Source organism: Ciconia boyciana, chromosome 5 (genome assembly GCF_034638445.1).
Source record: "Ciconia boyciana chromosome 5, ASM3463844v1, whole genome shotgun sequence".
Classification (NCBI taxonomy): Eukaryota; Metazoa; Chordata; class Aves; order Ciconiiformes; family Ciconiidae; genus Ciconia; species Ciconia boyciana.
The window spans coordinates 56,314,005-56,374,952 of NC_132938.1; the positions used below are offsets into that span (position 1 = coordinate 56,314,005).

General features: G+C 45.8%; 1 long non-coding RNA gene across 1 annotated transcript; it reads right to left on the minus strand.

Annotated features, from left to right (window-relative positions):
• Positions 1 to 39,621: 39,621 nt before the first annotated feature.
• LOC140652149 (uncharacterized) lies at positions 39,622 to 41,257 on the minus strand. The gene is made up of 3 exons (XR_012042673.1): positions 41,174 to 41,257; positions 39,777 to 39,859; positions 39,622 to 39,651 (listed from the first exon to the last, which is right to left on the minus strand). It is a non-coding gene; the product is annotated as an uncharacterized lncRNA (long non-coding RNA).
• Between the last annotated feature and the right edge of the window lie 19,691 nt (positions 41,258 to 60,948).

Sequence of the window (60,948 nt, forward strand, 5' to 3'; positions counted from 1 at the left end):
GGCTTTGAAAAACAGAACATGCTGGTTTCATACATGCTGAAGTTCATGCTAATAGATTGACTGAGGTAACTGCAATGAAGAATTAATGACTAATTACTTCCTCATAAATAAATTCTTTCTTTGAAAAAACCCTGATCATAGTGAAGCAGGAAAACTAGAAAAGTTTTTTCTTTCAATGCAATTAGCTCTTACTATCTGATTAGGGAAAACAAAGTTACCTTAATAGAGATTTTTTTCCCTTAAGAAAAATCTTTTTAGGACATTGTAATGCTTTTTAAGAGTTCAGTATTGTTTGTACAAAGACTATCATACAGTGTGTATGTGCTCATACTTGAATCAGGAAATGGTCTGATATTCCATAGTTTCCAGATAACTATAAACTATAGTTTCTGTTTCTGGAGTGTTCTCATCTTATATAATTTAAGGATTCTTTTACTTATGTCAACATACCTGAACAGATCACAGAAATCTTCTAAATATCAATTCTTTGAGAGCAGAGTGGAAAAATGAAGTCAGCTCCAACCATTTCTGTAAAGAGCACTATAAACTGGTTTCAGTGAACAGACGTATCTGAAACATATTTGAATTAATAACACTTATGGGTGAGCTGAGGAGGGAGGGTAATAGAAGAGAAGGAGACAAGACTGTAACCTAAGGCACACTTAATAAACTAAGACATCAGAAAAGCAGTGTTAGGAATGTAGGAGAAACTAAAGCAGACTAAAGTCACTCTGTAGCAAGCTCTGAGATGCTCAGTGGAGCAGCCCACTGCTATCACGGGCCATCCGTTCTTCACAAAGTCAGGAGCCACTCAAGGCAGATGTATAGTATACTCCAGTACTGAAAAATATCTAATTTGGTATGGATAGGAAAAGAATTGTGGTGTTACTCCTTGTAAGGGCAGGATCACAGAAGAAATAGGATTTTGCATATAGCTAGGATTTTCTTCTATTTGCAGCTTCTGTGAAAAGGCTTTTTCCACTTTAACTTGCCAATGCGTGAGCTAAATAAATATGTGGGCAATGGCAATCCCTATCCTGCAGGGAGCACGTCAGAAAATATGTTTGTTCAAAAAACGCTCAGTGGAACAAAAAATATATTTAACTCACAGTTAAGAGGCCACAGAGTTCAGCCACATTTGACCAACTTACCGCATGCTGATTCAAGCCTGCCGATGACAATTTGTTGAAGTTCAGTAAATACCTGACAAATGACAGCAATGCAGAGTCACTGCTATATGCAAGCATCTTTTGGATGAACTTTTCGGTAAGCAAAAATTTTCCATTGTGAATGCACCCTAGTCACCAACATTTCCACAATACTTTGTAGCCATCACACCTGCTGCTCTAAGCTCCATTTAAACTAATAGAGACTCGAGTGCTTTGAAAATCCTTCTTCAGCTTTGGCTGACACCCAAGAGCTGTGGAGAGCAGAGGCCTGGGTGCTGCCCTTCACAACACTGGGAACTCTCTGAAGCTGAGCAATGGTGTGGGTATGGCTCTTGGGAGCAGCTGCAAGTTGCTGGTCTACGGCAGGCAGTAGAAAATGGGAGCTTTACAACCACCTCGCTATCGACATTTCCAAAAAAAAGTCACCAGTGCCACAAAGATGGCAGAGGAAAAGAGAGTTACTCTTGTGCCCAGCCTAAAGCTGGAAAGAGCCAAAGAAAACTTCACACTGATTTTTAACCACCCCCGTGAATCACCCTTGGGTAGGAACTACACTGTGCTGGATAAAGAAAATAAGCACTTGGCATAAACGTAAAAGAAGAAGGAAAAACTCTCTCTTCTCTGTTTTACCTTTCCCGTTCCATTAATTTCTTGATGTTGTTACTTCACTGTCTCCTGGTAGTCACTGCTTCTGTGCCACGGTACTCTTTCAATACGCAACTTGTTGCCCCTCCTCAGAGCTACTAGTTTTCACAATCTGCCTTCAGATTTTACCCAGTAAATTTTCCCTCCTCCCAAAATCTCCTTTGTCACCTTGGCTATCTTTTCTCCTTCCTTGGCTCTCCTTCTTTTCCCATGAAACAGATTGTTTCCCAAACCTCCCGCTCCAGGTTGCCCGGTGTAATGTAACGGCTGTGTCACTTCGTTTGCATTATGTCATCCCATCTCCAGCCCAGAGAAGACATCACTACTTAGCAGGGACCAGAGTTTTATTTTAGCTCAGATGGAGGTTGCCTGAGCTCCCAGCTCTGCTCTGTTATCCACCCTCTAGCTGTACCTCTGCATATAATTGAGAGGTGCCTCCTGCACCATGCTCAGGATTTGGGGGACGGGCCCATGGGGAGGGGATCCACACCCTGCAAAGCTGCAAGTAGGGGGAGACCCTCAGGGCACATCTGGCAGGAGCAAATCCTTAAGCAATGCAGTCATGAGAACCAAAGTCTCTGCTGAATGCAAGTGTGCTCCCACTTGTGCTTTAAGGGCTTATTGTTACTATTTTTTATTTTGGCTAAATGTGCTGGTTCACCATATGTTCAACAAACAGCACTGTGACCTAAGTGCTACCACCATGCCAAATTTCAAAGCAAAGAGATTGCAGTGATCTTTTAATACAGAATAAAATATTGCCCCTGCTTGGCTTTGATCTGGGAAAAAATATATCGCTTTATTTTTACTTATATTTTGCAGGCGCTGGTCTGCACCTTCCCAGCATGGTCAGTCTCGTCCTAAATGGTTAATGTTTGGCTAAACTGTAAGCAACTAAAAACAGGATATTACAGCAGAAAACCGGATAAGTGCAGTAACAGTGGGGAGCTGCAAGGCCCTTCCCAGTTGTCCCCTCTCCCCCGCCCATCAAAACAAGTAGAGATAAAATCTGAATGCATTCGTGTCTAGTTAAAACCCTGTGCAAGTTTATAGACAAATTAAATGCAGATTTCTGGCTTCTAGCAAGTTTTGTTTGTGATTGCCAGTGCTGCAAAAGTTGACACAGACATCAAGAACTGTGGTGGAAAGAGTGCTTCTCAAAGGCATTCACGTCGACACCACAAAAACAGTGTTTCCCCCTCTCTCCACAAAATGAGGAATGGCCGCGACAGATGGCAATCGAGCAACTCGGGGCTTCATGTGTCACCTCCTTCCCCACCCTCCTTTTTCTGCCCAGCTGGTGGGCTCACCTTCACTGTGCCCTGCGAGGCAGAAAGTAATGGTGCATCCCAGGAGGGGACAGGTCAAGGAAGTGAGATGGAAGGAAGTGACAATTTCTGCCCTAATTCCCTTCCACACCACTCATTCTCAAACGGAGGACGAGGAGGGGACCACGTCTACCCCTAGTCTGTGCCGACTACCTCACCTAGGCGAGCTGATTCACAGCCAAGACGAAACCAGCCCAACACTTGCGCAGCTGTGGAGGAAGGGATGCAGTAGCTTTAGCATAAAAAAGTTCAAATTGTCTGCTCCCCCTGTGCAATGATGCACGGAGGAAAATGAAGGGGACTGTTTCCCCCTGCCTCCTTTCCTCCCCTGAAAGGTAAGAGGCAATCTCATTTTCAGCCTTCGCATCTTTCTGGACAGTAGGCTATTTACTCACATGTGTTTAGAGCCGGAGACCCTTACAGTGGCATAGGAACTGCTGGGACGGCAGTGGATAAGCAAATATAATCACCACTCCAGAGCTAAACTTATTCTCCCGGAAAGAGTTTTATTTTATGTGACTTAAGCCACATTTGCTTTTGCTGTTCAAATCTATTTGTTGTGTGTTCATTACATCACAACAAGAAAGGGAGAAAACTTGTCATCCTCTAGAAATGTAATCTTTCCATGAGAATTCCTGAAGTTCCTCTCTTTATTAGATTTCCATTCAACTTTGTGTTTTGGGTGTTTTTTAATGTAGATGTGCCTAGAGCTGTAAAGCAAGAGGCTGATCTGCTTTTCCATTGCATTCGGCTACTTCTGTGCCAAATCCCAACATGTCCAGAGTCATGCACACTTCTTCTCTGCTTTAAAATAAGCAAAGGAATCCATGTTTCCCAGAAGAGTCATGAAAAAAAGGAAACTGCTACAATAAGCCACTTTTCTTCCTAAAAGGGAGAAGTAGCAGAGAAGGGAAGAGGGAAAAAAGCTAACGTAGGATGTGTTCATCCTATTAGCCTAGCAACAAAACACACTGGAAGACCACAGTGCTCTCGGCATTAAACACACTGAAAGTCCTCACGTCAACAAAACAAAACAAAAACACATTCGTGATGGGGAAATTTCACCTTAACTTGATGTGTGTAATTTTGCCAGTGCCGCCACTAGGGAAATAAATCCTGCAATATCCATTTTATATGAGGCTCTATTTACCATAACAAGATAGATTTGTTCTGGAAAATTTTTTGTCAATATATCCTTTGTTAGGCAGTACCTTCATCTCCTAGCAACAGTGTGGGGAAATCCATCAGAGACATGGAATTTAACTGCAACATAGGATGGCTCACTGTAGCTCGTACGCTTTTGGAAATCTTCACTGACATGCAAATACTTTCATGCACTGACAGTGTCTGTGTCCACTGACAGACTGATAAATGACACTAGATGGTGGAAACTGAAAAAAAGACCCCGCTCTCCCTCTCATTGAAAACAAATTGACCAAGGCACATGGAATGCTGAAGTAACTGCTCTACCTCTTGCTTTTGGGAAGGCTCTTTTACACCCATACGCATTGACCACACCTCGTGGGAAATTGGATACATACACACCACATTTAAAATGTTTCAATGTCATCACAAAACAGGTTTTCCAGCCTCAGATTTGCAGTGTCATACTTCGAAAGGTACAGCAGCAATGATAAACCTCTTGTAAGCAGCACAGAGTCACTGAGCAGGCGGGGGAGCAGAAGATGGCAATGCTCCTCAGGTGCCTGTGCTTTTTAAGGCATGTCCCAACCTCTGCTTTTTTCTTTTTCTCTCTTCCCAGAGACAACCTGTGCTCCATTTTAAGGAAGTTAAGGGTGAGCTAAAATGCTTTAAAAAGTCTCTAAGGGATCTCTTTTAGCTGAGCTCTGCCATACCCCTTTGATCTGCCTGTCATTCTGCTGGCTGTTTCTCAAGGTTGAACTTGTCCCTCAGGCTGGTCCCAGCTTCCCAGGAGGTGGGTTGCCTGGGGTGAAGCTGCCATTGCTGCAGCTCAGCCTCTGCAAGCGCAGAAAAGGGAGGGACGGTACTGCAGCCTTGTGGCCTGTCTGTGGCATGAGGAAATGGGAATTCCCTGTCTGTCCGTCCTGGCCGCATCTGGAGCCTTGCAGTTGACGAAGCTCAGCCGTGTCTCGGGTCACTCCACAAGGGTATGAACCCCTTGGCTTCATCAGCTGCGTGGTTCCAGAAACACGCAGGCTACAAGAAAAGGTCTGGGATGTGGAAATAGGCTTTGCAGAAGGGATGTTGCCAGAGACTTTGGGGAATGAATTTGAGGCTTTCTGACTAAAGGTGTTCTCCAGATACACGTGCTTTGCCCCCCCAGCTCCCTTCCCACATTACCACGCACAAGAGCCTCCGTGCAAGCGCTGGTGGGTGATTCACCCCAGTGCTCCCTGTCGGACAGCACTGTCCGAACCAGTCCCTCACCTACAACAGCTTCTTATGGACACATTTCAAAGCCCAGAAAAGGTGCCTGAAGTCTTTGTGGGCTCATACCCACAACCCACGAGAAACCTGATTGAAAAAGTAAACTGTACAGTTTAATCTCTCACAGTAGCATAAAAGCGATTTTTTATTTGCCAGTCAGATAAGAGGAATATTTCTGTGTCCCTTTACCACATGTTCACAGAGGGGGCACAACAACAGGTGAAATTGTCTTTGTATGTTCAGTAAAATGCCCCTTGGGATTGGACATCTTCCAACATACGTTGTGGAGGTGTTTCTTAATGCAAGAAGAGGTGGCCCAGAGGTACAGTCAAGCGTCCCTGAGGGACCGAGGTAGTGTCATGTTGTTCTCACAGATCCTTATTATTTCAGCTGGGGAGAGAGGAACCAGCTGAGGGAGGCACCTCCGCACCACTGAGCCAGCCTGAGACTGGGGCTGTTCCCAGGAGGATGTTAACAGCATCATCAAATCAAAAAGAGTTTGTTTATAATTATGCTGTATAGATGTGCAAGAGCTGTAGGGAAGGGTTAATTGGCAACAAAGTGAATAAATAGCTCCCGATACAAAAACGACTATTCAGATCTCTGCTGAACTCCGAAAAGGCAGTTGGGGAGACAGGTGGGGGAGAAAGCCAGTCTCCGGCAAAAGTCTGTGCTTCCAAGAGAAAAATAGTACCCAGTTATTGGGTATTGCCATTGTATGGGGGAGAACTGAGCAGGGACCTGAACTCACTTCTGCCCATCCCTGGAACAAAAAAGCTTTTGCTGCAAGGAAATGCTAAGATCCTCTGTTCTCACTGCCTGGCCCTCAAGCATTTGCGGAGGACACGAGAACCATCCCAAGCAAACCTCCTGCTTTAAAAAGGCATTTAAATGGGTGTTTCGCTTGTCATCTGCCCTTCGATGAAATTAGCTTTCTGACTTGGGCATAATGATTTCAGTCACTGTGAATTTATTTCCACCTAAGCTGTGTTTGCTCTTGAACTTTTTGCTATTGACTCGCACACATGTTCGGTATATAGAGCAAACACTTTGGTGTGAAACAACATCATACACAATGAGTCATCCGTGCTCTGGTCCACAGCCATCCCACAGAGAGCTTGTGCTGTCAGTCACTCTGTCATTTGCAAACATAGCTACAAACACTCAAAACCAGACAGTTATCTTGTATAACACCTTATGGAGAATCTGCCTTAAGCAAACAGGAGCCGTGTTAATGTATTTTTGGAAGAGCTAGAATAGAACGATAGATTTTTTGGTAAGGAATCAGGTTTTGGACAAGTTCTGTCTAAACTGATGCATCTGAGTGAGATGATTTTAAAAATAATGATAAATTAACCTTTGACTTACAGCTAAGCCTGTCCTGGTTTCTATGGCAATGTGCAGCTATCATCAAGCATTAGCTTCTAGTGTGCAGAAAAAAATGCATTTACTCATCCTGGGGAATTGCACTAAATAAATTAACAGTACTAACTCCAGACATCCTGATGCCACTGTGTTATTGACTGATAAACCTTAAATCCCTTCATCATGTGCGTACATTCATGCCAGGGCTAACACCAGTCAAAAATGCAGCCCAATATTTGAGAACTAAGGCATTTGCAAAATTTGGGTGTTACCATTTTGTCAATTATTTGATGAGTAGCAGCCATAGACTGGTAAAACAATGTCAGACAAGACAAACACATGCCTTTATAGGAAAAAAAATATAGCATGAGGCCTGTATTCTCCTTTAAACTATTTGGAGATTGAAGTAACACATTGTTTGCATGCCCTCAGCACCAGGGCAGACATCAGTCAGTGTCAGCAAATACTTTGCTTGGCACATCATCGCAAAATTTGGCATCTCTTATTCCCTGAATAAGCAGCTTGCCACTGGCATGATTCTGCATGAAAAATAAGCACAAGAATTATTACCACTAATTATATTAATGATATACATTCTTTTGTATTAAAATGTTTGCTAATACCTGGTTGCAGAGTGAAGATAATAAGGTAGATAGCTCATTGCCACAAAATCCAGTCCAAAATCTTTCACTCCAGGATCATCCTGCGAGGAAGGAGGAATCCAAAATGCACAAATACAGAACTACAGGCCCGCAGTTAGGTGATGGATGCAAGCCGCAAGTGTCAGGTGTTTGTTGGTCGAGGTCTAGTGTAAAAAGGTGACACAAAAACTCTGATAGCTTTTGCTTACCTGAGCCAGATGTGACCTTTGAGAGTTCCCTGATATTTTACAGTTACATTTCAGCAGATGCTGTGATTAAACAAGGTTAGAAATAGCCAAAGCAGTGCATAATCCTCTTTAAAAATGCGATTGCCCACACAGATATAAATACAGGCTGGTGTGCAATTATGCCATCCTCCGAGAAAGAGGGAGTCACATGCAGAGCTGTTGCTTCTCCCCATGCTCTAGGTGGCGAGGGAAGCGGTGTGAGGGATTTCCTACCCCAAGCCCTGCCGAGCAAGCCTGTGAGCTCTGCTGGCTGCCCTAGACTAAGGCACCCAGCCTTCGTCCCTCAGTTCCTTGCCCCTGAAACGGCTATTTTTCCCCACAGATGCACTATCGGAGGACTTAGGAAGCCAGAAGCATCATTCAGCCCTGAATCATAAGCCCAAAATGCAGTTGTACACTACCCCAGTTATACTAACCGAGGCTGTGGGCTGTCAATTTTAACCTGTCATTGATTTTTTTCTATTAGCACATACTCTGGCTCCGGGGATAAAATCTGAAATACTTCAAAGCACAGATGGCCCAGCTTCTGCTCAGAAACATGGCTTTTCATTCCTGTGCAGCCAGAAACAAAAGCTTCCCATCTCTTTGGAGAACAGGCATTGCTTCACGACATTTACAGTTTTTCGACTCAGTAACCAGTTCCTCCCCGGGGGACCTTTATGTCAGGAAAGACAGAGGGGAAATTGTTTAAAACTTCACACTTCAGTCCATATTGACATACAAAGCCCATCTGCAGAGCCTTGTGCTATCTCTGAGGGGAGAGAGCTGCTGCCTCCCCTGCAAATGAATTCATTTGAGTGCATGAGGATTGGCCTAGAATGAAAGAGAAATCCAAAATCATTGCCAGCAAGACTTTATTCTCAGACCTCTCTGCAAAGGAGGCAGCCTCAACTTCTGCCCACACAGGTCCGAATAAACAGAGTAGATCCAATTACCCGATACCAGAATCTGAATCGATGCAATTTTTTTCATCCAGCCAATACACTCTGCTGTTGCTCATTTATCTCGTTCAAAATTGCAAAAATTAAACACTCAAAGATTGTAAATTCACTTTCCCAATATTGGCACTGAGGGTGTACTAAGGAAATTCATCCTGTGATTGATCAGTGTTGCTTAAGGATCCATGATCAGCGCAGCGAAGCTCATTTCCTTCAATACTGTACACATATATATATATATATATGCATTTTTCAATCTGAATGGGAAACGTGGGAGTTTTGCTCTCCTCTTTCCCTACCCCACCCCTTTTTAGTCTGGGAACAGAGAATTCAAATTCCACTCAGCCCTGTCACAGCAAACAATTTCCAAACCATCTGCTATCTAATAAAACAACCCGTCTAGACAAACCCCAAGCCAGGCAACAAATCTGATATTGTACTTGAAGTCATCATAAGTATTAACAACCTGCCATTGCTAACCCGTCAGGCTTCTTCACTGGGAAAAGGACTCACATTTACAGTCTGAGGCGCAGGGACTGGAAATGGGAAAGATTTTTTTCCCTCATGAGGTACAGAAAAGCTGCTTAGAAGATGGAACAGGGATCCGGTCAGTGCAGCTTGGGCACCATTTACACCCATGCAGTCAGTGCCTAAGAGAGCAGTAAGCAGCGGCAAGAGACGGGTGCCTTTGAAGGGACCTGTCTGCTTGCGCTGGAACTCCCAAAGCAGGTTCAGTGTGAGTTAAAGTTAGGTAGCTGGGGTCCCGTCAGCCTTGCCTACTCCAGTAAGATGGAGAGCCCAGTATATTCAGGATTTGCTGGCAACCTGCTTTCGATTCACTACCTCTGAGACAGTGGCAAGGGATCCAGGTTTACTGAACTCAGACTCACTTGTGAGAAATGGATTAAAAATATTGTCTGTCTCCAACGACATGAAAAATGAGCTTCGTGTCCTGTGAGCTGAGAGCTTTTCCTTCCCCTTCCTCTTGTTCTTTTTTTTTTCCTAAGTGAGTTGATTTGAAAAGAAAGCTGTCATCTCTTCTTGATGAAAGAGCTCTTAAATACCCAGAAGCACTGACAAAACAGGGCTCCACTTTCTAGGCATTTCACTGTGCAATTCAGAGCCAAAGTCAGAGGGCAGCAGTCTTTCCAGGGAAGGGTCACAGGGCCAAGAAATAAGTTTAGTTCCAGCTGTTTCAGGGAAGAGGTTTTGAAGCTCCTTTTTTGTTAGGAAACCTGGGAAACCAAGTTATGGAAGTACATAGGCTGTTAAAAGGCTTTCCTGAATCTCATTTTATTCTGTTCAGAAAGGGTCAGTTATGGGATAAAAAAAGCAAGCAAATAATAAGCATAGTGCTATGACACTTAGACGTGGGTTACCTGTCTGGAAGCTCCTTTTCCCCAGTCTTTAGCAGTTTGTCCACTGGAGCTACATCCAAACAGAAAATACCTCTGGCAGGGTCTGACCCAGCACCTCCTTTAAAGCTTCCATCACTACAGAGCTGAGTGGCCACAGAAATGAAGTCAATGGGAATTAGCCATCTATTTTCAATCAGCTTTTGCCTAGCCTACAAAGTGCCAGTCTGCATCAGGATGCCATATTACATCTGATCAATGGATCAGTAGTTGTCTGTCCGAAGTTCTGCTCAAGCATGCAAGCCCAAATTCCCTCTTGGGTGGGTTAGTGAGGGGGAGAGAAGTTGATCAAGTCTCTTTTGGGCGCATTTAAGCTGAGCAGTGGCTAGGTCCAAAGGTATGCCCAGAAAGCGCCGGGTTGTTTAGATGAGCGACCTGTCCAAAAAACTGCCCTGGCCCACTGCAGCTGGGTTTCCTTCCCACAAGAGGGGAAAGAGGGAGGTGTGGCGTAGGGACGGGTGCCCTCCGATACGGGAGCAGGGTGTGCCTCAGGCATGCCTAGAAACACACTTGGGTCCTCAGCTGAAACACACCCAAAACACTGACAAAAATAGTTATTCAAGGGGCAGACCATGTCACTGCAGTGCTTGCAAGTTGTGTCATTGTGTTGTAAACCAGCGTGAATGGAGGATAAATTCCTAAACCGTGAACTCTGATCACAAGCGCTGTTTAAGGCTTCTTAGATATGACTGGTGAGGTCAGAGCATCGACTTTGCCACTCTGAGAAAACGGTGATCTTTATTTTCAGTGCTGAGCTGAGTTTGAGCTGCAGCTGTTCCCAGTGAACTTGTGCTTGATTTTGAGAAAAACGATGGTGAACTGGTAGAGACAAATCTGGAACAGAGAAACACATTTGGACAGTGGAGTGGAGTGAGTAGTTGTACCCACCCAAATGGGATGATAAGGTGGGATGATAAGAGCAAGTTAGTGACCCTCGGGGGCCAGGAGTTAATGGAGGAGTCAGCCAGCTGTACCCACCAGCATCTCCTCCTCTGCAGTAGGCATGGACGTGTTATCCTGATCGATTCAGTCATGAGATGTTTCAAGATTTGCTTTCATGATACAACGTCACCGCTCATTAAACCAAGTCCAGGTGAAGGAAAGGCAGTGGGAAATGGGAAAAAGAGCCTGTAATTAAATCGTGCTGGTTTTCGTAACTGGAAGTAGCATGAAACAGTCGACTGCTTGGAAATGGATTCTGCAGTAGCTGGATGACAAATTACAGGACAGCCATGTCACCTTTAGCAGCACAGGCAAGACCACTTAAAAACCCATTTAAATTCTAAGAATTATAGCTATATTGATTAGGAATTACAGTCAATTTAGTGGTTTCCTCGTAGTAAAGTAGAAGTAAGCTGTTAATCTAAACTGCAGTAAGTGTTATAAACACATCCAATTTTGATTGAACTGTTACCAATGTAAACATATCATTATAATGAAATTAAAGTAGTAGCAAGAACTGTGGTATGAAGTTCTAGCCAGATCTCAGTGACATTAAGATACTAGGTAGAAGTGCAGAAAGTATCGATCTTATGTGACTAATAGGCTGTTTAATAAAGGGAGAAAGACTTACACATTGAAGAACCGAAGATAAAAAATACTAATAGCAAACCTGAAGTGCTGCTTCAGTGCGTGCTTGAAATATTACAAGATGTTAGAAAAGCTCATTTACAAATAAATATTCCTTTCATATTTATGAAGTATGAGAATCTAGTGTAGTATATCTACTATTGGCACACAGAACATTGAAACGATTTAAATTAGACATAAGTATATCGGGGCGGGGGTGTTATACATTTATATCTGAACGTAAAGGAAGACTGTAGTTCTGTTTAGAGAGAGCACAAAATATGTTTTTTCTTTCCTTCTCACTTAATGTCATAAATCATGTGTTTATGTCCCTCCATTTTCCCATTTGTAAGTTGAAGCTAATATTGCTGTGACATTTAAAAGGACTGTTCTGAAAAGAGAGTCATAAAGATAAGGGGGAATTCAGATATTAGAGTGCTGATTACCATCTTAATTACGTATTTCTTCTCATGACATCTGATAGGATGCGAACACTTGCTGTTTATTTTCTGTCTGTGAAAGCTATGCCCAGTTCAAGTTCAGATTTCTGCCGTGAGGATAACTGCGAGAAATGCTTCCAGCCTCCACATCCAGCAAGGGAGAGGTGAGGGGACCCTTGCCCACTTGTAAATACTGGCGAACACTGCTCCAGGTTTCACCATGCAGAGTGCGACCCAGCTGCAAGTCAGTCAGTCACAGCAAGACAATAACTGCGCTCAGAGGAAACCATCAAAGACTTCCAAAATAAACCTGCTCAGAGATGAAAGAGAAAATTATTATGGTAATCAACTTTGCTAAGAGAAAAGGAAAGCTGTTTCTCTTTGGGAAAGTTTCCAGTGCTGAAGAAAAGGGGGAGAAGGCGGGGAGGGAACATGATAAGGTCTCACACGTTCAATTGATTGTTCACATCTAACAAAAATAGCCCCAGCCTGTTCCCATTGTCCTGCAGCTGCTGGCTTCATCACGCTCATTGTGCGTTTCCTCGCGGCTGAGCAGCGCGGTTGCCCAGTTTCCTCTCCTTCATTTCCTAACAAGATCTGCGATGAACTGTAGGAAAAGCCAGCAGCACTTCAAAACAAGGACTTTCAAGTTTCGCTGGGCCATCCAAAAACCCAGGCTAGTGTCTCATAGCAGAGCAAAGCAATTTCAGGCAAGCTCTAGGGCAGGTAGCGGGGTCCTGTCCTGAATCAGGATCCTGTCGCTTGCATATTTATTTTTTTTTATTCCTGGGGCACGTTTGCATTTATGTGTACTTCAAGCTTGCGCATTAGGTGACAGGAGAAGCTTCCTGCACTCAAGGCCAAAAGATCTTAATCTTGGGAAAAGAATGCGCACAAAGATGTGAACGTTGTATTTAAAAGGTCTCCAACGCCTCTATGTAGTTAACAGCAAGTGTTAATTCTCCGAGGAATCATTCCTCTATATGCAAGCAGGTTTTGGATAAAGAGCAAGGTGCGGGGGGTGTTCCTCCTCACTCCTTCACTGGTCCTGGGGCCATTTAAGCTGAAATATCCAATTGACCTGGTGTGGCAGGATTGGTCGTACAACGAACCTGCCCAGCCCTTGTGGAAATAAGCTATAGAAATCAAATTGTCATTCCCAAGAGTTACAGAAGTTAAACATCATAGCATCGTAACTGAACACCATAAGATGGTTGAAAACATTCCTATGAATATTTTGGAGGCTATTAAACCCTCTTTAGCTGAATTTCTCTCTGCCTTTCATTCCACCCCCAGGAAATTACAGAACACTTTTCTATAGAGAATTTACAGACTGGTATTTTGCATCTATGCCCTTCTTCCATCATGGATTCAAGATGCAAGCTCCTTCTCATGCCCTGTGATGCTTCTTTTTCTTTAAGAAATGTTTTCTTCATTGAGGAGTTACATTTATGCAGAAGTAATTTCAGATGTTTCAAATAAAAACAGCTGGGGAAAGATTTGCTCTTTCAATTGGTGTTTTGTTGTTACTCTTTACTATTTGTCAATACCTTAACTGTTCCACTGGATAAAATCAGCTTGAACAAAATTCGGTATGTGAAACAGAATTAACTTCTGGTGAGAGATGCTGGATAAGAAGTTCAGACAGCTATGGACCAATCTCAAGATTATTGTGAAGCCCCCTGCCCTGATATTTCATGAAAAAGTGGCCCTTCAGGAGCAAATTGCTGGCACCTAGATGTAGGTGAGCCTTGCACACAGATGAAGGAAAAAAGCTGTTTGGGAATAATCAGCAAAAGGGAAGAGCACCTGTGAAAGCATCCTCAGTAAAAAAATATTTTTCCAGCCCTGCTCCTCCCTCGGCAATCAGTCTGCTTCCTGGACGAGGGACTTGTTAGCCCTGGAAATACAGCCAAACAGATAAGCTACACTTCGGTTCACTTTATTTGCTGCCAGATCTTCAGTCTCAAAAACACTTAGTGCTCAACAACTCTTAATCCAAACGTCAGCTTTCTCCTCTCTCCTCAGCTCAAATATTTCACATAGCTTGGAGTGAGGAAAATCTCTGCAGGCATTTTCAGAGCTGCTCACAGCCCTCGCTGCAGACCTTTCCTGCTCCTCGTCTTTACTGTGGGCACTCAACCCTTTAAACATTTATTTGGACTTTTAAACAGGGATTTAATGACACATCAAGCCTCTAAGAAAAATTGAGAGCATGAATAAATGCTTTTTGTGTTTTAAATAACAGAAAAGGAGAAGAGATAATATAAAGTAATGACCAGTCTGTGAATTATCCATGACTTCAGGCAACACCTCACACAACACTCATTCGAGTACCTGGGACCCACAAACTAATCAGGGTCTTAAAATTGGTGATAGCTTCTATTCAGAGTCTCTTTTTGCTGTAGCTTGACCTAAATTCTCTAATAGTCACCAAAAAACCTCATTTGACCGGAAAGAACATAAAATAAGCTTACTTCAAATGCTGCTACTAATACTCTGGCATATATTTTAGCTTGGCTTTTCTAATATTTTTGTTCAACATCATAGCAATGTAATCATTCTCCCTATATCAAGTTCCTTGAATTTGTATTTCCAAAGTAAAGCTGAAATAGAAAAAACTGCATTAATTAGATAACAACAGAGAAAAACAACAAATTAATTGTCATATCTGCCTCATCAGCTATATGATTGTTTCAAACATGCAATACTTCATTAAGTTGAATTAAGAACAGACATCAATTTATATTGATTAAATGTGAGAAAAAAGATGACATTAAATAAATGGCAGGTCAGTTCCTACTGCATAAAAAGTGAACTGTGATGAATGTTTAGGCGAGACATTTTCTTTCGAGTTTGTCAAAGCCTAGTTAAAGGCGAAAGCAAATTTGTTCAATAGGCAATCCCTGTTGATCTTGGGAGGTGTGGATATAAGAGCAAAGCTCAGGTGTGCAAATGAATAGGGCCTGTGGTTAAGTCCTGATGTGCAGGGAGAGATACAATCCAGAGAAGTAATCCGGTATGACCTCCTCCTAATCACTTCTTTCTTGGGTACTCCTTGGACTAAATTGTGCATTTGTCGTCCCTAAAAATCTCTAAAACCTCGCAGATATTTTTCATTACTATGGTAACTGTTTTGAGAGGAGTTGGTGATACAATCAGAGACAACCGCCGCTAGACAAACTAAATCAATCATTGTTTTATTAGTTTTATTGGCTCCTTCATACTCACACACAGAGCTAAAATAGGAAAACCGAGAGTCTGCTTGCTCCCCGGCCTGAGGCAGTTTGTACCTCGAGTTGGACAGGCTTTGCATAATGAGAGGGACTGGGCTTTATATCCCACCAAAGCTGGCCACATCAGCTGTCTAAAATTATTGAGTCCTCCTCCAGTAGACCCCAATTTATTTAGTTTTCCTGCTACATCTTACTTCTCAGGCATGCCAGGGTAAGCCTAAATAGGGCTGTGCTTGAGACTCCCAGCTAACTCTGCGTGAGCTAAGCCAAGCACTGGAAGCAGCTTTTGAGCAGGAAAGGTCCACATCTGGGCATGTGCACAGCTGCCGTATTCTGGCACCTTGCGCTTATGCCTCTGTCTGGCTGAGGAAACGAAATCAAGAAGCTCCGGAGTGAGCTTTGAGGAAGACATCCCTTTTTCATGCTCTTATGGCTTGGCAAGTACAAAACTCTCTTTGGAGATAAAAAATGTGGCTTTAAAATTTCTTAGGCTGACAGGAGATTTGAACGCCATACTCCCAGTATCTCCAAAATGCCTTCAGGCAAGAGTTACCACGAGCACCCTTCATATTTTCCAAGACAAGACTGTAGCCCTCTCTGCTCTCTGAAAGACTGGGGAGGAAAAAGCCCTGTCCTCGGGAGAGGTGGGCAGCTGCTGGCCTTCCTTGTAGCCCTGAGAGGACACCCTGGAAACAAGATCTTTAAAAGATCTGTTCCAGATCTTTAAAAAAACGAACCAACAATTGGTTTTCCCAAGGACTACCCTGTGCAGTGTTACTGTAGTATTTTGCATCAGAACCAAAACTCAGGCAGGCTGACATCTGATTGTTCACTTCCTACTTTTATTCTCCAATTTTGCTTCTTTCCTTGCTCGCATGCATGAGTGTTTAAAAATAATTTCACAGTTCTTAGACAGGGTACCTCCTGATATCTGACGAAGTACCATCAATCCATGGACCAAAGTCTGAGAAACGTCTCGAATAAGATTCCCTACTCTGATGGCTATTGATTCACCCCAAGATGCAAAGCACCTACCCTGTCCCAGGCACCTGGGTTTCTCTCCCTGGGACCTAGGAGTCAAGCACTGCAATGCCTGAAGGCATTTAGGCTGTTTCTTTGCACCAGCTCTACGACCATCACAAAAGAGTTTTCAGTCCAAAAACCGCTCCGGTATTACTTACTTGTGCCTCTCCCAGGAGTGCCAGAACTTTCTCAGGCATATTTTGGAAGGATTAAATACTTCTGTCCTGATAACAGGACAGAACATTTGATGATGTTCGGAAATACTATAAATGCGTTAGGGAACCACGCTACTGATGCTTTCCTTGCTAGCAGCAGCTCACCTTTCCACATCCTATAATAACCCATAAAAGTCCTGCGCTGCCTTTTTGGGATTGAATTCAGAATTTTGGCTAGAGAGAGGCAGTCTCCCATTCTTCTGCAGGCTGCTAAATAAAGCCGAACCAGACATGCAGACCTTTGCAAAGACTCGCACAGCTGTAGTCATACTTCATATCAACAAAGAGGTTTTACCAACTGGGTTTCCGTTCAGGTCTGCTGCAGATCCCTGCGATTACCAGTGCCACCTCCTGGTACCGAAATGTACTGAGATCCAGCCATGCAAGAATGGTAGGATGAAGAAACACAAAATATCCCAATCCTTGCTTCCTGCTCAGTTTTTGTTGTTCTCTACGGACTTATAAAGAGCTATTTATTTTACAGATAATCAAAAAGTTAAATATTCTTGTAGTTATAAATGAATGAAAGGACAGGGGAGCTGTCAAAGGCAAGAGGTTACAACGGATTTTCCTTTCCAGGATATCCATAACAAAGCTAAACCCAAACCAGATATATACTTATCAAAGCAGCTGAAGCTGAACAAGAGAAAGCTTGAGTGTTTAAAGTTTTATTCAGAAATGTCTGCATTCATTGCAGGACTGAGGAAATTCTTGCAGCATTTATGAACCTTGGATACCAAACCTGAGATTTTGACTGAAGATTTGAAACTGGGAGGTTTTCCATGTCCCCACAACTCGAGTATACAATTTACACCGATTTAACCAGGCAAATGAAAGGGAGAGAGGCAAGGCTACAGGTTAGGACACAGCTGCTGGCAGGAGGCAGGACTCTGCTCAGGGCTCAGCCAATTTTCTTTCTCAAAGTGACCAAAGATGTGCCGTTTCTTCCCATAGCAAGTCAGATGTTGTCCTCAGCTACTGTCTACTTCAGTATCCTTACCACCGTCAAGCAAAACCCCTTGAGCAGTTATTCCCTCCGTGGGCACTGCTTGCCACCTGGGCTGGGTCACACTTTTGCCAGCCTGTTTACAGAAACCAACTCCCAAAAATGCAGGTGAGGGGGAAAAGCGACATATATCCACAAAAGCAAACAATCTCAAAAGTTGAAACACAGGATCTATTTTTTCAGTGGTACCTTCCCATCTCTTTGTCCTATCTCTCACAGTAAGAGAAATCACAGCCTCAGGTCTGAAAAAGCAGTGGTCCTCTCCCTGTGCCCCCATATTAAATACATTTTTGCTAGTGCTGGGGTACCAAAAGGGCCTAAAAGGCAGCAGAGCAGGCAGCCTCTCGCTCCGGGAGAGGGCAGTGAAACACGGCTCTACTTGGCCAGGAAAGGGCAAATGCACCTTGACCTGCTCAGCAACGCCTGCTTAGTCAACCCAAACGTTGACCTTGGTGGCACAAACCTGGGCAGATTCAAAAGGAGGAGTCATGAGTGGGGTTTCATGTGTCACGAGCACCCTAAATTGATTTGTGTCACTATTTCCTAGGAAAAAAATTATGCAACCACTTGCTCGCTCTCTGCCCACGGAGAGGAAAAAATGTCATTAGGAGGTGGTGTTCGCGCTTGCACTTAGGTTAATAGGTCTCATTTGTTCTGCCAGTGTGGAGGGAGGCAGAACCAATGGAAGAACTTGTAATTCTCCTTTATAATTAAGATAATGTGCCGCGCTGGCCCTCAATCATATTTTTGGATGCTGCAGTGTCCATGACACATCTTGGAGAGGCTGCAGCTGTGATTAAACATTTTTGATAACCCATAAATATAACATTAGTTGCCTTGGTTAGGTTTCTGATAACATCATTCATTTCAGGTCATTCAATTAGTGCAGACAAAGGGGCTCTTTCCAGGAGACATAATGTCATTGTCTCTGGAAAGGAACGTACTTCCCAATGACTGTTTATCACTCTCTAATTACAGTGCTGTAGCAGCCATGCTCTATATTACAAGGAGTCCTTTTTGTGCCCAAGGATCCAGCAGTTTTTTTGTTTTAATTTATTTTCCTCTTAAATACCTCCCGCTATTTAAGCAATAATTCCCTGTAAATCAATTGTTAGCAGCAGTTAATGACTGGTTGGTTAATTAATAGCTGAAAGCAAAGCTGAGGGTGTTCGCCACTCTAACAAACCAGCAGACGTTAACTGTGGGATTATTGCTAACGTACCCTATAATCAATGACTTCTCACAGCGACGGGGTAGCCTATGTATCACTTACAGAAGGGACCGGCTGGGTTGCAATAGGTGGTGGCATTAGGAAAAATCGTCTCCGACTCTTGGGTTGAGCCACATGCCCCTAGGCAGGCAGCGGGGTAACAGCGTTGGTGCAAACACGGCTCAGTTTCAGGGTCTGGGGCCCCAAGCCCCCATCGTTTTTGGGGAGATGCTTGTGCAACCCCCTCTCATGGCAGTGCAAGTTCAGCCGCAGCCTGATGCGACCTGGGAGGGACGGTGCACAGGAGCACATGCCAGGTGCTACGGGTGAAGTTTGCACAGCCTGTGCTTTCCTCGCAGCGAAGAGAGCACTCACGCACGGGACGGGCTGCGTGGGTGCTGCGAAACCCTGCGTGGGATGGCTGCGACAGAGACGGGGCTGTCCCTGCGCTCCCCCGGCTGCCTCTGCTGGAGCGGTTTCTGCTCAGACACACGCGGGGGTCAGCAGGACCCCAACTACTGAAATCGGGAGCTGCGCCCTTGCCAGCAACACAACAAAAAAGCCTCAGGTTTTTGCCTGTGTCCGCATCTGATTATTCAGACTATTTAAGGGTGTCTGTGTTCTGCTGGAGAGCTGCATTAAGATGTTTTTAATGCAACAGTCTGCTCTGCTGCTCTCTTCAAGGGACAGATTCTCAGATAATCTCTTTTCACAACATTCTCAATTAATATTTATATAAGCCTGTTTTGTCTCTTATCTTCCACAAAATGAGGTTGAGAGTGATGCTGCCATGGAGAAAGAAGGAGAGTCTAAAGCAGGCAGTAATTGATGTTCACAAAGAGACTATGTGTAATGGACCAGCTGGCTTATTATGAACTAAAATACTGCAGTAACTTCAATACAGAGGATGGTAACGGAGAATAAATGTTGACATTTTCATGGTGAGCAATGCAAGACCATCAAATCAAACAATTTCTGGCATATAGTCAAAGCAGTGTTAAAATGGAAACTTGAGCAATAAGAACATTTTTGCATTTTTTTTTCCCTGAGTAGAAATGTGTGGCTGTAGGAAACCTCATGGCACGAGTTCCCCACACTGACACGGAGCCAGGGGTTCCCAACAGGCACCGTCTGACTTGCCTGAAGGAAAAAGAGAAAAAACCCAGCAAGGAGCATCCTTGCATGACTGCGCCAGCTCTTCTCACCCTGACATTAAGTGGTAAATCAGGATAATTTCTGCTTGTTACCCTCTCCACGACCAAAGAGTACAATTGCTCACTGTCTCGTTCACAGCCACCACCTTGACACTGGACATCTGCTGCCATGTTACTCTCTCAGCCTTCTCTTTCCTGAAGGGAACAAACCCAATTCCCTCGGCATTCCCTTCCAGCTTGTGCTTCCTGGCACCATACGTCCTGACTGCTTTCCCCGGATTTTCTCCACTTTCTCTTCATCTGCAGGAAAAGGTGGCACCCACAGCTGGATGCAGATGCTCAAGTCTTTTACAAACATGCTGCTGTCTGGCTATTTTTTCCCCCATATAAAGTCTCTGCATCTCTCCTTCCCAGGCACAGCGCTTTGGACTGTTCCTGATGGAATTTAATTTAAATATTTGGGAGTAATTTCTCCAAGCTGTGAGGATCATTTCAAATTCAGATCCTGGCCTCCTAGGACCTGCAGCATCTCCTAATTACGTCATCCACAGGTTGCGTTTGTTTGCTTGTTGTTCAGTTGTTAATAAAAAATATTTAATAGAACTGGGTATAAGACAAACTGCTGAATGACCTACTTGAAAGATCCTCCCTGACAGTGATCCAGCACTAGCTATTGCTGCAGAGCTATTTTTCAACAGGCTATGCACCTACCCCATTTGAATTATACCTATACCATATTCCTTAGCCTGTCATATATGTCAAAAAGCTTTACTAAAAATCAAGCACTATTGCATTTGCTGCTTCCTCTTTGTTCACTAGACAAGCTACTGTGACAAAGAAGGAAATTAGATTGATTTGACATCAACTGTTCTTGACAAGCCTATGTTTTCCTTTTTTTCTTTCTTTCTTTTTTTCATCACCATATCAGCTGGCTACTTGCAAATTGATTGTTTAATGATTTGTTCCTGAATCTTTTAAGGACCTAAGTTAGACTGACAGGTCTGTAATTCCCTGGGTCCTCCTTTTCCCCTCTTTAAAATATAATACACTGCATTTGCCCTTCTCTTGTCTTCGGGGACCTCCTCTCTCCTCTGTGAGTTCTTAAAGATAATCACTAATGGCTCAGCAATTGCTTCAGACAGCGCCTTAAGTACTCTGGGGTGAATTCCATCAGGCCCTGCTGACTGGAGTACATCCATCTTATCTAAATATTCTTTAATCTATTCCCCTCCCCTTCCAGTCTGTACTTTTGCCTCCTTGTAAAAATTAAGTTTAAACAATGGGTCGTGGCCCCTGGGGACGGATACACTTCATAATTCAAAGCAATTAAACATTCTTCAATATATACTTTAATATTTACCAAGGTTCATATTTCCATTCTCCACATTACAATTCTAAAAAAATAAACTTATCAACCCCTATTCACTGGCTGCTAAACCGAGACACCACTCTTAAGGACAGATTCATGGCTGAGGGTAGAGCAGAAGGAGGAAATGTGACTAAAACATTGTGTTTTTTCATTCAGAACTTCAACATGCACTAACAGACCTGTGCTGATCGCAACAACAGAGGTTTCCATTTCTCCCCAAGCTGTTCCTAAAATATAACTAGCACCTTCATGTCTGAAACTGCGCCTGTGGCAGTGTCCATGCACCAAGCACTCCCTGTAATGAAAAACTATGGTACTTTGAATTTGGGAAACTGTTAGGGCTGTCATCTAGACATGCACTAAACTATAACATACTAAGTTCATGTGTTGTTTGTTTGTTTGTTTGTTTTAAATACAACATCAAGATCTGCCAAAAGTCGTGGCGGGTTTTCCATGTAAGTACAATGTGGAGACCCGGTTCCTTTGCTCTCTCAGCCACCTGATGCTGCAGTACCCAGTGGGAAGATAACTCGGGTTTCTACCTGTGATAGCTGACCAGAACAATCTTTATTATTGCTGTCTTTAACAAAGTCTTTTTTTGCCCACTTTTCTCCTCAGTAGTTCACAATCATTACAGCTCTGAGCGACAGTGAGTGCTTGCATACCAAGGCTTTCTCTAAAGTAGGGTGTTTGTAGAATCAACACTCTCAGGTTTGTTTTCATTATCAGTTTGAGGGCTTTCTGCCAGAATAAAAGATATCTCATAACAGCAATTACTTTTTAGAGGTCTGTAGGTTTAAGCCCCACCTTATTCCTAACAAGTCAAAATGATTGCAAGAAACCAGCTTTTAAATGAAGAGCACTTGGCTCAAGTGAGTTTGAAGAAAAGCTAGCAAGAAGCAGGAGAAAGCTGGAGAACCAGTGAAGACGCTGTACCATCTTCCCTATCTTCTCCACATGCCCAAGTCTTGCAGCGCACGCTTTCTGCTTGACCCTGCTAAGCCTGGATGCCAACCAGGCAGCGTTGGTCATGGCTTGAAACCCTGCCCACAACTCTCATATCAGAATTTACCCACAGCGACCCCAATATTTGTGACTCATCTGCAAGCATCCTCTTTACCTGATGCTGGATACAAAGAGTATGTTAGGGAACGAGTTAGGATAGGGGACAGGGTTGCTTGCTTCCTTGCCTTCTCTGTGTCTAGAGGAATATTTGAAACTTGTCCTCAAGCCCTTCTACTTCTCAGTTTCAGGTGCATGCTTAAGGCTTTAAACTCAAAGTCCAGCTATGCCAAAGTCTGAATTTCAGTGTATCACTACCAGAAATTGCCCCATGGTTCTGAAACAAGACAGCCCAAAAAACCTAGGCTAAAGCTTGTGGTGGCTCAGAATAAGCCTTCTCATTTGAAGGGATTTGTCTCTGGAAATGCATATTCAGAGGACATAGGTAAACAAAAAATTTATTCCTTCTTCCAAAAAGCTTTTCCTCTACAGAAAGAATGACATTTGAAATGAGAGCTGGTTTGGGAATTTTCTAACTACCTTTTTCATCAAAAAAGTATGATGAGTCAAAACTGACCCTTTTTGCAGTAACATATTGGTTTTGATGAAACTCTCACTGGCAGCATTGCTGAGGCCTAGAACAGAAATTACGTGAAATTCAAGATGAGGAGAGGCACACCACAGAGCTGGCAATTGCCAATTGGAAGGACACTCACCCACAACACAAGATACTCCCATTTGCACTTATAATTGTCCACATCCTATATGAATACAATGATCATCAGACCTACCTTCTGACAGACAGAAGATTTTCAAAACCCCCACAACAGACTAATTCGCTGCCGCTTAAATCAAAATAGATTGGAAATTTGCGTGTCTGGGATATTGTCCTATGGAAAACTCAACGTTTGAGCACTATTTGAAAGAATTAACTACCAGATACAACTTTCCCGTAATGCCTCAGACTTACTTTCTCATTTCCTTCTTGGTCTGGAAACAGCGCTGTTGGGTTCCTCAGCTGGGACAGTTGGCTAACATCTGTTCTCTGCTGCTTGCATGGAACAATTACTATGTTCATCTGTGTTTTCTGAATTTGGAAAAATCATATAAAAGGAGTCATTTTTGTTTCATGAATCTTCTATACCTCACCTGATATACAAACATAAATGCTGCTTAAATGGCCCTTTTCTCTGAGCTTTACTGCCCATCCTCCTTTCTTAACCCATCCTTGTCTTTCCACTCCTTTTTTTCAGACATTTTACTTTGAAGGACCCTTATCAGTCTGAAAATGTTTTTAAATTTTTTTAAATGCAAGAATCTGTCCAACCTACACTCAGGTGATCATCTGTATTTTTCAGGTGATCATTCTGTATTTTGCATTTTTATAATCTATTTGAGGATGACTACATTTTCATGCCTAATTTTAAACTCCTACTTGTAATTTTGTCTTTTGTTATAAAACCCCCTTCATAATTATTTGAGTAAGAAGATAAACAATATGCTCTCCCATTGCCATCTTCCTCAAAGTTCAGTAACTCAGCAGGCCAACTTTAGCAGTAAGCTTCAACTTCTGAATTTTCCAGTTCTTGAAGCACTGGAGGAACCAAGACTATAAATCAGTTTAAGAGCCGGTTGATAGCGACCTATCAAACTGACAGGTTGGCCTTAACCAAATGCTGAGTCCATTTAGAAGCATTCACGATTTTTTCTCTTGTCTAGAATACCAGTAAACCTTTGACTCGAGGTTTTCACGATAAGTATCAGTAACAAAGTCAAGTAAATCTCGCCGGAATTAAGAACTTCTCATTGTTTATTAATATCTTTAGAAAGCTTCATTATTCCTGGAAGGGTGGAGTTGCCCATGGAGTTTTGCTCCCCACCGAAGACTCCCTAGAAAGGCCCCTTATCTTCTCTGCATGAATTTGGTCATCAGCAAAAGAGGGCAAAACTTGACTATTCTCATTGTCTTGGGTAAACAGCATTGCTTTAGTGATTTTTAATGCTACACTTCCACTCCTTAGGAATGGTGAATTTTCCAGTAGAATAAATTCCCTACTACTGCATGAAGGATTCAGAGCTTCCCACTGAGCTGCTCAATAACCATTTTAAAAAAGAGGAGGGGGGATTCACTGTTATCTTTATCAGGAGGAAGAAAGTATAGCCCTTGTATCAAGCAGCTGTCCGTGGCATCCAATTATTTGTTTTCATTGCACAAAAGAAAAGAAAAAAAGAGTAAAAGAAAATTAGCTACATCGATTCACGCATTGATTGCTGGCTGGGGTTTCATTTTGGGTTGCCCCTGGGACTGCAGCATCAGCAGGAGCGGTTACTTAGTCATGAACGTGCTACACAGCAAGTAACCGGATCACTCCGTGTGAGGAGCACAGCTTTTTTCTGGTCTCTCGGTTGTGCAAGGAGGAAACCCGGCTCCCCTAATCACAGGCTGCCACAGCAGAGGACACATAACTCACTCCTACAGCACATGAGCTACTACGGCCTTTATTATGTGGTTCCCCAAAATGAAAAGAGCCTGTAGATCTTGGCTGTGGGACCGCTTGGAAGGGGACGAGTGTCCCCGATGAGAAGGCAGCCCAGTTTTACAGACTCTTGTAATGGGTCTGGTGGCTCGACAGTTTTCAAAGAGGCACAAGCCAAAATATGATATTATGAAATTAATATTATCCAAAATACAATTCTAGCAGATCACCTCAACACTGCTTTTTAAGCTTATTTGAAACCAGGACATTTTTAACTGTGTCTTGAAAAAAAAAATCAATCTATAATGGGCTCCTGATTACAAAACACTTATTATACTATTATCACATATTAAAGCTGCAATCATGCTCAGCTACCCCTTGTGCCAGAAGCCCTATAATGGAGGGATAGTGCCCTTTCTCAAGTAGCAGTTACAAAAACATAATAAAAAAATACAGTCTAATAAGTCATCGGGAGGAAAGGAACAATTCCGGGTCAAGCCAGAAGAAGACATTAGAGCAGGCCAGAAATCCACAGTTAGCTCATATGCTGGTCACTGTTCTTCAGCCAGAAAATAACACTAAACAATCCCTCTTCGTTTAAAAGTTATCTCCCTGAAAGTGAGTTTGTTACTGTCTGTAAAACATACTGTAACTTGCTTTACAAGATAGGTTTACATTCACTGTACTCCAAACAATAAATTCCTGTTGTTTGTGAGCAATTAGAGGAGTCTGTAGCTACATATTGCTCTTACTGTATATCCCATGAATTGATGTTTATGAAGCTGACTAGTTAAAAATGTTATGGGCATTGCTCAGGTTTCCTTCCACTGATAGTAGCAAATTACTTCAAAGATACTGTGCCCTTTAATATGCTGAGGTATAACAATTAAGGGCTCAGTAGACTTAGAAAGTGTTACGGTTCTGAATGTATTTTTTTTCTGTTGGACATGGTTGCTTTAGAGCCACTGGGGAAAAAAAATTATACTATAAGAATATCAAATTTATAATGGAAAAATAGCACTCCCTGAAAAAATAGAACTGTAATTAGCCACTGATACTACATTATGACAATCACTATTTTTCTGTATCTCAAACTAATCATCAATTATTACAGTCACACCTGAGCAAAAATCTGAATTCCTACGCAAAAGGGAATTTCAGTATGTTTGATTAAAATGACTTTAAAACACAAATTCTAATGCAAAGCTGGCACTTTTTCAACATGTTAATTTTGACTGAAACAAAATGTTTCAGTTGCGTATGGTGAGGCCGGTCAAAATGTGTTGCTTTGGCTCTCTTCAAAGTGAAATAGTATTTCTGCGTGGCCTGACAGTGCCTCCACGAGCTGTGGTTTCCGTGTTCTCCAATGTCCTCTCCCACAGTGGAGCTTCCCATGCAAAATGTATTTCCTATGTTGCAGCTTAGGCCTCGGATAAAGAAACTTACGGTAGGTTAGTTCTCACCAGGAGGCCGCCCACCCCCAAAAAAATGAGGGCACTCGTGGGACTGCAGGATACAGCTAAACTGGCCTGCTACGTGCACCATTTTCTTTCAAGACGGACAGGTACGGCACAGTCTGGGGAGCTGCAGTATGGGGAAACTGGGCACACAACGTGCATCGCCCAGAAAGCATTTTGGGGGTGGTACAGGTCAATGCTGAACTCACTCAAAATACAGTATTTTGTTTCTGTGCCACAAACATGAAGATTTCAGTCTCTGCTAACCCCATGGCAAAGGAAAGATTTCCTTTGCATTTTCCTTTCTGGAAAAGCAGAACTCTTCCTTTGTAAAAGTTTGATCGTGGAAGAACTACATTTCCACATGAAGTTCCTAACAAACAGTATTTACAAGCAAATGATGGGACTACGTGAGCCTAGCAGCTGCTACTCAGCTGTTAAAATATCCAGTAACAGATTAGCAATTTTTCATAATTGGAACCATAATATCAAGTACAAGAAGGCTAAACCGATGGCAGACAGCGCAGCGAGGTGGTACCGGCTCACAGTCCCTTACACAGCCCCTCCTTTGTAAAATAAAGATTTTTTTTGCCTTCAGGTGAACCCCTTTCCCTCGAAATATTCACACTCCTTAAGACCCTCCCTGGCTCTCCCAGACATCCCCAGTGACATCCTTCTTCCCCAGCGCTGCATCGCTCTTACAGAAGACCTCGCAGTCGGTGTGCTGATGCTAAATAACACCGTCATCTTTTCTAGCCGACAAAAGGTAGCTTCCACCCTGGAGTCTGAAGCAGTATTTTTCCACTTGATGATCTGCACGCAGTGCATTGCCTACAGGGGCTCATTTGAACACCCTGTTCCCCGGACAGAGATGCTCATGGGGTAGCTCCTTGTGCCACCCCACCCGTTCCTCCTCCTTCTCCCCACTTGGCTGAGGGGACCCAAGGGACAGCCACGGCGAAAAGGGTAGGCATAGCACCACCGTGCCTCAGCACCGCATTATCCTCCAAATTGAAGGGAAAATAAACAGGAGTAGCACAGCACATCTTAATCTTCACTGCTGGTAGTGGCAGCTTTACTCAATTTTAGTCAGCTATCGAGTAATCAGAATGAATTAAGCAGCAGAAGGAAGGACTGTGCCGGGATCCAATAAAGCGGTGGGCACTGGAGCGCTTCGGGGAGTCACTGTGCACCTCCCTCTTTACATTACCACTGTGGGTTCTCCACCACTGCCATCAGACAGCATCTCTGGGCAGCTCCCGTCCACCAGGAAACCCCCTCCTCCTGCCACACCTATCGCCGGGTTTCCAAAACAGCTGTCAGCCCAGCTTGTCTCCACGGGACGGTTATGCATGCATGCCTGCCTGTCTTCATCTGCTTTGAAGAGTCTAATGAGAAGGCTTGAAAATATTAATAACTCCCAGCAAGTCCCTCTCGCACCTTTAACCGAGAGTGGCACTTGCACTTGGTCAACGCTCCTGATCCCTCCTGTGCTCCACCAGCTGTGATGCACGCGGTGGGACGTATGGTTTCTTTGGAAGGCCAAAGGCAATTCCTTCTTTATACATCCCAGAGGAAAGGAGCAGCCTCAGAAACACTTCACTCCATGGTTGCACTTCTCAAAAAATTAGTAGCTGCTTTCAAAGGACTTCACTCTCGGAGGTCATCTCAGTTGCAGCCTTCTCATACGGAGGGATTGGATATTGTTGGCTGCAATACGAAGGGGCTTTTTATTAATGTCTAGGACCTCCCTGTGGTCAGAGAACAACTTTCAGCCCCAAATCCTGCGTTTTGCACATTGTGCAAGCTGTGAGGGTACTTACAGATGCAAACTTCCAAGCACGTTATTAGGGCATGAATTAGGACAGCTCTCATGAAATCTCTGACTTTGACTGCGCTTTACCACTGCCATTAAACTGTCACACATGGGCTGTAATCTGCAGTCATTTCATCTAACTGTACATACAAGGCAAACGGTTAATGGCTCCTTCATAAATCCCGACAGCCGAGTGGTAAGCAGGCTACAGACACAGACTCTGCTAATTAAGTCGAGCACAAACCTTCTCTTTACAACACTAATAAATAACTATTTCCTTGGGAACAGGACTGAAAGCATGTGATGGAAGAGGTTCATGGCAGGTTAGAAGAGGACATCTAAAGGAAAGCGAGTTTCGGTGCAAGGCGGTTGTTCCTCGTGGCTGTGATATCTTCCCTTATGCAGGACAATCCTGGCCCAGGTTAACTGGTTAGAAAACAGATTTAGCTAGATAATGGTCAAATTTATCCTGAAAGGGATGGAAAACACTTCTGAAAAATCTGAAGAACATGCAACCAGCCTTTGATTATGCATCATTACAAAACTACCCTGATCAGAGACCCTTTTTTTCTTTCTCCAACCCTTATTTGCCTCCTCCTACCTGAAACACCCCCACCCCTCGAAAACTCCCTCTTGAAGTTCTTTGCAACATCTCGAGAAATTCAAATGCCTGCTCTTAGAGGAAAATAGTTTCTAATTAAACATACTGTGTGGGTGTGAATGAAGCTGGGCCCACTCCTTGCCTCACTGATGTCAACAGAAAAATGTTTTTCTTTTTTACTGTGAGCGTCAGCAGAGGCAGGGGCAATGGGGTTTTGAAGGAACAGAGGTTCGCCAGTACTGACAACTAACATGGCTTTTCTTTAGGTTTGGTGAAAGAGCCTGAAGTTTCCTAAATTGCAGACCTAGGGTCCAGGCTTGACTGGGAGGGTGTGCGCCGGAGGACCAGGAGAGCCTTACCGGAGGTCAGAGCATGCCCGTCGGACCACAGCTAGCCCAGAAGCTGGGTTGTTTGTGTAAACGTTAGCTACTTATGAGTCCACTCTGGATGTGAGCGTCAGAGAAGAGAATCTTAAAAACCTTCCTCTGCACCACATCAGAGCATGATTTTGTGAGTTTTGAATCAAATTTAAGTATTCAGGGAATGCTACACGGCATTTTTGTGGCAAAATAGGTTCTTTTGCAGACTGAAAATCTACCTAAATAATTTTCAGATATATTCCTTTGTTGATCTGAGAACTGAGTTCAAAAGATAATCCTGTATTTCCTCATTTTTCTTTCTATTATAATCCTTCCACAGAAACATCTGAAAAATAAAAGAAAGTGTTGTAAGTGCAGACAGACAGATAGACACAAATCTTGCCAACATCACAACGTAATACAGAAAGGTGAAGATAGAGCACGCTTTCCTTTCGTCTAGGTGGCAATCCCCTCAGGGCAGAGTAGCTCTAGATGGTGTTCAAGCTCCTGATGATTTGGTCTCCCTCTCCCCAGTTCCCCCCCTTATCTCCTTCAACACCACTAACACAGCTCTCTCATTTTGACCAGTGTGGCTGTAGGTTACATTTGGTAGTAACTCCTCAGAAAATACTCATTTGGAAAACTGGAGGAGAAAAACTAATGAGCTGAAAGTTTTGCCTGACACCATTAGGAACCGCATAGTTTGTTTGTTTGAGATAACTTTGCTTTACAACAGCATGATGGATCCCGGTGGTGTTAGAAGAGAGGTTCCGCCTCTGCTCCAGATAAGCCTCCTGCACTGCATGCAAGAAAAGCTGAGTGTGCTGATGGATTATAGCACCTCATATTCCATTTAAATTCTCTGTTATGAACACTCTAGTTATTTTTGCAACAGTAGCTGGTAAAGTTAGGGCCTGTGTGAAATAGGAAGAAATGAGAAATTTATTGTATTTCAGTAACACAAAATTACATTTTCCTTGTAGAGCTACACAGACTCTCAGAAAAAAAAAATCAGTAGCTGATCTCTGGAGGTCCATCCAGTCCTTTATACTCATCAAAGTTCATATTCCTGCACCTAACAATATATTTTCCTTCAGAGCTTAGCTTGTCTGGAGATGGGAAGAAGTGATCTGATTTTTCGTTTTGATGAGGCTAGCACTTCTCAAAGTTCACCTATGAATAATGTCGGCAGGGAGATGTGCATCTAGCTGATTCAGAAGACACATTTGTGTCAAAATCCATCTCTCCTGATTTTCACTGAAGTGCTTTGATATGCTATGGTACTTCACAAGATTGAAATAAATGCATTTCATAGCCCTCACCTCCCCCAACTCCCACCTTCCTATTTCCATCTTTTTGTTGCAGAAATACATGAGGCTGCTTTTGTTTTTCTTAACACAAGACCCAGGGTAATTTGACCACTTCTCTCTTGGACTTGTTTCCCTACAAGCCATAGCTCATCAGCATGGCAGCATCTCCCCTGCACAAGAGCGGCTCCGGGGCCTTCCAGGTGCTGAGTTTCCCAGCAGAGGAGAGTGGTGCCAAGACAGTATTTTCTTGCAATAATTATGCTTTTTTTTCTCCCTCAAATGTAAACATGTTGTGTTGGTTGTTCTGATTTAAGGCTCAGCTGGGTTTCTGAAAAAAATATGTGTTTTCCCTCATCTGTAATGGACACCAAGGCTAAATTTTTGAATTATCACAGGATATAGTTAGGCACTTTAAAAAATCCTGCAAATGAGAAACTAATCACCTTCAGGAGTACCACTGAAATTGTGGCTCCAGCTGTTTTAACTTCCTACTCAGCCCCTTGGAGGAGTGATTAAAGCCGAAGTCTGAGTGATTTAGATGCAAGGCTTAAAGCTATTCCCTCCCCCAGCTGCCATGCTAGCAAACATTATTTTTATTGCAGGAAAGGCAGCGGACCAAGCTGCGTGACCATGCTTTAGCCACCCTGGTGCACAGTGATGGTGTGTGCAATGCAATGCAGACCAGTGATCAGTGGTTTTATACTGTGTTGGCGGTGCCTGAAATGTAGGTATGTTTTCTTCCCCCACCCCTGGGAGAGGGGCAAACTAGGGCCAGACAGCCAGGAGGTGCTGAAGAGAAATCTGCCGTAGGTTCTAGTAAAACCTTAGTTGGAAAGCACTAGCCCTGAACTGCATGTTCTCATTAAACTAAACAGGGAAACCCTTCTCCTTTCTAGCCCCTGAGCGACACAAGGGCACCTCCAGAAGGGGTAAGCGCCAGAGGCAAAGCATCTTTCAACCTTCAGGTTCTCAGCAGCCACCAGTGTGGTTGTCAGTGTGCTGGACTCAATTACCTATGCTTACGTGGCATTTCATACTGACTGCTTGAACGCCACAGTATATAATGTTCATGACATTAATACTTCTTATTAGAGTAAGTTGAAGGATACAAGTGGAATAAAATACATTTTTTACTAGAAATTTTTTTTCACCTGTAAGGGTGAGCCTTACATACAGCACAGAAATGGTGTAATGATATATGAGAAAGGGACAAAGCTATTGATAGCAAAGGACAGAAGTTTTTTATGTTAACTGAACGGCATTATTCCTCAGACTTATTTAAAACTGAACAAGTTCCATCTGGCTTAAAGAGTCCTCCAATACTATGTTTCTGTATCATGCCAGGAAAGATTTGCCATGCCCCTGGGATAGGTGCTGAACTCCTATGGATGTCATGTAGGAAAGCAGAATCGTGAGTATAACGGGACAAACAAGAGAGAGGAAAAGAACAGAGGCATTCTCCAACTCTTCTCTTGCTCTTTTTTTTTTTTAAACTGAATTTGAATTTTACTTACATAAAAATGTGGAACAGATCTTGTTTTGTCTCGGATTTCTGTGACCTTGCCACAGCAGAATGGCTGGACTTTGCCTGTTTGCTGCATTCAGTCAGTATAGGACATAACAAGTACCAGAAATCCCATGCATGAACTTGGGGTTATGGAGGTTGAAATACCAGATTAATATTGCCAGTTCAAGTGTTTCAAATAATCACCAGAGTTGCTGAATTCTTATTCAGCCTAAACGTCAAGGGAGTGACTGCTGGTTTGCCACACCAACACCAGCGTTGTAGGGTTACACGCGTGCTGCATGGAAAACAGGCCCCCACCCCGCTCCCCGTATGCTCCCCTGCTCCCAACCTGAGATGCAATCTGTCATGCTGATCCAGGAGGAGAAATGTGCCCCGAGCACAGAAGATGTTACTTTGTCTCTTCAGTAGAAGATAAATTCTTTTTTTTTTCCTTCCTGAAAATAGTTCCATTTCCTAAAAAAAAATGTGGAGGTCTTGGGTTGGGATATTTCAGAGCCTAATACAGATTCCCCATGCAATGGCATCCAGACCCCTTGGGAGGTTTTGAAGACGGCAGGCTTGCTGTCAGGGCTAGCCCAAAAACAACCACACAAAGCGTTGCTGAAGAACATGAGGTTTCTTTAGTTCTGCAGTGAATTTAAAGTGGAAGAAGGGTCTGGGGAAAGGAAAGAAATTACAAAATGGGGGCAGCTTGTCAGTTGTGAAAGCTCTACCTGGGGATGCTTGAGTGACCCTCAGATAAGCCTGATTTCCTGGAAGCGAAGAAGGGCATGGGGACAGAGAGGATGTAAGGAACCGGCAGAGGAACGGGGGCCACTCCCTGTCCCTGTTTCAGTATCCCAAGAAAACACAAGGAGATCTCTCACTGGGACTCAGTACCGTGCCTCATTATTTCTCATTCTAGCAAAAGTTTTGTCATGTCAGCAAAATGATTTGTGGCATATGACACTCAAAATTTTGATCTGATAAAATAGCCCAAATATTACAGTGGCGCTTTGATCTAAAGTAGCATAAAACAGAGACAACCCACTCATGAATCACATAATTTTTCTTTACCCAGAGCCCCGTTTTTCACCACCTTGATTTTCTCAGCGGATGCAGCACCCGTGCACGGATGTACGTTCTTGTCGTTGTACCCCTTGTGCCAGGTGCCAGCTTTGTAAGGTGGCCTTCACCACCCCGTGTAGCTGCTCGGTGCAAAACTGCTGCATCACCTACAGCCCCCTACTTAAACCTTCTGGGGCTGAAGCTATTCATGGGTTTTCCACTGAACTGCTGCAGAGGAATGAAACTGAACTCTGGCAGAGAGTCTCTCGTTCAGCATTAGTCCTTCCCAGTTTGTAGCTTCCTGCTCTCTTTTTCCCTCTCTATGGGGGAAAAATAGGCCAAACAACTTACACAGAAACTTAGCCGTTGAGTAAAATTTCGCAGTTTGCTACGGGTTTCACAGAATGACTCAAAGAGGCTATTAATTTGCTTTCCAGATTTTGTAGGTTTTAAAAAAGAAATGTCTAGCAAGTCCTACAATCCTTCTACAGAGCCCTGCTGGTTGTGTTCCTCTCAGAGGCAACTCTTCCTGTTCCCCTCCTCGGCTAGAAACCCCCCACCCCCTCCATCTTAATTTAGATTTTACTTCTGACAGAGCAAGGCGAGACGCACCACGGCCTCCTCGAGGGGCTGCACGCTGGTGCCCACCGGCAGCGGCGGCACAGCGCGAGATCTCCAGCACCCAGGCAGAGCGCGGGACACGCTCCATGCGGTGTCGGAGGGAGATGCGCTCCCTCCCTTGCACAGACCTCTCGGGTCTCTCCATTTCCTTCGTTCGAGCTCAGGACCAGCACAGCCTCATTTTAGCTCAGGCTGCCCTGTCAAAACTAGCCTAAGCAAACACAGAAGACTCATCCAGTTTTGAAACGAACTTAATTTTACTTTAGAGAGAGAAGGGGGGGGCGGAACCCAGCCTGTGAGTCTCGGAAAAACGCTGATTAAATATAACTTGCTCCATAATGATTTGTTGCCATCTCTTGACAAAGATGATCTGGTACTTGCAACTTCCACTGAATTTCATTCCTATTGTAGCTGAACTTGGGGGAAGTGACAGGGGAAGGATACTAATATATCTTGGGGCTGAGAGGGAGCTGTTTTTCAAGTAAGACAGAAGCAATGAGTGTTTTGAACACCTTATACTTCAGTGGAATCCAATTTTCTGTCACAGGTTTCACACTGAAGCAAGAATGCGCTTGGAAATCAGAGCCCAGGATGCTCAGTGGCATCTCTAAACTGCATAGGAGATGAATGCTTTCTGTGCCTTTGTTGCTTGCAAGTGTACCCTTTGGTCTGCAGCAGGAGCGAGCATTAGCCGTTGGTGCAAGGCTTTGTGCTCAGAGGGTTTTGCACGGAATCCAAATTGCGGCTTACAGTTCCTTGCAAAGGCTGAAGAAAATGGCTGTGAATTCCCATGCTCGAGCGGCTCAGGAATAATGCGTGCCTTCAAACATTTCGAGAAGGTAGGGCATCTCTGCTGAGACAACAGCTCATGAAGGCAGACTCAGCCTTCAGCTGGGATAAGCTCTGGCCAGCAAATTTCTGCATTTAACCCTTGGAGAGTCCCCCGTGCCACGTCTGCTTGTGAGCTCCAGTTGACCCCAAGGGAGACAGGCGCGGGTGAGAGCCAAGGGGTGGACGGAAGAAGCCCATGTCGATGGGTTACAAACTTGAATTGTTTGGGATGGGAAAGCAGCCTGCAATCTTTTGACCAAATTTGTCCTGGCAAAGAGCATGATAATAATAACAGCCCTCTTAAAAGGATGAAGGCAAACCCCAGCGCCAAGGCTGGTGGGATCTCTGAATTCTTTGCGGCTTAATCACAGCAAAGCAGTCAGCCATGAGGGTAGTTCTTAAAGGATGTGTGACAAACGTGCTGGTCTTGCAGTACTGCAGACCTACAGCTATTTATTGTTTCCTGGCTGTTCTGTGGGTGCGAGACCATGGTGGCGGCAGCAAGACACATTGAAGGCATTAGTGGAAGGACTCCCATTGCCCTCCCATTGAGGGCAGATCCTTAGGGAAGAGGACTCTGTTTCTTGGACTGAAAGATTTCATTAAATTCAGCTGAATTAGGTATAGCTAAGCCCTCGGATTGTGTCCAGAAGAAATAATATGCATTTTACCTCCTGCCCAATTCACCAGTATAAACAAATTAGAGATACACTTTAAGCATGTCATAAACCAGTCCTGGCTTAAATTTATGCAGTCTTAATAGCACTGCATTTAGAATAAACTCCCAAGTGAGATAAACACGGTTAGAAAATAAGGCTTTTGCTTTCCTGGAAACAAAATATATTCTTTTGTCACTACTAAATAATGAGAACATTAGTACAAAACATCAGGAAACATTTAATAGGACATAAGCAGAGGATTTAGTAAAAAGAACACGTAACAGCAAATTTTTTCTGTCCAGGGGAGAAGAATGTGGGAGAAGCCATGCCATGCCAGAGGCCCGCGCATGGCCCTGGTTGTCACTTCTGCCTCCCCACCCCAGGCACGGGAACCACGTACGAGCACAAAAGCCTGTTCCTTAAAATACGGTCAATGACCTGAATGCAGGAGCTGCTGGAGCTTGAAGCTTTGTTTTATTAATCAGTTTGCATGCATTTAGTTGAGGATTAGCATAGGCTGCCAGCTTTATCAGCATTAATTTAGAGTACCTTGAGGTATTGAGGACAGAGCTGTCTGCTGCTCATACAGCGTCAGTGCGTCACCCCCACCCCCTGCACTCTCCGTCTGCTAAGGATTAAGGAACCATTAGGCCAAATGAACACTTCAGATACGCACTGCTTGTTACGGCTTTGCAGTCGCAGTGGAGGGGAGAGGAAAAAGCAGCACTTGCAGGTGACTTTGCGGCCAGAGGACAGCTGGGGCTGTGGCGGCAGCGCCGAGCAGCAAGCCCTGTGCACGTATGCTGCTGTAGTCCCATCCCCCCCAAGCAAACTGATGCCTCCACAAGAGAGCACAGCCTCCTAACGGCACGGAGGCCCCCAAAGCTCATTACTAGAAGCATCACATCTTTAAACAACAAGGCCGAGATGTGGTGCTTCCCGAAAAAGATAAGAGATGTGTCCTGCAGGCTGCAGCACACAGACTCGGCGGGTGCCTGTGCAGCTCGCTCACCTGCAGCTCACCTGCCTTCTGGCTGGCTAACCACCTCTTGCCAAAGCAAGCCCAGCAAACCTAAAGGGACGTTCACTCCCCTTCTGTCACACTGGTACTTTCGATGGATTTTTTGCCACAGCAAAGGTTTCTCTGCTGTAGCAATCTGCATAGACCCTGGAAACCATCTTGGGGGCAGAAAGTACCATGGGACAGTTTGCCTACAGCATGAAATAGTCAGCTGCAGTTGTAACAACGCAGCAATTAATGCCTCCCTGGTTGAGCAGTTAATGGTTCTCTACTTGAGAAGGACACCTGGGCATAGATCTGCTAGAAGAGCTGAACATCTCTGCTCATCATCTAAATCCAAGGAGGCCTGAATCAGCAACCACCACCCGCACCTGCAAACACCTCCTCCTGGCTGAATCTAGGCAGCAGGTTAGAATTTAGCAAAAAGTCCGCAGGAAACCTCTAGCAGCATTTGAGCAGCTTGTATATCTGTGTAGTGTAACTACCTAGTCTCAGTCTAAAGCACCTGCCTCCCCTTGGGCTTGTTCCATGTGCCAGAGATAAAGTCAGGTGTCTTCAAGCAGAAGGGCTTGGGTCTGTCATCAGATCAGAGGGACAATTTGGGCTCTGGGTGTGACTGGGCACCCACAAAGGCCTCTTTCAACCAGAGCGTACAGCAGACCTGAAAGAGTGACTGTAGTCTTGTGTTTGTCTGTAGTACGCTCAGCGTTTCCTCTGGGATGCAATTACGAGATGAGAACAAACTAAATTCAGAGGTAGGTGCACAGCCTGCACGGTAACGTTGACACCCTACCATAAAACAAAAGACAAAAATTTCTAGAAAGTCAGGACGAGGGGAACGTCATTAAAAAGTAGCTATGGTTTGTCAAAACCAGGTTTCTTTAGACCCAAGCCCTACTTGATCCAAGAGTATTTTTGCCAACACTGAAGCAGAGTATAAAGAGGTACCTTGGGCCTGGCGCATTTCTCAGCTGAAAACCATAGTCCCACGGACACCAGAGTTTTATCTGGTGCATCCACATAGCTTGGGATCTCCCACAGCAGCTGTGCTCCCCACTGACCCCTACCAGAGACAGCCCTCCCAGAGCAGCAGCCTCCCATCATATCTCAGTTATAACCAGCTGATCACTCTGCCCAGCAGCTGTTGCTACGTTGGCTCCTTCAGATGGAAGGAGGTTCAAGAGGACCTACCTGATCCCCTGCGCTGGCGGGTCGGAGGTGGCAGTCACGGCGTGTGAGGGACAGCAGCCTCTTCAGCCAGCATGGCAGCAGCTGGAAAAAAACATGAGATAAAGCTGTGAACCAGGAGATATTTTCCCATGCTGGTGTGTACCTTCTTGGCTGGTCACGCCCAGGGCCAGCAGATCGAGGCTGCCTATGTCTTATGGGCTTCTTAGGAGAGGCTGCCGTGCATTTGTACCGCTTGTAGATTTTGGCACGTCTCAGTCAGAGAAATGGCTTCTGGAGTCATGACTGTGACTTTGTACTGATTTTAGTAGCAAGGGAAGGCATTTACTGATTCACTGTTTAAGTCTAAGACAAAAGCTCCCTCGACATAATTATTCATGACCTATGGAAGGAGTATGTTACGCAGCGTTGGTCAGACTGGTCCCTAGCAGGAGGGGGCTGCTACCGACAGAAATGAACCAGCAGGTACTTAATGTGTTTATCAGTGTTTTGTACAGGCAGATGGGACTGTAGACATCTGCCTTCATCAGTGCTTGAACAACAGAAGGTGTGTTGCAGAAAGACACTGAAGTTCTCCAGGAGCAATTGTTGCAGAGTTATACAGAGCATTAAAGCACAAAGGCTACCTCCAAACCCTCAGACCACATAAGGAAACTAGTCATGGTCCTGAAAAACAGCTGGCCAACAAATCAGGTACTTTATAGGGCTGGGACCCAAGTTAATGCAGCTTCTGAATTGCAGCTGGCTCCACTCCGTCTGGCTCAGGACATGGGCAATGGCCCGTGCGCCCGCACCTAACCATGTCATCATGCCCTGGGAGAGGCACTGTTGACTTCAAGCAGTGACAGTGCCTGGTGTTCAGCAGCAAATAAAGCCTTCTCAGGGATAAACTTCCCATTAATTGTTTCTTTGAAGTCCTATCTGGGGAGGCTGCCGTGAAATCCAGCAAGAGAATAAGATGATTGCTCTCATGCCACCTTGCGTGACTCACCAGAGAGACAGGAGCACAGCAGTACGGAGAAGATAATTACGCTTTTGTGTGCATGTGCCTGGTTTCAGGTTGTTTAAGTCTCTAGTTCTTGGCCATTGTATTCAATCTTATTTTTATTAGGGTCTTAAAACTTGTACAGCATGGAGTAGTTTGTACCTCAACGGGAGCTTTCCTAATACAGTAAAACACAACCATAAATGGCAGAAGCACAGGTTGCTCCCTGGCATTTACATATAGTGCTCTTCTCTTGCCTCATTAGTTTTCTAAGCATTCTGGTTTGCTAGAAATCAGTGTAATTTATACTAAATCAGTAAAGCAAGCCAGCTGAAATACAAACATACCAAAGCCACTCTTAGTTCCATGTTGCATGTTGCTGCAGACAGAAAACTGGTTGCTCGAGGGAGGGAGAGCTGGCAAGGCCACCGAGGCTGTGCTGTTTCATTGACAAACATCTCACTGGACACATACCGTGGGAGTCGTGGGCAGGGATATGACTACAAAACAGGGACTGCAGCGGTGACGCAGGGATGCTGTGGGCAGGAGCACCACCACCCCCAGTCTGAGACGTACACCGACCTGTGGCTCCAGACGTTGAATAGCGGTGTGCAATACCCTGTCTCTGGTACACGTTCTTCTTTCCGTACTTTTCCCCCACACACTTGTTCAAGCTGTTCAAATCTGAGGAAAGAAAAAGGCCAGCCTGTTTTGCTTTGCGGGCTATATTCCTAAGGGATGCTGCTCCTTAAAGAGCACAGCTGCATTGCTGTGAGGCAAACAAGCCCGCCCACCAGGGTTCGAGTTTGTTCTCTATGGGTGGCCAGATTATATTCTCTAAAAAACATGAACCCCCCCCCAACCTCACAGATAAATTACCAACAGGCATGTAGCACTTCCACACTCTCCACTTGCTCATGCATAAACACCAGAATTTTATTTTTCTCTCTCTTTGCCGTATTCAGTTTTAACCAGCTGCATATCATTCCCACTTTAGAAAACATAACTTGGGAAAAAAGAGATTGCAAACAGACTTTGCGTTTTACTGCAGGACAAATACATTATCAGGTGTGACCCAAAGGCCTAGTCCCCTTGGTCCACCAAGAAAGATGTTTCAAGTCTTTGCAGATTAGTTTCATATTTCCTTTGACCAAATAGGTCACTAAAATCAGTACGTATTGATGAAGTCCATCCAGCCCACTATCCACTATTCCCCTGGGAAGGACAGTAATGAATGCTAGGGAAGAACCTAAAGGAAATAAGAAAGAGCATACCTATAAGTAAACCTACCTGTTCAGCTTCCTCACGTGGGGGTTGCCATTCACGTTATCATGTTTGCTTCCAATGGGCAGTCAACGCAATATCACTTCTGAGCAGGAAAAGTAGATTTCAGAAAGAAAAGTGTTCAGTGTTATTGAACACAGACTCTTTTTTATTTTATTTTATTTTATTTTAATCTCTTTTTACAAACAGCTCAGCTCACAGCGTGTTTACCTTTCTTAGCTAGAGGATGCAGGTGGGCTCCTCTGCACCGCAGGTCAGGAGTGCTCAGTGACGATTAGAGGATCTGCAGAGAACTGATGGATATCGCGAGTCAGCTGGCTCTGCATTACTCTGAGAATCCCTGATTTCCCCATTTCTAAAAGCAGGAAGGGGTGACAATGCCACAATTACCTTGGAAGGGCATCAAAAAGCTTAAGGAAATAATGTTTGTTGAGCACTGGAGGGTCCTTGGGTGTTGTGAGTGCTTTTGTGGCATTTCTCCATTCCAGTGCTGGTCTTTCACAAAGTTACAGAAACAAGGGGCAGAATTTAAAAGTGACTCTTTCCACAGACCTCGGGTTCCCGACTTCTCAGGCTGCAGCACAAAGGCACCCTCCAAGCCTGCTTGTTCAAGCCTGCTCTGGGGTAGTTAATATTTGCTAGGTGTTGAAATGCTCAGACACATTTCACCCCGAGGTATTTAGAGCCACGATCTACAGAAGCAAATGAAAGGGACGTACTAGGAAACACATTAGAGTTCATCCTGGGATCTTGTGATTCTTTCCCTTAACATTTTTGCACAGTTTCAAGCCAATGATTAACTTTCCATTAGCAAAATAAGGGCTATAAATGACGGGGGAAACTTGCTAGGCGTGCTCTTGAAATAACGGTTCGGGCTGAGCTGGCTTCTGTGCCGCTCCAGCGCTGATGTATAGTGGGAGTGCGGAGGCTATGAAGCGTGCTGTTACTGCAGTTAAAAAGCCAGGTGAAACTTTAGCTCAAGGGAGCACGAAGACTGGCTTTTTTTACTTCCGTGGTAACCGATTAACCAGATTAGGCAAGGCTGGAATCAGCTGCCTGTGCGGCGGGCTGGCTGCCCGTGGGGCACGAGCAGGCAGCCTGGAGGTGGTCTGCCTCCCTGAGGTGCAAGGAGCTCAGATGATGTCCTGCAGCATCCCCCAAGCTGACCAAGAACCAGGAGCCTCAGGTGGAAGAGGAGGGAGTTTTGCAAAACAACCTCCCCAACCCAGCAAAGAAACTCCCCCAAAACCAAACCAAACCAAACCAAACCAACCAGGAAGATAAGAGCTACTGAGGGTCCTGAGATGGTGGTGGCTGTGGCTGACCAGCACGGGTGGGAGCGGGGGGAAGCCCCTGCGGGCGGCAGGGCATCAAGCTGATGCTCTGGCACGGTGGGGAGGGGAACGGCTCAAGTCGGCAGCGCAGAGAGCAACTGCATGGTTTGTACCCTCTGTTGATGCTGACCGCAGTGGTCTTGGCAGCCTCCGGGATGGTGAGCAACGTGGAAGGATGACACAGGCGGCGTGTCACCCATGCGCTGTGGTTTGGTGACCAACTGATCTCAGCTTTCAGCAGTTGCTAAAAATACAGGGAGCATCGGTACGTACGGTAAAGCTCAGTGTTTTTCCACTTGCGTTCAGCCACACTGGCGCTCAGCTTCTGCGTTAGGGCCCTGGATGCAACGGGTGGCACGTAAATAAAATTGCCCACAGGAGCACATGCTAGTAGGTGAGGATAAGGATGGCAGAATCAGGTTCTTAACAATCTTGATAGAGACTGTAAGCAGCCTAAAGAGAAGGCTAATTCAGATGCCTCGGTATGCAGCCTTTTCTATTACACCCACAAGCCACCCACAACCTCCAAATTGCTATTCTTTAGAAACACCCTGCAGCATTTTCTGGTTTCCAATATACAGCAGTGCTGTAGGCTTAGCTGCTGGATTTGTGCATGCACATGCAAAAATAACTAATGGAGAGCTTGATCAGACAGCAGGATCTTTTCTCAAATGACACATTTTAGTATTAAAGGGAATGTATTCTGTTATCCTGCTAGCATGGAATAATGAAACCGTAGCTCTTCCTTCCCAGCTTTTTTCCCTTCCTCTCCTTTGAGCCTTGCAAAGCAGAAACGATCCCTGGCTTGTAGGCTGCAGCAGCCCACAGGAGCTTTGAGAAGAGTGTCAGAAACCCACAAACCCGTGCCATTAATTGGGGACTGGATCACTGGTGACACTTTGGAGCGCCAGGCTGTCATTAAAAGCAGCGAGGTACTCCACAGATGCCAAAGCCTGACATTTCGTAGTGGAGGGAGGAGGGTCCCATACCGCTGAGAAATGTTATTTCCGCAGCTTTTTCAAGCGGAGCATGTCTGGGAGATCAAATCCCTCTTCCTGCAGGTCCATGCCCATAATCTCTGTCCCTCCACGCCTCCGAGGAGATGCACAGCCGTCACAAGGAGCGGGAAACGCCCCGCTTCCATGTTTTCATTGTCAGACATGCATGCTGTTATTCAAATTCCCGGCTTGGCACTGCTGCCCATATCGTCCAGTCCCTGTAACTCTCAAAGGAGAGGACGAAAGGAAAACAAGATGAGGCTGATATTTAGGTCGCCCCGCGAGTTTCTGTTTTGTTTCTTGGGCAACTGGGCTTTTGTTTTAATTGCAATCTCAATTTAAGGCACAGGAGGGAAGAAGACTGATGGGAAAAACCCAAACCAATTTTCTTCCATTTCACGCTACCGGGTGTGGTTTAAGAACAAAATCTTCCCAGAGAGCCCCTGTAATCATAAATAAATCTGAAAGCAAAAAGAAAAGCAAAGCCCTGCTCCTACTAACAGCTCCTGGCTTTTAAACACACTTTAAGAATGTTTCAGTGTTCTTCTCGTCTTCCTCTTCATTTCAGACCTCCGTATTACCTGTTGTAACCACAATCCACCCACAGACCTGTAATGCCTTTTCTTCCAGAAGCTGCAAAGCATTAAAGCCACCAGAGATATCAGAGGTAGGGAAGTGTTGCTGGTCCTTTTTCCAGGCTGAGGAACACCTCCCTCCAGCCTTGCCCTGTCTCTCCCGGCACTGCCTTCTTCAGCAGTCAGCGTTTGCAGGAGATCCCGTTCTCTCCTGTATTCCCCCTGTCCAGAATTGTCATTGCAAGCCATGGCCTTGGGGCCCAAATGCATCTGTAAGGCCACCTGCCAGAGCAACGCCTCCTCAATGTGATGCACACCCATCTCCAACACATGAGCCATCACATTTAGCCTTGCCTGCCACTGTTTTCTGCTGGGTGTTGCGCCCCAAGAACGCCTGTCGTTACAGCCTAAGTAGCAACCACTCCTTTTCTGCAGTGCCCTGGTGCTGCAAAGCAGAGGGCAGGCAGCTGCCCCCCAGCTTACCTGCTGTCTTTACTTTGGGGATTGTTCTGTGGCCATGAGTGCGGTTCGCTGACTGGGAATCAGCTTATGCTGTTACGTTAGAAACAACTTTAGAGTTAAAACTCCACATTTATTAGCCTTTCCAGCAAAGGAATCGGAGAGGATGAAATGCAACTTGTACTCTATAATATGAACTTATCAAAATAAGAGCACAAGAAGCTCCTCAGCTTAAGCTACCTCTCAAATAAAGCTCCCTCCTAGGCTGCTCCCCAGACTGCTGCCTCCTCGCTTCCCGGCTCTTCTCCGACAAGAGCCACCCCTGCCAGCCCCGCAGCAGCAGAAAATCCCAGCCGTCCTCTCACGGAGTTTTTGCAGTGCAACTCAATCCTACATGTATAATTCGGTTTCTTGCCTTGCTAATGATTCCATAAGCTATCTCAGAGGCCAGCAACAAGAAACTGATGTCTCTGCAAAGTGAGAATTGTTTGAAGAGCGCAGAAAGGTACTGTGCTCTCCTAGCAACCAAAGTTGTAAAATAATGTAATCATAGCCAAAATAATGCGATAAAAGATTATGTGATGCTTGTATTGGGTTGGTATGGCAACTGAAATAAGCTGAAATGCGTGTATCCAGCATTTCAAACAAATAACCTAATTGTATGCAAAGTTACATTTCTAATTAATCCCATTCAGTTTACCGTCATCTCCATTCATTCATGCTTACTACAGGGCTGTTGTTAGGTCTTATTTTCAAGGCCTTTACCCTGCTCCTGCCTGACCTAGTTTCTGTTTTGTTTTCAACTTTCTTTTCTTTGACCCTGGTGATGCAAAATTGTGATTTCATCCCTGCATGTTTGATAGAGTCACCAGAGATTTGCATTTCAGTGCATCATCTGTAACCTGGTCTTATTTCATTTTCCTTTCTAAACAACTTTATTGCTTGGGGAAAATGTTGTCCTAAGGTGTCAGGATTTACTTAACTCCTCCTCCCCCCCCCCCATCCTGATGAATAACCGAAACAGCACTCCCAAGAGATGAAAGTACCTGACCAAAGCCTGAGTGAGGACAACCCATGGCTCCGCCATGCTGGCAGCAGCCAGGAGAAGCAAGCCACCCCACGATCAGACGCTGCAGCCTCATCCGCGCTGGCTGAATCCGGCTCCCTCTCACCAATTTTTCAGCTTGCACCTACCAAAATAGTGGCCAATTTCTCAAGAAAATCAATTGCCTTGCTCCCAAACTCTCAATTCTTATCACAAGACACACTTGTAAAAAACATTTTCCACGTCTTTCGACCCCTCCCCTTAGACTGAATAAAACTCTAATTTCCATAGAGTGCCATCCTGAAATCAGCCCATCTCCTGTAATAGTCCCAGTGCGCTTATGTGGGGAACTAATTGTTTTCTGGATTGGGCTTTTATTCTCTGGTTCATTCCTGAGCTGTTATTTCTGAAGTGATTCAAAAAATGCAATATTTAAACTGATACCTCTGTTAAAATTTAAGGGTTTGTGCATTTTCTAAATTCCCTCTTTTCCCCCTTCCCCAGCCTCTCCAGCTTTCTCTCTTTCTCTCTCCATAAGATACCCGTGTATGAAAACATACATATGCATCTCCCGTAGCTGAACATCGCTGCAGGTAATGCTATTTTCTTCTTCCTAGAGAAGTTAGAGCCAATACTGAGATCAGCGGCCAGCGCACGGCGTGCCCTGGCAGCATCTCTGAGGCTCGCACCCGACCGCTTCATCCCAAAGTGGTATTTGGGGGCAGAGCAAGCCGGCTTAGAGGAGGCTTTTCACACCGACAGGTTGCCAGCCTGCCCTGCCTCAGGCTGTTCTTCTCATTTGTTAAGGTTATTCAGCTGTACAGTTACTGCTTCGCCTAATGCAGAGCAAGCTTTCAGCAGGGGCGTTTTCAAGGCATGTGTGGTGTGCTGTCCCCTCCGTCACCCCAAAAGCTGAGTCTGATAGATATGTTTTCTTGAGGCTTGACAGTTGCAGACCAGCCCTAAAATCTGGTAAAGCACACTGGGGGTCGGTCTTCTCCGACCTTCTTTTCTCTGCTGGCTTTGAAATCCTGTTTGTGCCTTATGCTGGCACAAACAGCCCGTGTGCCCTGACACACCCCGTGCTCTCTCCCAGTTGCCCTCGCGTGATGGCTACACATGGGAAGCACCAGCCAGCGGAGGTTTGCCTTTGTACAGGGATGGACACTCAAGATTTCAGGTCCCGGCGGCTGGCTGACGCAGCACCTCACACCTCCACGCGGGGACGGTGACGATTGCCGGCGGCTCGGTCTAGCACTGCGCTAGAGCTGCGGGTAGGAGGGTATAAACCTAAGCCCTGCAAAACCCACCCCCGAGCTGGAGCCTCCACAGGCTGCCCCTGCTGAAGACGCCGACGCAGCATGGCAGGAGGCGGCTGCGCAGGCGAAAGCGGAGCCACCCTTTCCCCCCTCAGGGCCCGACGCAGAGGAAGGTGGTTAATGGTCTTTTCCCTCCGGTTTTCCATTACCTGCCTCCATGCTGACAGCACAACCCATGTCCCAGGTGCCTCCCCATGCACTTAGTTCTTTTTACCTGCTGCTAACCGCTCACCTGAAGCAGCACTAATGTGCCAGTGAAAGCTTTGCCACTTTCAATACCTCAAAGGGGAAAAAAAACCCTCCAAAACAAAGCAGCAGTCAAGAGGGTGGAAAGAAGGGAATGGGGATGATGAATAACCTCAGCTGCCACTGCAGAAGTGTATCTGGAGCAGGAACAGAGAGGCACCAGCTGCCTGGCCACTGCTGTGCCGCCCAGGAGAGCCCGGCTACACAGCCCAGACATAACCCGCTCTCTGCAGGATGCCACTGGCAGCACCCGTTTTCCCCATCTGGTGAAATATTTGGGGCAAACAGTGTGCACTTCACAGGACAAGTCTGGGGTCTTCCCCATGTGATTGTAGGAGCAGCACAAAGCAAGGATAACCGAGCCCAGAAAGTGCTGTGTGGAAACCAGCCATAGCGATGGGCTAAGCCTAAAAGCACCAGATCCATTTGCCATGTAAGCCTTACACGCTGCTTGGTTTTAGCCCTTCGAGGATGTTTATTTCTAGGCTGCAGGACATTCCCCAGAGGGCATATGCAAAATGATGGGGAAACAAACCTTATGAAAATATCATTTATCCAGCTTTTATTTCTTCTTTTTTGCATTCTGATGAAAATAAAACTGATAACGTGCTCTCTTTGAAGGTACGAGTAGCTCTTTGGATACACTAAAAATGCTTTTGTGAAAGAGTTAGTACCAGAAGGATTTTTGAAATAGTACGCTCTATCACCAAATTACAGTAGCAGCGTGTGTAATATTCCTAATGTTTACCCATAACCTTCCAGCTTCCAGCACAATTTGGGGACTAGAAAAATGGGTTTAATTTGTCTCTGATGCTGTACTAAGAGCCAGGAAAATGCCTGACTGCGTGACGTTGTGCACGTCACAATATGTTTCACACCAGTTGCATCACCCTTCTGCACTCCCAGTCTCTACCAGTGAACCCTGGGCTGCCATACCTTTCCTCTGTCTGAGTATTACCTGAAGAGCCATCTCACTAGATTCAATGGGAGCAGCCAATACGCGATGGTAACATTTAAAGACATGAAGTATATCACAAGGTAGGCATCGCATCGCACAGGTACACGTTTTGAAACCAAAGACCAGGAGCTCTAATTCCCTGAACACCTGCTGCAGGTGACATTGGCTTATTTTACATCTTGTTCGAGTGCCTCTAGACAGGACGTACAATAGGTGGAGGATTATGCTATTTTGTTTTGTGTCACCGTGCTCCCTCAAAACCAATTACTTTTGTGGATTACATAAAACATGTAATTTCTTTGTAAAATTAAAAGTAGTCACTGGGAGGCCAACATTTCCTTTCACCCTTCTGTCGCTCCCGCTCCTGTTTCTGTTTTTACAGAGCCACCTTTAACTGATTTCCCTTCCATCCCACTGAAGTCCCTAGAAATTAAACATTTTCCTATACACTGTATTCGGTGCATCCAGAAACTTTGCTTTCTCATTGCCACAGGGTGCAGAGATCCCTGGTAGTCAAGCGTTGCATTTTTCAGTTGGGGATGGGGAAGGTGACAATAGGAGGTACTGAGGAGCTCCTCACCGAGTCCTGTGTCACTTTGATGGGGCCATCACATGAACTGGCTGGTGGGGCTCCAGTTCACGTGGGCTGGTGGGGCTGGGTGAAGGAAGGAGATTTGAGATTGTGAGAGGTCAAGGAAGAAGCCAACGTCCCTATGGGCTAGCAGAGAGATGAATGGGGATCTGGGGTTCCCAGCACGAAGGGGTCTGGAGTCAGCTGTGTGGAGTGGCAGGCAAGGCCTGTGAAATTCACCTGGAAGTTAAGAATGCTGGAGCCTCCTTGAAATTAGGCCACTTGGTGTCTGCCTCCAGACATCCAGAAATGCAGATCTTTAATTTAGGAAACGCTTTGGAAATGCAACAGGGAGGATGGCAGAGAAGTTCTCGTGTCAGAGAAGGTTGTGGGTGTTTGGGGAGGGAAAAGACTTGTAGAGCAAGCGATACGGTGCTCGGGAGTTGGGGATTTGGAGAGAAAGGTTGACAAGACCAGCTGAGCTGGGAGACCAGGGTAACATGGACTTGTGAGCCGTGAAAACAGCGACGGCAGATGAAACACCCAGAACAAACGAAGCTTCCCAGAGGAGGGGCAGTGCCGTTCTCAGGAAGTATGTTTCCATTGATCATTTACCCAGGCTCGCTCTCTCACCCTCCTACTAGAGAAGGACTTGAAGGATTTTACAATAGGAGAAAGTAAATTAAAAAGTAGTATTTAATGAAATATAAAGACAAAGACCTTGCATGCGTAATTATGCTCTTTTGAGAGAATCAATCTTTGGATTTGCTAGAAAGACCCATTAGCATGCATAAGGCAGTTTTCCAAGAGGAAAGAAAAATCAAATTCCATGTGTTAGGAGAAAGAACTCACGGTTTTTTTCATTTTTACTTTTGCCACTTTCAGACAAAATTTCAAGTTCATATTTATTAGGAATTTAAACAAAAGGGGATACCTGCACATGAGTTTAATCTTTTGATAGGTCTGTTTTGCAGCCAACAAAATATCAAAATGAGCCTGTAATTTGATTTGCTCGTATAAACACTAAAGTGAAAAAAAGGAAAAAGATCTGTTACTTTTGGCTCCTTAAAGCTCTCAAACTTCGTTTGAAAGTCCAAAATCTCTTGCACTTGATAATAATCCTAGTGGTGATATGTAAATGGCTGGAGAAGTTTTGTACAAAACCGTCTTGTGCTAGTTGCTTATCCCTTTGACGCTCTTTGAGTGGCTTCATCAGAGCAACTTATGCCAGCAGTACAAGAGTGGATCATTTATAAAGCTCATATAAATGATGCATTCAGAAAGCGTTTCGTGTTCTGGTTGATAAAAGTTAATTGTATGCAAAATGGCATATGGCAACTCATCATATATCTTCCTTGCAAGGTAGTTATCGCCATTCAGGTAGGAAGACTATTGTGTTGGCTATTTCTAAGCTAGTCTTACAAGCGTTTTAAGGACTTTCTTTAAGAAATGAGCAAGGTACTATTTGTCCAATTGTTATAAAAATCAATAAAAGATGCAAATCTAGTCATCTGCATGAAGAAAATGGGAAGCTAGGGAAGGCTGTTTCTAATACAAATCCCTGCGCCGACTCCCTCTGCAGCAGCGAGGAAATTATTTTCTCTGTTCTCAGCCCCAGTTTTCCCCCTCAAGCGCTAATGCTAATTATACCTGCTTCGCTGAGGTTTTGTAACAAACAGCCTGCGTGTGAAAACTACTTTGATGCAAGTAAGCGCCAAGTTTTAGTAATAAACATATGGTGAATGACATTTTGTCTGGATTTATGCACTGGAAGAGTTTATTTAAATCAGATTTGGAAACCGATAGTGAGTCAGAGAAACACTGCGTTGTTTCTCAATCAATAAATAAACACTTGCTTGTACCCCTTGCTCTAAATACCCAAAAGCCTGGCTCTGCTCCAGGCGTTAGGCAGACGGCGCACTCGGATTTTTTGCCCTTAGCGTCGGTTTTTCGAGTGCATCGTCCCCCCTGCCTACGCACAGGTTTAAGGGGAGAGGGGGTAGGCAGGGCAGTGGTGGGACCACCCAGGGCAGCGTTCCCGCACCCACGAGCCAGAGGAACACGCTCGCACAGGGAGCATTTTATAGGCAAAGAGCACCTAGAGAGGAAGACGGACCGAATCTAGATCCAGCTATCCCTAAAACTAGGCAGAGGTGGAAATACGCTTTTTTAACTTTTTCCAGTAGCCAGGCTACTCTGGCCAGAAACACCCTGAAATAAGATCATACCTGGCATCTGTTATCCAGAACTTCAAACTACTGTATGGATTACATTAGTGCACTTAAAGACTCTTTATCTTAAAAGGCAGTCACTGACTTGGACAATTTATAGTCTTAAATTATTTACATTTGCCCATTCGTCAAAGCAGTAGGAGGAGGAGGAAAGGAGGTTGAATCCTGACACAGGCATAACTCTGCATTGACCCTGTGCAAGACAATAAGCGCACAGAGGTTTTCAGCAGCGCAAAGAGCTCAACCCCAAAATGCTTTGTTTTAATTGCAAACCTCCAAAGAGGCAAACCAGTTTTCTTTCGTTCTTTGCTCTGGAAACCGATCTTTCGTTTTCAAATTATTTGAGCCAGGCTGACTTTGTGGCTGAGGTCTCAGCCCTGCAAGGACCCGATTGCCTCCCAGGAGGCCGGGAGTCCCCTGCCCTGTACACACACCCTCCCGCAACTGCAAATCCTTGCAAACGCTGTCCCGATGGCTTCGCAGGCATACTGTAAACACTCAGCAGAAATTGCTTTCATTCTTTTGTTAATATTTAATGTAAAATTTTAATCTCGAAGGAGAAAGACCTTTTGATTCAGAGGCAAATCTGAAATGATTTTTGTATTAAGGCTCTCAATTACTTCTTCCCAAAGAAGTGTTTCCATATGGACAGTTGTATGACAAGTGGGATAGAGCTGTTTCTGCTTCCTTCAGCTGCAGCTGCTGACAATTTTCATAACACAGGATGGATTCTTTCACTTCAGCCCCAAATTGACTTTCCAAAAGACGTGCGTCTTCTTTTTTTTCCCCCCAATCTTAAATTACCAACACCACAATCCCACTGGAGAACTGGGAAACCGAGCTTATAAAAATGTTTAATTTTCCTAATAGTTTTAATTACCATGTATTTTAAAAACCTGTGATTTCTCACGTCCCTGTGGGATAGCTGTTCTAATTTGAGTGGTGACAATGTACGTGGGTCTGGAATTAAATTTAAACCTTTCACGGTTACTAACAGCTATCGTTAAGCTCTTCTAGCAAAGTAAAGGGCCCTGTAGGATCTCCTCCAGTGGGAGACCTGCTCCTCCACTTCTTCTACCCCTTATTTTCTTCTACCCCTTATTTTCTTCTCTGGCACCACACAAGAGAATGATATCTAGGTTTAAAGCTTAGACTAGCAAGTCAATGACCTGTTGTCTCTCCCGTTGGGGATGTCAGTCTTCTAGAGGAGCTGAGGCAGGTCCCAGCACTAGCCTGACTTCCCTCCTGACACAGCTAAGACAGACCCAGTAATACTAGTCACTGAACTCATTTTATTTTCTTATTCCCTCCACAAGCCTTTACAATTCAGTGGGATGCTTTGTTTGCCAGCAGTGACAGCCGAACAGGTCTGTCCTCAGGATCCTCCGATGGCTGGCTTCTTCAATATGTACAGGCTTGATTTTCCTTCCTTTCTCTAGCAAAACAGTAAAAAGTGACAGCAATGCTCCAAATCCCTCCAGTCACACAAAACAACACTGGGGTTTATCCGTGTGGAGAAGACCACTGAAATTTCTGTTTCCATTTCAGGTTCCCGGCTGGTATGTTGGGCAAACATGCCCATCTTCAGCATGTATGCTTGGAAACCACTTTAAGAACCCAAAGGATTTTCTCATGCAAGAATTTTGTGATCAGATCTGTGTTAAATGGCCACCAACTGTACTTACTTTTTACGATGTTATCTGAGGGGACAGACGCCTTGAGATTTAGTAATCTCGTAGCTTTGCCAGACTCAGCGTTGCTCATTAGAAGTCCACAGGAGCTTCCAGGTCTTCACCGACACGCTTCGGATCCTCTGGTCCTCAACAGACTGTGTTATCTGCCACCCCTTGAAATACAACAGAGAAGACAGACATCAACATTTCCAGTGTTTCTTGGGTGTTTGCTTTTACATATCCCTTATTTTATGTATTTGTGGGGATCAAAAGCTATGTTGCTTAGTAGAGTCTTGCTGTTTCCCAGGCATTGCCTCTTCCCTCGGAGGGTGCCAGGCCTGTCCTCCCAAGCTTTCCCCACTAAGCACCCTGCACAGGATAACCCTGATACTTTGCTCTGGTGCCTCCCTTTCCACAGCTAGCTTTTCCCATCCCAAGAGTTAAAAGCGATCCCAGTGCCTGAGCCTCACCAGTTCTTCTAGCCAGGCTCTGGAATCCAGAGTCACCCACACACCACCCTGGGACCTATTTATCTGGCAATGAACTGCTCTTGATTAGAAAGTTAGAGATCAGAGCCACCCGGTGAGCCCAACTGAGACACACCATGGGTCTTTTTGATGTTTTTCTACTGCGCCTCCTTCTTCAGCCCTGTTATCTGTGGTTTGAGACACATAGACACGAGAGATGGGCTCATGGAATTATTCAGGATGGGGCATGTCCTGCAGAACACTTCTCCTACCAGACAGAGAAGGGGAATCAAACCACCAGCGGCCTCCGTCTTTGATGCCGACGCGAAGTGGCTTCATAATGGCATATTGTACGTAAAACCTTTTGACCACAGAGTCCAGATGACAGCCACGCTCATGACACATCACTCCCAGAGCACAACTATTCACCCACTGTAATGCCCAATCCTCCCACGCCCAGGCCGGGAATGACGCTACACATCCCTGAATGGCTTTGATCAGCACTTTTCCATTTGTGTGCAGTCATCCCACTGTGCCTGTCGGACGGGCGTCAGTTGACTACCTGGTTGCTACAAAAGCCTTTCTCTGGGTTTCATGAGACTCACACAAAAGGAGGTGGTTTAGGCAAGTTTGCTGCTACCCAATATGTCAAAATTTGAAGCCCCCAGTGATTGCGGACGGGACCTGAGAGTACCAAAGGTCTGGGTGGTAGAAGTAGAGGGATCTCCATGAAGAAAAGTCATGCTAACAGAACGGCCTCACTCCTTACCTACTGCAGCCTAAACACCTTGGAAGAACGAGAATACCAGTTTTCCTTCAGTAAACACAACAATCACACTGCCATGCCTCCTTTTTTGGTCTAGTCTTAACATTTACAAATGCACCCAAGCCTTGGGATCATCCCCATAGCACAGCCTTGGGGGCAATTGGGATCATCCCCGTAGCACAGACCAGGCAATCCCACCCACGGCGGGCACCAGCGTCCCGGCTCTTGGGCACACAGCTGAATAGCCTTTCTATGCATAGAAGACTAACAAGGAAAAAGAAAAGCCAAACAACAACAAGAAAAGCAGCAAAATAGCAGAATAAATTACTATGTAATATTAACATATCCATAAATTAAAGGTATAATTTTTTTAAAATTATCACTTCGTAGCTGATCTATTTCTGCATTACAGACAGTATTTTATAATCTATAGGAATTGTACTGCTTTACAGGTGTTACCTTTTCTAATTCCCCATCAGAAAATCAAAATGCTGATCCAGATGACACAACTGGGTAACATAAGTATCGTATTTGCAGATTTCCAAGAAAACTGTCAGGACGACTTGGAAAAAAATGTTTGGTTTATTATTTATAAGAAACACTAGCTTTCCAATGCCAGCTAATTCACTTAAGATGCTATACCAATGTGCTAGGTTCAGCTGAGCAAGGGATTTCCAGTTTTGCACAATTATGGGTTTGGCAGCTAATACTGCTTGCAGCAGGGGTTTTTTCTTGGTTGTTTTTTTTTTTTTCACACACATTAGCTAAATCCCTGAGTTTCTTCGTATGTCCTAGACTATAAATCTGCAGATTTCAAAGCAAATTTGTTTTCTTTTAAATATTAATTCTCTCTTGGACATAAACCCAGGAATATTTAACTGCTTGGGAATGCCCAGATGACGCTGCTGGATGTGTGTGTGGTCTGTCCTGCACGGTGAGACCTGCGGGACCAGATGATCAGAGATAGGAGGATGAGGAAGAGAGACTGGATGGGGGGAGGATGAAGGCAGTGGGAGAAGAGATGCTGGGTTTGCAGCGCGTGTGACTGCGTGGAAACCCTTCAAACCAGATCCCGTAGTGGCACAGCTGAGGCGAGGGCAACCTCGCCCGCACTGCCGGGCAATGGGAAAAGAGGGGGCCTGGAAAGTGAAAAGTTACATTTTCTTGTGTTGAACACTGCAGAAGCACAAACCACGAGCGCATTTTTTAATACCTAATCAAAGACAAATAATTAGTAACAATGTTAACGATCATAAATGTTGGTATTTTCAGCCCTCTGAGATTTTCTGCTGTGGAAAGGGTAACTGCATGTGTCACAGATTGGAGGGATTTGGACTCTTTGCTCCTCCATCTCTAGCTGAAAAACCCAAGCACCAACTTTCATTTCTCTCTACTAACACCTTCCTTCTCTGAAAACAAAAAGGCTGATGAAGAAGCAACAATCTAATACTTCCCAGTGGTCTTCCTTCTGAAGATCAGAAAAAAAAAAAAAAAAAAGGAAATACCTTCATTTTCAATCACAGGCTGATATATTTTTTTTTCTCTTCATATTTTACTCATTGCACAGCACTCAGAAACTTCACTTTCGGCTTCACCTCGGACTCGGGCGGCAGCTCCCACCAGCACTGCGCTGGTGGCTGCAGGGAGGAGAGGCCAACAGGAGGAGAGATCAGGGTGGAAACGCTGCAGTTACAAACCAAACAGATGAACTGAAGGCCACAGATTTCCCTTCCCACGCAGAGGGATGGGGAGGATGCCTTAGGGCTACAGGTTGGCTCCTCCACGTTCCTGCAGGGAAATGCGCCCAGGCAAAACTTTGAGACTGTTGATGGAAGCATCCGCTTCATCCACCCTTGTGCCAGGAGGTCCCTGGCGATCACTAAAATGAGAGCAGGTATTTCCATCAACAGCGGTCAGAACTTTTGGGATTAAATTCGTCCCTGTGCAGAGCAGTTTATACAGCCTTTAGGAGACATCAGGCCTTGGAGGGCATCAGAGGCACTGGAGGCAGCCGGGCACCAGCTCCCAGGCTGCCTCTGAAGCCAGCATGGAGGCAGACGTGGAAACGGGCATCACCAGCGCATCCCTAAGGTGCGCCGGCTCCCAAAGCCACCATAGCTTTTGCACAACTCCCTGCTAAAGAAATGGGCTACTTCCACAAGAGCTACCAGGCACGGGGGGTGGGGGGGCAGAATAATAAATCCCTTAGCCCCAGAAAGCTTGTGAAGGGCTGGCTGTGCTCCCCAACAGACTTGCAGGGAGCAGACGCCGTCCCGTGGAAAGCACATCAGGAGCGCGTGTTCTGCCCCCATCCGCCGGCCACTTGTGCCGATGCTGCCTTGCACACAAGTGCTTCGAGCAGTCGCCAGGGCTCCGTCTCAGCAGAGGTTGGATTAAATTAATTAATCCTTCAGTATTTCTCTGGTTACTACGTTAGGCGATTGCCAGCCAAAGGGAGGAGCCAGGAGAAGCAAGCACAGCATGACAGGAGCAGAGGAGCCAAAAACTCCTGCATACATTTTTGCAGAAATTACCTTCATCTGGGAAAGGCCACAGCAGTGCAGCTGCAGGTGTCCTAACGAAGCTCTGCTTTCTTATTAATATTTCATGGCTTACACCAGCGTGAGGTCCAGCTGCTCAACAGCTAAATGAAATCAGCTCCTCCTGGGTGTCCCAGCCGGGGAGGGCACGGGGGACCGGGGCTGCAGAGGGCTTGGGGGCAGAGCCCCAGCAGGATGGGCAGACACACAGCTGGTCTACGTAGCGGGGGCTCCTGGGGAAAGACAGGGAAGCTTGCAGGAGGAGCGTGTTAAGGACGTATGCACGGCCATGCACGTCCACCACTGCTTCCCCACTCCTCGCGCTCCAGTTACCAACGCCTGCATCCCCCACCCAGAGGCAACCCAGATGCCTGTGTCTTTGTTTTTAATGACGTACATGACCGTGCAGTCCATCAGCATGTGAACGCAGCCTGGAAGTTTCAAAATGAGCTTTTAAGAAGCGGTCATCATGGAAGCAAACGTCTCTGCCGGTGCACGCGCCACGCACCGCACCATGCTTCCCCAGGCATCGTGGCAGCAGCCACCCGTCCTGCCCCGCAGCCAGCGCCAGCCCCTGAAACCTCCTTTTGCACCCACGGGGCTAGAGCGGACGTGACACCTTGGCCATGCAGACGTCCCTCAAAAGCGTGGCAGCGAGACCCCCAATGCCGGCAGATTTTGGCTCGTCTCAGTAGTGCGACTGGCGGAGAGCAAGCACCGCTGCCAGCCAAACCCTGCGCCAGCCAGGCTTCGACAGATCGCTACCAATAACTTGCAGTCTCCCTGGAAACACACTGGTGGGCTGTGCAAAGAGCAGGACCCAGATTTACGGGAATGATGGGACTTTTCATTTATTTATTTATTTCTCTTCACCTCCCTCCCCCGTTCTGTGTCCAAACAGCCCTGGGTTGTAATTAGCAGCGTGCTGCTTTCCCACCGCTTACAAAAGCACAGAGAAAACCAGAACGCGGTGGGCAGGGAAACACAAGGAGGATTAAATACCAACATAAATCATTCCGAGCGTGTAGGACCAGGAACAATTTTACTTTTCACATTTCACTCAGTATTTAAAAAGCACAACCACCTCCAAGCTCCAAAAACACCTCCTTGCCTCCATTGTGAGAGGGAAACGAGGGTGATGTGTGGCTCCCAGGCGGCGGTGCAGCCTCGGTGCCATTCTCCAGCCTCCCTCCCTCCCACCAAATTCCTCTCTGCCCCCTCGGACGCCACTGGCTACGGCTCAGCCCTGGCCCCACGTGCCCCACTCTTGGCTGCGCCCTTCGAGCCGACCCGGAGACCAGACCCTGCGCAGAAGCTGGCGGTCCTGCACAGGGGCACCTGCCGAGGAACGATGTCCCCGATGGCCTTATACCATCTGAATAGTTCCTGTTGCTGGCCTCTCTCTATATAGACATGGTTTCTCCTCTGCAAAATTGGTGTGCCTGGTGCCCCTTTCCTCTCCCCGCTTTTCCAGCGAGCGGCTGCCCGTTGCAGGGCCGCCCCACACGCTTCCTTCCTCCCTCTCTGCCTTTGCTTCTAGGTTTGTTGTGTATTCGCTGCAGAGGCTTCTGGAAGTTTTGTGGTGTCGTATTTCTCACTCCTTGCCTTTTTTCACCACCCCCCCGCCTCATACCTCAAATATGAGCTATTTGTCCATTTTTGGGAAATCGGATATTAGGAAGGTTTCGGCTGCTCCAAGAGGCTGGGTAGCTCTGGGAGGCAGGTCGAGCAGGAGCTGTGACCGCTGCCGTGTTCCCTTCTCCTCCTCCTCCTGCTGTGAGGGACCCTCACCTCGCGCCCCCTCGCTCTGCGCTCCAGCTCTGGCTCATCCCACGTGCATCTCCCACAGCTTGCAAAGAAAGACACGCGTGTGGCTCCCACTGAGCTGCCGCGCCGGCTCCGAAACCGGAGAGGAACTTTTTATCGGTGGGGGACGGACCCTGGTATCCTGCCCCATGCTGCAGGGAGCCTCGCACTGAAGTCAGCCGGGGGGGAGCCCAGAAGCTGCCCGCACGGAGCAGAGGAGTGTCACCAACCCGTCCAGGATGACGTTTTTCTATCTTTATGCTTTACAGCATTAGGAACAAAAGGTCCCGGTTATTTTCCTAATTCTCATTAGGAAACCAAAGTCTCTTTGGGAGTGCTGGAGCAGACGTGGGACAGAGTGGGTGCCTGCTCCTCACGCGGCTCTCCCCGGCACGGCACGGCCGGGACCAGAGCGGGGAAAGCCCAGGCTGCTGCGGGGAGCCGGGGGCCCTGCGGCCTCACGTCCTGCCGCTCCAACAGCCTCCAGCTCAGCACGCAGGCCGTGCAGATGGGCAGGCGGCGCAGAAAAGCTCTCACCTCCTGCCGGCAAATGCCACCCCCGTGCTTGGGAGGGATGAGCACCACGGGGACCACAGGGTGCCCGGCCTGTGAACCTCCCGCCTCTCCTCAGCGGGACGCTACCGGACACAGACCGATGGACACAAGGACAAGCAGCGCTGTGGCTTCAAACCCATCGCTGCATTTCACGCCGCAGGTGCAGGCAAAGGTCTGGCAAACCCAGGTTTCCTTAGCCTGTAATGCTCCCGTGCCTGACTCTTATTAGATTCGTATGCTAAACCCGGGAGGGCGTCTGGGGCTTTTGCGTATAATTACAAGACTGATAATTGTATCAGGTGTAATCTCGCCCTACCTCCGTTCAGCCCCACACAGATAAGCATCGGAACAGCTACGTCGCTTTAAGCGAGAAGGAACCCAGCCACGTCAAGTAGTGAAAACGCTGTAAATCCCTCCCTGCACTTGTAAGATAAATAGCGTCCGGCTTCTTATCAGCTGCAGCACGCAGAGTCCCAGAGCCAGCCTGCGCATCCTGGGGAGCACCCGGGGCACCGCGGAAGATAAAAACCAGCAACCTGTAATTATACCACCACCGGTTCGGGGGCTTCACCCGCCAGCGCAAAGGCTTCCTCCTCTGGGGAGCCCCGACAGCAGGTTTCTAGTGTGGGCAGGGACCCTGCGCGCACCTCATCGGTTAACGCCCGTGGGATTCGGGGCATCACGGGCCATCTTTAGAAAGCCTTGCTGTCACCGTGGCAACAGGTTTCGCTTACACATAGCGGTGCACAGGCGCGCGTGCTCCAAGCCCGCGCGTGGAGGAAGGCAACCGCGCTGCGAGCGCCTCGCTGGGGGCCGCGTCCTTGCCTGCCACGCAGCACAGCTAAGGCCTGGGACCGTAAATAGTTTGGTCTTTCGGAATATTTTTGCTGGACGTCCGAATGAATCGCCTGGCATGGAAATGGAGGAGAAGAAAGGAGTTCCCACTTTCTCTTTCTTCCCCAGGAGGTGCAATTCAGTTCAGGGAAGGCGTCCGTAGAGACCCCCTTGAAGGACGTACCTGGCAAGCCTCCATCGTTCGGAGCTGAGCTCTCCAAAACTGCAGCTTTCCAGGAGGGAAAGGGGAGAGGCTGGGGGAGGCGGCAAGCAGCCGTGCCGCCATGCAGCCACAAACCACCCCACGCATCGCTCGGGATGGCAGCAGCTTTCGAAGAGGACGAGGTCCTCACCCATGGCCTGGGAGGCTGGGGCACCAGCAGAAGACTTTGGATAGGGTGGAAAAGAGCAGGGCTGAATTTAAAGCACGACTTACATCTCTTAAATAAATTATTCCCTGCACCATCCATCGCTCCTGAGCGCCGGTGCCGTGCTGCGTAACATCAAGGAGTTTTACAGGATGGAAAGAGAGGTCACACGTGTTTCACGCTGGGTTGGTTTTTTTTTTCCCCTTGTTTTCTTTGTGTTGAGGAGGACTCGTGTATCCTGCTGGGGAACCTGCAGGACAGGAGGGAAGGCAAGAGAGCTCCCTGGGGAAGCGGTGAGGCATGCTGCCGGCTCTAAGAAAGGGTCATGTCCAACACCAACACGCAGCTTCCCACCGAGCTTTTCATCTGTAATTTCCAAGCCATCGCATCCCTTGGCCCCCAGCAGCCGCTACGGGTGTAGCCGCTGCGATCCAGTGACAGAGCAGCAGCCTGCCCGTAACCGGGCAAGCCCACCCCACAACAGCTGCCCCAAAGGGCTCAGTACCCGAGCCAATTACAGAACCCCAGGGTTTTATTCTAACGACACTCAAATGCTCACAGGGGCGTAACAATTTAATTTTCAGTGCTCAGCAGAATATATTTTTCGTTGCACCTCAGCTGTGGCGCAGAGATAAATGATGTGTTTAGTCTTTTGACAATTTTGCTAAAGCTTCATTCCCAGCTGATCTCTTTCAAATGATCCATATTTCAGGGATTTTTATCCTTAATTAATCTTGGCGATAACAAGAAAAAAAATAAAATGGAATTTTGGAAAAAAAATGTATTTTCTGCTATTAAGGTCATACTTTTTCCCATTCCTCTCTCCTTTCCCTCCCCTCCCCCAGCCTTGGCCTTTCACTGCCCTTGCAAACAGGCAATACCCGAGATCTCTCCAGAACATGTGATGCTGCAGAAGACTGGAAATATTTCTAAGCCAGGAAATAATGACAGTTATTCCATTAGATACAAAGGTTTTCATCCACAAGCTTCACTACAAAAGCATTACACAGTTAATAATATTACCTAAAACTCCCTACCAGCTCTAAATGGCCCAGATATCCTTTTGTCCTGCTGCTCCAGGCTGTGTCGCTCTCTTCTCCTAATAACAGTTTAGGCAAAGCGTGCTGACCTGTGTAGAATATTTTCACCTTAATAAACGTGCTCTCATCACCCTGCTGTAAATCCCAGCGACTGACTGGGCAGCAGCTCTGCTGGGCTCCTACAGGTCTGGGTTTTCTGCAAATATGTGCAGCGCACTCCGAGCAGGCGAGCTCCCAGCCCAGCTGCTGGCTTCAGGTCCTCCGTAGCGCATCCCCACATACACCGCGTCACCTCCAGCCTATGGCTTCAGCTGAAGGAAGTGGGGTACGGACAGGCAAGGCCGCCAGGCCAGGAACAGCAAGAAAAATAACAATAATGTTACCCAGACACACTCTTTTTAGCTCAAAAGTGCTGTTTGCTGGGCTGTGCTCTGGTTCCCAAGAAATTTTGGCTTAGCGAGCCACAGCTATCCCTCCTGGCCCCAGTCCCCACGGACCCGGTGCCACGGGGTTTGCACCCACCGGTGCCAGCAGTGGGGACGGGCTGCGGGTGCTGTCGGTGCTGGTGCTTGCACACCCAGGCTGAGAGGTTTTCACTGCTGGTTTTAAGCCATAGCTGGGTCCACTCTGTGCTTCAGCTTTCCCAGGGAGGGGGTAGAAAGTCCCTCTGTCTTTCTAGGAAAGTGCAGTGAAGAAACCCAAAGGAAGGGTCAGATTAGAGATACGGATGCAGGGCAGGAGGGGGAAAGGCAGACATGGCAGCATCCCACTTCTGTATCTTGTCTTTCAATGCCTGTGGGGTAACGAGGCAGGTCCAATCTAAAAGGATGGAAAAAGATCATATTCTTTCCCCAAAACACCCATGTTAGTGAAGATATATATAGAGAGAGATATATAGATATATATATATATATCTCCTTGCAGGCAGAGCCTGTGCTGACGCTACATTCACACTCCTGATTAAGCTGTGAGGAGCTGGGAGTAATTTCGACACGCTAGATACAAAGGTTAAGTCGGGTTAACTGTGTTTAAAAACAACAATAAAAGCACAACCCATAGGAAGAGGAAAAAAATAAAGTATTTCCACGGCTGGTTTTACCTAAATCTTCATAGTCTAGGACTGGCACCGGAGCAAAGACGCCAAAGACCAGCCCAGCGAGAAATCCTGGGTGGTACAGAGTAACCGTGCGCTCTGTAACTGCTGCGTGGACATCTTTATCTTAACGGCTATCTATATCTTAATAGTCAGAATAATTTACTGTAGGTCTCATGGCACATGTTTTCACTCCTTACGGAAGACCGCCACAGAGGTATTCTTTCACAAGGATGAACCCCCTTGAGTTTTGCACAAGCCACGTCGTTGCGGTTTAGCTTCAGTCAGCAACTAACGGCTTAGATGGTTCAACAGAAAAGACGTCATTTAGGAGCTGCCAGCCCAGGCACTGCGGGAACCGTGGCCGGGAAGCTGGGTGATTCAGGACCGCGAGCGCAGACATCTTTCCCCGCTTTCCTCTTCGGGAAGCTGAAGAGACGCAGCCCCAGGGAGCCCGCGCTGGGCGCGCCTGCTGCTTTTCCAGCCCTGTGGGAGGGCCGTGCA